General features: G+C 45.7%; 1 protein-coding gene across 1 annotated transcript; it reads right to left on the reverse strand.

The window, feature by feature from the left end:
• Nucleotides 1-49,386: 49,386 nt before the first annotated feature.
• Nucleotides 49,387-60,157, reverse strand: KCNJ2 (potassium inwardly rectifying channel subfamily J member 2). Its single transcript, XM_054221930.1, has 2 exons — nucleotides 60,025-60,157; nucleotides 49,387-54,914 (listed from the first exon to the last, which is right to left on the reverse strand). The coding sequence occupies exon 2, from the start codon at nucleotides 54,696-54,698 to the stop codon at nucleotides 53,415-53,417; it is 1,284 nt and encodes a 427-aa protein (XP_054077905.1). The 5' UTR covers nucleotides 54,699-54,914; nucleotides 60,025-60,157; the 3' UTR covers nucleotides 49,387-53,414.
• Nucleotides 60,158-65,293: the final 5,136 nt, after the last annotated feature.

Below are 65,293 nucleotides of genomic sequence, written 5' to 3' on the forward strand. Positions count from 1 at the left end.
GAATTTGAAGCCTGCGCCCTGAAGAATTGCAAAGCATCTATTTGTCCTTGTTTCTTAAAACCTTTCATCTTTGTTTATAGAAAAGGGTTAAAAGCAACCGCGGAAAAAAATGAAGACGTCAAAATAACTCAGGCCAACTGCAAAGCCAGGACGTGTCTCACATGTCTTATCCTTATCCTGCACCTCGGTACCTGCTAGAATAGAGTCTCCTTTCTCATGATCCCAAATAAACACTTCACCTCCCAGTCACTGCTGTGGCCCTGAGCCTTCAGAGCAGAGGAGGCGGGCAATGTTATAAAATATAAAATTAAACGGTAGTAAGTAACCAGCAATAGCAGAGACCAGGCTGGACAGGGGGAGAACGGGAACCCAGAGTTTGTCATGCAACTGTCGGACAACCCCAGTAACGGGCGATTCCTCTTTTGGGTTTGCTCTGTGTCCTTCAGGTGATGGGACTGTGCGTGGAAATCACCTGAACCTGCTTTGTTGTTGTTGTTCGATGACAACAGTCGGTGCTTAACTTGTCATTCCTCCTTTTGTAGAACGTCAGAGTTTGCCTCTGAGCATCGCAGCTTCCTATACTTTGCAGACTCAAGAATCCAGTCTGGGACAGAAAACCTTTTTGCTGCTGGATTAATGCAAGGTACAAAAGGCCTGTTCTGCCTCTTCTGAAGCTTCTCCCTGCCGGGTCGCTGGTGTGCTGGGACCCTGAAGAGAGAAGGTGCCTGGGAGAGCAGCAGTGGGGAAGAATCTCTGATTCGGTGCCGCTTGTGTTGAGGTCGGCAGCAGCCCACACACCGCCGGTGATGAAGGTGATGGGACCCTGCCTCCAAACGGACACTTAGGCAGAGTTAAACATGGGCTTCCAGGGTGCTCCACAAATGAATTGACACAAGTATGTTCTCCTGAAACCCGGCACTACGTGAGGTTTGTGCTTTGCCACGGAGATGTAGTCTTACGGAGGAAAAAAAAAAGCACTGTAAAACCAGAAGCCATCGTCCGTCGTTACCTCTTTATCTTGCCGTGATGTCTGCGTCCAGCCTGGCTTCACTTTGCAAACCACTGTGGCTGGAAGCACCCATCGTCCTATCAGTTCCGTTGGAGTAATCATGCTCAATCAAAATGTTTCACAAAAGGACAGAAATGTCTGCAGCAGTTAATCCTGTCCATTCAGGTTGTCAGGACATTGGCATTTTACACTTCAGTTCAATTACAAGACAAATCTGCTAATGGGACATAATCTTTCAGAGTAAACAAGGAAGCAAAGCACTAATATTCTGGCAATTGATTTATGCAGAGTAAATGGTGCAGAGTAAAAGCTTCAGGAAGCCACATGAGTGAGAACAGCCGTGAGCGTGTCTGGTGCTGCTTTCCCTTCCCTTCCACAGGAAAAAAAAAAAAAAATAATCGTTACGTGAAGTCTCTTTTTGATTGATCTGCCTCCAGGAGTCAGCTCCTGGCCAAAAGGAGATGTTCTACCTGCGGGGGTCCTCTCCTCTCCCTCCTCTCCCCGGCACGCTCTTGGCTTCCGAGGGGAAGCAGGATGAGAAAGGGAATAAGTGACGTGTAAAAGCCTTTGGTGTGAAGGGTGGGATTCGGGGGCTGTACGTGGCGAGTCGTGGGGTTTGGCAGTGAGGGAGCACTGGGGGTGCTGCCACCCCGCCGGCGGAGCCACCGACAGCCAGTCCTCTGCAGAGGAATGAGTTGTGAGCTCAGAGCATTTCTTTGACTAAACAAACCTTTAAAGGTTTAATTAAAAAGCGATTTCAAGTGATGTAATTGCCTTCCCACGCAAACGGCAATTTCCCAGGCGAGCTGATCGAACTCCTGCTCCGTAATCCCAAGCACACGCAGGCGTCCGCGCGCGCACACACCACACACCCTGTTATCTCTGGCACATTTTTAGAACAGATGCAAGAGAAATAAATATGAATCCTTTGTAGCTTCTGCCCATTGCTAGGTTACTTACAGCACCGCAGCCCTGTAACTCTGCCTAGTCACTCATACCCTCCAACAGCCATTTGGACATCATGTTTTCATTAAGCATTTATAGCAAACCAACTGCAATTAAAGATTTATAAATCCTATCGCATTACGGCACAACCCAGAGCAAGAATTGCCCCTGAGGTCAACTTTCCTTTTTTTTTTTTTTTTTTTTTTTTTAAGGACAATAACAGATTGGGATCAGTTATCAGTGGAAAGTGCACGCGCTGCTTCTTCAGGGGGTTGTCCAAGTGATTTTGGTTTTGATGGAAGCAGTCTGTTTGGAAGATAGCATTTATCAAAGGAGGAAGGGCCTGAAAATTAGAATACAAAATCCGTTTGGAGAGACCTCCCGAACGCATTTTCACTCCTGAGTCAGTTTTTTCAGCACGAGCAGGGACTCAGCACATTATTTGCCAGGTGATAGATAAAAACGTACTTCAGGCAACTCACCCGAGCTCTTAGAGGAAGGTTGGTGCAATGAGCTGAACCTGGTTTCCCAAGACCTGACCTCCTCCCAGAAACACCGCACCCATCCAGGACGGTGCATGGCATAGCTGGATGCCAGAGAAGCGTGCTGCTGGATTATTTTCAAACGTTCCTCTTAAGAAATTTAAGTGTTTTTTTCTTTTTGTTGTTCTGGAGGAACGTTATACCTCGGTCCAGCAATTGTTGTTGAACTTGTTCATCCACCTCCACTCATCTCCAATTAGCAAATTTCACTGGAAAGGACGTTGAAAGCAAAGAGTGAGTTATGGAAATCTGAAATTACACTGTGAAATGATGTCATCCTTAGGATCGAAAAGGACATTTTTATAATTGGGTACAACCAGACTTCTACAGCACATTTGGAACTGAAGTCATGTATAAATACTCTTTCTCAGAGTACCCATGGGATTGGTTTTTTCCCAAGGACTTTAAGACTTTACAAGCTACTTTAAGGAAAACAGCGTTTGCCCTTTTGGTTAGAAGTTGGACCATACCATGTGGATTCAGTCCAGCTTGATCTCTGCTCTTTTGGAATGAGGAGGGAGAGTTTACCAATTTGTTTGCTAAGACTTTACTAACCGTTACGCTGCGAATGCTTAAAATTACACCTCGAAATTCCTATGTAGTCACTGAAGTGGTGGACAGACTTCAAAACAGCTTAGCACTCCGCTGCCCTCAGTAAAGTCAGTGTTTCAGTGTGACCGCTTTTTGGCTTGGAGAGAAGTCACCATCAATCCACGGACATTTATTTTTTTTTTTTCCAAATTTTTAAGACTCGGAGCTTTTTTTCCCTTTTCGGGGAGGCATGCGGGCACACAACCCGTGCAGCACACCTGCAAGTGCTCTTTCTTTTAGAGAGTGGTTAATGAATTCTTTCCGGAACGCTTACAGCAATGTGTGGGTCGCAGCCTGATGTTTTCTGCTCGTTTCTCCCCGTGGCAGATGAACTCCTGCCCACTTGGCACAAAGCTCCGGCTCTCCCTCCGCCGGGCTCCAGGGGCTTGCGGAGGGTGGGCTTTTGGGCACAGGGCGGCTGGTGGGGGACACGGCTCTCCGCTTCGTGAGAAAGTGCTCCGCGGATCTCCTGCAAAGCAGCTGCCCCCTCGCCGGGAATATTAAGTTCTCTGTGCACCAAAAAACCCCTCCTCCTTCTCCTCCAAACTGGGATTTCCAAGGGTTTCCGATGCCCGCCCAAGGTTGGGGGGGGGTGAACTGCTCAGACCCAGCTCAATAACACGCTCTCCAGACCCCAAACTCCACGCTTCGCCTGTCAAAACTCAGCAGCGAGTATTTCACTGCTGTTTGTACCTAGGCTGGATCTCCCCGGGGACCAGTGATAACATTTTGACTTGTGACAGATGCTTCCTTCATAAGGATATTTTCCAGGCTGACTTTTCCCCAGCCACCTCATAAAAATAGTCTCTTTTTATTTGAAATGAGTTATTTTAGCTGTTGGGGGGGGGGGGGAGGGGGATGCGGCATCCTTTAAAATTTGTCTTTTGATTAAAAATGAAAAATATAATTCTAAAGTAATTAACATGTGTGTTATTGGGTGTACGCTGATGATTACATTATAGGACTGGTTATCAAAGGATTACAGTTAAGAGGTTTAATATTCTCTAGCTGATCCTGTAGCAAATTAATCTGGTCTGACCTTTACTGTTCTTTGTTATGTCACCATAGCATCATTTCAGCTGTATCATCCCTTACCCCCTTTCAGTAAAGTTAAAAAAAGTAGGGAATTTCAAAAATACAGGTTTTAGGGGAAAGACTAACAAAGCAAAGCTTAGCTTGTCCATCGTAACTGATCAGTTGAGAAAAGTAGATCTGAATTGCAAACTCTTGTGCCTCCGCAAGCATTATATTCTTGTTATAACAGCAAGAAGCTGTGAAGAAATCCATTGCCTCTGTAAGGATGAGGTTCAGTTCTAGATAAAACGGGAGCTGCTTGGCGCCACGTGCGAATTGTATTAATTGTCCCGCCCCTAGAAACAAAGCAAAATATGAGGGCAGTAGCCTGCATCTAGCTAGCTCACGTCCGAATCCATCGTGTTTAATCCCCCGGTGTCCACATGAAGCCCACGCAATTAAGTGTTTACCTGTGACAATGCAATCTCCCCGCCATGGGGTCATACCCAGGAGAGTGGATTAAAAACACGCCACCTCAGGATAATAGATTCAGACTTCATAGATGAGAAAAGCGGCATAATGACGGATTTCTGAGCTTTTTTTGTCTGACTCAGCAGAGAACAAAAGACTAAGCCAATTAAATAACTGACATCTGCTTTTATATACTTTTGCTCATCTCTGTGTAAAGCAATCCTAATAGGTATTTTTTACTGCTGTCAGAAGAACGGGATTGTCACTGATCAGGTCTGAACAGATGAATTTTCCTGTTGGAAGTGTTAAAACGCACCGGCGCTAGGAGTCAAACATACCATCAAACACACGGTTACAAGAACACGTACTCCAGGGCTCTGTCAGACCGGGAGAAGATCCAGCAGGCTCTCATGGAAACGGAGCCCGAGCCAGCTTTGCAACAGGCCAGTGCCTTGCTGCTAAGCCACAGGTGTACAAAACCCAACCGGCTCAAAGGAGACGCAGGAGGAGTGAATTTTCTGCCCCTGCTTCGCTCGCTCCATGGGACATTTTATTTCTCTCTGCTCTTTTCTGGGCAGTCCATCTCCTTAGGAGTCTGGGTGTAGAATGGCTGATTTTTGCCCGAGGCTTTTTTGCACCCGTAGTCACGTAATGCCGGACCGACACTGTCCTGCCCGCTCCCGGGAGAATAGTCTTTATTCATCTAGCACCATTTTTCACATTCCTATCTAGCTGTTCTGCCACACCGGCTCCTGCATCTCTGTACACAACGCCAGCGCCCCTCTGCTTCACTCTTCCTTCTTGGCCTGAATTCGGATTGCCTGTTTGGTAGAAAGGGCACAACTCTGCCAGCTCAGAACAAATTGCTAGCCTAAATTTCTTCCTCCTAAGGAAGAAAATATTCATGTTTCCTAGGAAACTTAAAGCATTGTTCAGTATAAGCGTAATCTTGGCATATTTGAGGAATTAAGGCTCCTCTCCCATCACAGAAAAAAAAACTAGTGACGTTTATCAAACCTTTTCCCTGTAGCCTCTTCCTGGAAAGGGAGTTAGACCTTCAGTGTTCCCTTCAATCTGTTAAACCCCTGATTCAAAATCATTGCAGGCTTACCTGCTGCAAAAGGCACCTTCCCCGTGGCCTGAGGAGCTGTGGCACCACCCCAGCTCCATGATGAATGATGACTAACAGGAAAGTGGCCAAAATGATGATGTGGTCTAGTAGCCTGCTGAATATTCTTCTCATGAAAACATCATACGCTGATCTACCTTAAACGAAGCCTGGTGGAGCGCTGTAGAAGACAGGGCAACGGTCTTCTCCCTTTACCTTACCATCTAGAACTTGGGTATCGGGTCTAAGCTGATCATCCAGGGATCCTCTTTGGTCACTTGAGAGTTAAAAGGCATCTTCAGGGAGTGATCTGTACCACCAACGTGAATGGACCATCCCTTTCTCTCCCAGCTCACTCCAGAGCCCAGGAGACCACCTTACATACAATGTCCAACTTGTCGATGTTTAATATTACGTCACACAGATGCCTACATAGATGTCCTTGAAAAGAAGCCGCATTTAGGGCCTCAACTCTCACAAATATATTTTTATAGCCCGGAAATTATATTAATTTCCCTTTTTCTCCTTTGCTTTCCTTTCTCCTGTCTCTGTTCTGTTCACATGGGAGTCCTCACCGGTCATTAAATGTAAGTATTTGCATTGCAAAATGGAGCAAGTGTAGAATTCCCAGCATCCATTTCGACACGGCATGAAAACATGAAATCTGGTGTGTAATTCTCCGGCGGGTCTATCTGTATTATATGTGAATCACAAGGGTTGGAAAGCCACACCCAATGTAAGGTCCTCCAGTTACGCAATATTGTTTAAGAAATCAGGCATTTTTTCAGATTCTCCTCGTAATTTGCCAAAAGGACTTGATTGCCCAAGTCCACCAGTTGCCAGGAAATGTATGACGTTCAGTTCTGCTTTGATATGGCAACCTGAAAACACTAATAAATAGGATTTATTGTGAGTGATGTCATTTCAAGAAGTACTTGTACACAATTGTAGGCACCTATAAATTAAGTAGTGTGCCTATAAATCAATCAAAAATTTCCCGGTCTGTCTCTCAACATTCCATTTGGTTAATAGTAAGGATAATAAATTCACTTTATGAATGCCCTGGTGGTGCTATTGTTAGCATTGTCCTCATTTCCCATTTATAAATTCCTGGTTTGGGTTACATCGAACACTGAAAAATTTTAATTGTTTGAACTGAAATTGTACGTGGCGGAGTGTAGGTTTCAGAGTGTAGGTTTTCCCCTGCCAGCGAAAAAAAATCCCCTATTTTCCCATTAAAATATAACTAAATAAAAGAAGAAAAAAAAGAAACTCAATCAGTTACAGTATTGTGAGACTCTGGGGCAGGGGCTTGCGATGTGGCTGCGGGAAGGAGATCTGTGCTTTCTGTGTGGCAGCATGTTTTCACATGCACGTGATGCACATATATGTATTTACACACACACATATATACACACCTACACACATATATATATATATAAAAGCTGCATTTCAAAAAATGGTAGTGCTGTTTTTTTGAAATGGAAATTTCAAAAAATGTTCCCTCCCACCCCTTTTTCTGTGTCCTCCCCCTAAAGCAGGAGACCTTTGGGTTGTATTTTGCGAAGCACCCCGCGCTGCTGGACACGTATCTGACGTCTGTGGCTTGCTGTTAGTTTCCCGAGAGCCGAGGGAACCCTCCAAGTCCCCAAAGCCACCGTGCTGCGGGCGGCATTTACTGACATGTCCCGCTCCAGCCTGGGGGACTGAGGGGAAAGTCAGCTCTTGGGCTTGTCAATAAGAACGATGCATTAAACCTCAGTATACAAATATTAGCTTTAGTAATGCTTTAGCACTACTTTATTAAAAAAAAGAGTATTTAACGATAATATTTTCTAGTCCAAAACCTTTTCCAGCATCACCTCTGATCCTAGCAAACACTACCAGTTACTTACGGTCTGCTCTTAGTGGTCTGTTAGATTTTCCCAGATGTATGTTTCATTTAATTGAACGAACAGTTAATGAACTTCTAATAAACACCTTTATATCTAAGCAATACAGCGAAATAGCTCGCTGTGTTCACAAAGCTGCGGTAACAGTGACGCCAGGAACTTTCATATTGTCTAAGACAAAACAATGATGTCAATATGAAAAGCAGCAACTTCGCATCAGGCTTCAAGAAGTCATTGAAAATTTGTTTCCCCTCTCTGTCAGGGATTTCTGGAAGCAAATCATCCAAATGCTTCTATTCTGCCTTCCCAGAGAGATGCTGTTTTCCATTCCTCAACAGAAATTCATGCTTGCTGTTCCATATGAATTTGCATTTCCTTTTGAAGTTGTATTCAGGGGAACCAAATATATGAGTTGTATTTTGCATACAGTAATATAACTCATAGCCCAGGTGCCTTAATCTTCTCTATGAGCAAGTGGGCACGTGGGTGGGCAAAGACAAGCATGTACACGATGCAAACTCACGTTCTAGTTTAGGCTTCGCTGCAGCTTCAGCCAATAAAGATTTGTGAATACGGGTGACACCACCTTGGCCACCTGGAGCAGAGATGTCTGCGTTCCTCATGGAATCTGCGTTGATTTAGGTGGGACCCTGGCGGGGAGAAAAGCAAGGAAAACTATTTCAAGTAGAGCTCCTTTAAAATATGTGCTAGTAATATAAATCTTCGTTATTCCCAGTGTTTAGCAATATTAGCAGCAGGCAGCAGTGTTGATTGCTTTGGAGCAATGACAGAAACTTTGCATTATAAACACAGTCTTTCCCCTCTTCTCCCCAGGTGCAAAAGCACATTGAAGAGATGGAGGCCCAGATTCCAGAATATTCTGGTCCTTCAAGCAGTCTGCAGGAGATTTTTTCTGTGCACGGTGCACCTCTCCGGAATAACCGGCACAGGGCGGCTTGCTGCTCACAGGCGTAACTGCTGCAGGTTAGAATTAAATAGTATGATTTATTTTCTTAATTTGTGGGGTAATAAATCCAGACCACAGCTAGGATCTCTGAATATTCAGCAGAACATTGTATATATCCCCCCCCAAAGCCTATACTTTGGGTAGAAAAAGGTAGGCAAAGGATGTTACCCAGTTTAGAGATGATGCGTAGATTCAAAGAAAAGTCGTGACTTATTTCAGCAAGGGGAGAAGTCAAGTTCGGATCCAGAGAACCAAACTGTAGATTTGTCCTAAATGACCTGACACAAATTCTCCTCCTTTCTATGCTCTTTCATATTCCTCTCTGCGGGTAAAGCTTTCTCAGTCTGTGCGGAGGGTTCAGTAAGATTCACTGTGCAGAATTAAAACAGGGGCTTTGCCGTAGCCCCAGGGAGCAGCTCTCTGGGTAACTAAATCCTGGCAACTACAAAGTGGGAGCCACGACAGAGTCTTCCACAAAACAAAACCATTTTCTGACCCAACCTCTGAGTGAGTTCATTAGTCACCAGGTCCTTTCTCCAGAGCGTGGCAGTTTCTGGCAGTACTGCCCCGTAACACGCACTCGCTCCTCGTGGAGCGCAGTCAGGCTCAGTGATGCTCAGGACCCAGAAGAACCAGGGGGACATACAGATTTCAGTGGGGGGAAAAAAAAAGTCTGTTTTAATATCTTTTATCAAAAAAAGTAATACGCAAACTTTGCCTGTTCTGGGATTATTCTGCTAATAGCTGAAAACTAGACCCAGGCTGTCGACCGTCCCAAGGATTACTGCTCCTCAGCTTTACCGGTGCTGTGCTCGTTCACACCAGCTGATGGTTTAGTCGGTGGTCATTTGAGTGCTGCCCACACTCAGAACAGTTAATTAAGAATAACAGAGTCTCTCCTGCAAACAATGGCAGCTCTGTTTCTTTAGTTCTTTTAGTAAATACTTTATTTCTGAAAGCAGAGCCCCTGAACTGATTGGCATTACAAGAGTAACTTTCCCTTATAATTAATTGATTGATTACTTAGTTAATTACTTAGCGATGTGATCTCTCAGGTGTATTATGGCATCTGGTAGGGTTGATAATGATCTCTGACTAAGTGTATGGTTTGTAGCTGCTGGTGTTTGTGCTGGGAGCTGGGGTGCGTTTGGATGCGAGGAGACAGGACAGTTTCCCACACCTCCATCTGATCCTTCTTCTCATCGTAAACTTTGCATTTTGAAACATTTTGATAAGTTTTACTTATGATTCAAAAGAGAAAACATAGTGTAAAGCAGGAAAGGGGTAACACGTACCCATTTGCTGTGGCTGTTGAGTACAGGTTTTGCAGTGCTGCCCTCCCTTCCCTCTGGCTCCAGCGACTGCGGCTCACCCTCCTCTTCCAGGGGAGGACGGACACCATCCCTGCGTTGTCTACGAGCTGTCAAGAAACTTCCTCAGAGTATAACGACGATTGACCCACGTAGCCTGTGTGTCTTCTCCTCCTCCCCATGCCCCTGCATTTTCATAATTTTAATTTTCTAAACAAAAGCCTCTACTTTCAGATTTATTATGCTTCCATGGCTAAAGTTCCCCTGAGTAGGATGCCTCCTTGCAGGGTCTGGCATCGCTTGGTGCTGACACCCCTGGCGATGCTGCTCAGTTACCGCGATGCTTTGGTACAACGCAGAGCAGTCCCACCATCCCGTAGCGAGCTGCCCGTAGCCCTCTGAGATCACACGCTCCTGGTGCATCATCTGCGCCACGTTCAGAAACCTTTCTGGTTTTCTTATCCTACCACCCAATGTTGGTTGTTTTTTTTTTTTTTAAGAAAAAAAGGGAAAAAGAACTTTAGTAGTCTATGAGTGGTATTTTACCAGTTGTCTAAAAACTCTGTGAATGCATGGCTTGATGCTTGAAACATTTCATGAACAACTGTGTGCCGGCTAGGAGACACTTGTTTATACCATCTATATAAAAAAAAATTAGTACATAATAGCATCTAATTAATTAAAGTTTTAGTGAAACATTTTTAGAAAAATTATAGGTATTAAGGTTACTTTCTCCTAAATGATTTGGGTTTATTTTGCCTTTAGCTAGCACTTTCATAAGAAAATATAATTATAGCAAACACTTAGTTCATCAAAGTTTCAGTGTGGATGTTTGAACAGGGTTCATTCTTTCTGGCCAGCTCAGTTCTTGATGATTCATTTCAGATTATCATCAGAACATGCCCATCTTCAAGCAGGAATTTGCAAAAATAGTGTTTCAAGTTGAGCATTTAATCTTCTTAACAAAATAAAAGTTTTTTGTAGTGAACACCAACTACAGCATTTCTAAAAATTGATTAATATACCCAAATTGAAACGTCCATCCTTAAAATAATGGTATTTTTTAATTTCCATTAAAACCTGGAATGCACTCAGCTCCATTTCATTTCACAAAATCCACCCTAATGGATTTCTCTTCAGGGGTCTGTCTTTTGCCCTGTGCAATGAGTTTGAATTAAGCGTCGTCTTTGGTTTTTTTCCATGTTTGGCTCACGATTTGAAGAAAAAAAAAAAAATAAATCCTAGTGTAACGTATCCCATTTTCCAAAGACTTACTTTACAGCTAATTTTTAACAAATTATAACAAATCCCTGAACCTTCAGGAGTTTGGAGCCAGTGTCATGTTATTCAGGGCAGGTTTTCCTCTAGTTTTTATCATTTTCCGTTCACCTTTAACTAATCTCAAGCCAGGACTATAAAGCAGAAGTACATGGAAAAAGTATCTGGCGAAAAAGTAAGGAAGTTGTGCTTGAGTACCAGGCGGGTTTGTTTCATGGTTGACCAGCTCTCATTTTCGTATATAAAACGTAATACAAACTACTTGTATCTCCTTTCTTTCTAGCTGTAACCGACCTGCGTTAACCCGGCTACTCAATACCATCGGTTTTATCTTTCCAACACAATAGACACAGAAGTCCTTTTTCCCCCCCTTTTCTCTTCCTTCTCCTCCTATTCAACTTCAGCACCATTTGGGAGAATGGAAAAATTAATTGATTTTCCCTAATGATGTCTCAGTGAGCGGATCAGGTTAACTGTGGGCGGCAGCTGGGGTTTAATTTGTGAGTGTGCAATTGAAAATTGTCCACTCGTTGGATTACTGCACCTGACCACAGGCTGGTGCGCTGCCTGCCGGGGCTCCGAAAAATAGGGCTCACAAAAAGTCTAAAGAAATTCTAGTGTCTGTGCGGACGTGTAGAAGGGAAGGAGAATGGAAATCCATCCGTGTTTGTTCAGAAAAATGATGGAAGTTAGGAATTTTCTTAAGGAAGTCCAGAAAAGTTGCAGTTGAGAGCTACTTGAAATGTCGTCGTGGTGTTTGGTGGTGTTAAACCCTACCATTTCTGTTCTGGAATTGTCTCAAGGACCAAAAAGCGAGAGAGAAACACCGAGGAAAAAGTTAGCATAAATTTTAAGCTACTGTATACTCGTTAATACTCTAAAGTGCCTGGAAAGTATCAAAGTATTATAAATCTTAGAAACAGATTCTCAATGGAAAAAAGACAATTTCAACCTGATGAGAATCTTGATCTATGTTTTTATCTTAAAACTGACAGTGTGTGTGAATGTTGTTGAGGTTTGGGGTTTTTTTTCTGATGCTTCACATGTTTAAACTTGAGTTATTTCACTTCCAGAATATGCTTAGTTTCTCTTAGAAAACAACAAAAAGCATATTTTAGGTGTCCCTGAAATAGAAAAGAGAAGTCAATGTTTGGGCTATTAGATTTTTCCATTTGAAATCATTAATATTTTGCAATCTGGATGAAGCCGTGGATATTTGTACTCTGAAATGTCAGCCAGCATCTTACAATTTCACATACTTGTCATCATTTTACAGACTTCAGGTTTGTATTACCAATTGGCAGCAGTACTTTTCAGGTCCTCTAAGTATTCCCTTTTTCTCTCTCCCTTACCCAAACTCTTACATTTCAAAGAAAATCAAGAGGCAAATCATAGTTCCAGGCAAACGCATCACCTAGATACTGCTGGGGCAGGCTGGGCTCGTCCACATCAGCTACAGCTGTAGAACACCGAGGGCAGTGGGAAACTTGGGCTACGGAAAAAGGCGCCTACAAATCACAAAGATGATGCCTAGGTGAAAGGATGTAAGGGGTGATTCTAAATTCTGGATTAAAGAGTAGCTAGTAAGTTAGTTCAGAAAAGGTGGGAAGAAAACCTATACGTGGTTGTTGCTATATAATCTATCCAAAGAAAAAATTCCATCTCAACTAGGAGAAAAGTTGCCCCAAGCTCCCTGTTTCCCCTGTGTTTTGGAAACCCTTTGCTTTCAATAAAACTGCGTTTTCTTGCATGTCGGAGGGAATTCCCGGGCTAGGTCTGGCAGCACTCGCAACTTGCAGCGCACGTGAGCTCCCCGACAAATGTGTGAAGCACAAATGCACGAAGCACAGCTGCGCTCGTACCCTCTGAACGTTTCAAAGGGTTTTCCCTTCTAGCAAACGGGACCATTTGTCAAGTTCCTACACTGAAAGCACTTTAAATCGAGCGGCGCTACAAACTACAGCCCTACAAACCGCTCCTTCCATTTATTCCTTTCTTCCTGCAGCCCATCTGGGAGGATCGGGGGGGGAAAACTCACCGTCTTCTAAGGCGTCGCAACAGGAGAGAGGGGGCGGCTAACGCAGCTCACCTGTTCTGCTCTGCTGGCAGAGTAAGTTTGTTTTCCTTTGCATATATGTTGCCCGAGCCAATATAAAAGCTTTGTCTGTCCAAATACCGATCCTTTTGCTGCTTTGAGCTCGGAAAGTGAGAGGATTTATCACTTGTAATTTTGTACTGCCCTGGATTAGAGGGCAATAGATGGACACTCGAGCCACTGTTGACATTCCTGGCATGTATGGATGGTGCAGGCAGTTTGCGTCTACAAGCCAAAAACATAAAGAACAACCTTTTGTAAGCATTTGCTTTTCTTGTGACATGTCAGCTGTGCAGCTGTGCGGTAATCTCCGTGCCAAGGAGATGAAATCATCAACTTGTTGGAATTCTTGCTTTTATCAGGGCAGAGCTGCTATCATAATGGAAGGACTAACTTCTTGCTAGGTTAATTGGTTTTAATTTGTCCTCCGTAGGAATCTTTTGACTCGACTGTCAGATGGGATTTATATAACGCCGATCCTCTTCAAAGCACTCCACCAAGATCAATTCTCTTGGAAAGGGCTCTTGCAAACTCCGCACTATGGTTCTTCCCTTTGTAGTGTACAAAGAGGTTGGTGGCCTGATTTTTCAGGTCTAGGAGTCACACCTGAAAACTCGGCCACCTGTGACTCATCCCAGGTTAACATGGGGAGAAAATATCACAGAAGGGGTTAGAAAAAATAGGAGTTACGAGATCCCCATCTGTACTCGGGTCTGAAAGCAAATTCCCTGGCAGTTTGGCCCCTGCTCTGCCTGCCCGGATCACCAGGGAATACTGTACCTTTAAACGGAGGAAAATACTTCATAGAATGAATGCTTTGTCAGGGATCCTCAGATTCAGGTATTCAGGACTAAACACAGCATTTTTCTGCATTTACCAAAAAGTTAATCCAGTGTCATACAAAACACCAAGACAGACGGGAAGATAAAGACGGGGTTTCACAGACGGCAGTGGTAGGGTTAGACTAAGGCTAGCTAGGCTGAGGTGACAGTTTCCTAACAAGCATTTAGGGGGTCGAGTACCAAAGTCGCGTCTGAATTTGGGACTTTGGTGGCATCTCGTGCATTTTCGCCTTTCGGAAGCGCTGCCTGCCTTCCCTGTTCGAGTCCTGTTCATCTCAAGTAACTCAGCAGTGGAGACGTAGCCGCAAGGACTACAAGACTTAAACAAGGTGGAACGAGGTTGACCACAAAAACGTTTGAAAACAATTCAGCATTTTAACATCAGTGCAGCGAAGCAGCCTACTTTTACGGGTAGGTCTCAGAATTTATCTTTCTGCCCCAGTTCATACATCAAAGAAGGAGGAGTAGGCACCTTCACACTGGTAAAACAGAGAGCGGGAAGATCCAGATTTATGCGAAGATGTCTACAGTCAGCTTTTGTCTCTACATCTTAAACTGTTTCTGGGTTTCAAGAGGACCAGTTGCCATCTCCCATACATATTGTGCTGTTGTAGGAAGGTTAGCTCTGATATATGTGTCAATGTGAAATACGGTACAAAACAGGATTTCATTTATATTAGACTCCTTTTGTGGCACCAGGAATCCGATGCACAAGGAAGTGTAATTCTAAAGCAGACTGTGTCACCAAGGCAGTCAGTGCAATCCCTGAGGGGTTAATACGTGTTTATGTCGCTCCTCTGGGGCCGCAGATCTTCCTTGTAACAAGTAAAAGACAAATATTCCCAGCGAGGGAGAGGTGTGTGGCTGAACAAACGCTTTGCTGAGAGCCAGAAGGCACTAAGGAAAGGAGCGTACGAAGGGAGACGACTCAGAGAAGATGCTGAGGGAAAACCATTCACAAAACTTGTGGAAACCTCACAAAACCATGGATCTTTGCCTCCAGGAATTCGGCGTGAAGTTTATTCTTCCTTGCACTACAGCTGTTCCTCTCTTTCTAAAAACTAATGAATGAAGGTACTATGATTGCAGTGGGACAGATAAACTCTTTGGAAAACGTGTTTAGTAACCTTAAGATAACTGTCCAACTACTGCAAGAGAATTGGTGACCGCCCAGGAATGGATGTCCTGGACAGAGAGCATCCCTCTGTGCCCACTTTTACACCAGTGGAAATGGTGTCCACATGCTCTCCTTTTCATTACAGCTTAGAAAGGGCCCCTTTGCACCAGCTGCCTTAGTTTTGAGAGTCATACCGTTTCCAAACCGTAACTTTCTGCATTATATTTCCTGCAAACTATTCCTAGCCATTCCTAGCTCGGTTGTATTGAACTTGAGCAGACTGGTACACGATTGCAGAAGAGTTTGCAGACAACAAATAGCAGCATTTGCTAAATACACGACTGCCAGATTTGACGTGGAAGAGTAATAAAATGCAAAGTACATAACTCAGCTCCACATAGCATGGTCTGGCTGCTTGCCCTTTTGCCTCTGAATTGCTTTTTGAATCCCTGCCCTGCCCAATACAAGTGAAATTATTCTAATTATACAGTTTGAAAGAGTCCCTAGTGACATGCTGGATGCTGATCATTTCCTAGTTCACTGCAAAACAATTTCACATATAATACAGATTACACAAAGGGTCATGAGCTCATAGAAACTCTGAAACCGTCTTGAAAGCTTTGTATTCGCTCCGAGTCTAGGTCACTTTTGGGTATGGATTAAAGAAAGATGATGAACCTTCTGTTATTCTAAAAGTAAGCGTCTAGATATTTTATTCTTCTTAATCTCAGACTTGCATCCTCTGAAGAAATAGAAATAGATCTGCTCTTTTCCTTATTCCATTTTCAGATGCATGATGAATTAACCAGGTTGTGCTTGTCGTCTCTGTTTATTAAGATGGACCAAAACCAAGCCCCAGAACCCAAACAACACGCTAACCAGAGGGAATTCGGGGTTGGATCCAGAGTTGTTACCTGGTTTACCTTTTGAATGACCCAAGCTCAAATTTTAAGGGCATTTTCATCAGGATTTGGTTTATTTCTAATTACTAAGCAGAGAACCTGCAGAAGAGTCACGGTATCTCAAAAGGAGATAAAATGCAGATACAAAGATTTGGCTGTTCTTCAAGAATCTTTTTTCCAGAGTTGTGCAACAAAGACTGTTTTTGTCACCACTGTGGTATAAATTAGCTCTCTGAACAGGCAGAGGCATATGGGTGTAGTACCTTCAGTCATCAGTTTCTGCCCCTGCAGGTGACCCATCCCAGCAGACTCAGGCAATGACACTCTTCTACAGTAACGCTGTCCTGATCTCCAAGAGCAGAAATGGTGGGAATGTTTATTTTCTCATTGACTATCTTACGCTCTGAGATTGGTTGCATCCCTGAACACGTGCTTATGACTACAGTTCAGTATAATTGAGGTCATAAAACGATACGGTCAATTCTGTAAAATGACCATTGTTGGTTCATAATGATATCTCATAGGATAAACTAGGGACAAACTTCGCAAACCTTCTGTCAAATATTTTTCCAGGGCTGTTTATTATTCCCTGTCTTGAAGGTTGAATTTTCATCAAAATCTTGAAAATGGGAAATTGTCAGCAAGGCCTGACCAGCAGGATTGGGCTTCCCATCACAAAATCCCCCACGCTGGATCGCTAGCCCGGGGACTTGGGCTGTAATACCGAGCTTACGGGATTTGACTTAACACTGGTCATCGGTGGTATCAAAAATATGAAGTGAGAAAGAACTACATCGAAAGAAGTAAAGGTCTCCCTCTCTCCCCTTTCCCTATTCCAAGATTGACGTATTTCCAAGAGTAAAAAACAAAACATGTGCTCTGCTGTTGTAATGACCTCACCTGCAAACCACTACGCACAGTCATGCCAGCACAGATTTTTCATGCACATGTAATACGCAGTTATCCAGCACTGGTTTTCGTATTATTTTTTTTTTTCCCCAGTAGTTGAATCAACAGAAAAATAGCCATGCGCCATGCGACAAACTGATGGTAGGAGGGAAACAAGAAAAAGCTGCCTGTGGTGCCAGAGGTAGTGACCTTGATTAATCAATAAATCAACCCAAATTTTTACACAAGCTTACACCTGGACACAAATTCAGTGATTGTATTTTTAACAGTCTTGTTCCGGCTTTTTTATTCCCTTCTGTTTGTTTACTATTTTGTTATTTGGGTGGGTTTTTCCAGTTGCAGTGTAGCAATGGAACTAGAAAAAGAAATACAGAACCCTAGCACAGGGTAAGTCTTTTTAGCATCTATAGGATACACTGGCTCCCACGTTTTGAGCAGAACTTCATGCTTTGGAAAGCCAGAAGTCAGGTTGGATAAAAACTAACTTTTTGCTGTTTAAAAAAAAAAAAAAAAAGTTGACTTGATCAAAGGAAATGCACTGCCCCATTAAAATTATCAATCATTTCTGATAGGGCGAAGGCGCTCATCTGCGATATTTTAAAACCCGGCAGAACAAGGTGGACATACTTTAAGCTGTCTTCCAAGCAGGTGTCTATCTTATACGGGCATTAAGCTGTCAGATGAGGCACGGATGAATCAGTGGAGGAGATCCCACATTAGGGGATCCAGTTGCCCTGTATCCAGTCCCCGTTGACCGTATACACCAGTCACTGGTATTTCCACGCTGACCCCACAGCGCTGCGAGGGTGGTGGGGAGGACAGAGCCTTTTAGCACCATGGCTGTGCCTGAAGCAGCCCAAGGAAGGCAGCCCCTCTCCGTGCCCTCGTGCCTCATGCTGGACATCTGCAACCACTTGCAGAACCTACTCTCTTTTTTTCCCTAAAAAAAATTTCTCCTCTCTCACAGTTTATGCTTCAAAAGATAACTGAAGGGAATACATCCATCCATCAAGGCTGGGTGGTCCCTCCTCTTCCAACCTACCTTTTAAAATAAAGCGCATGAGATACTTGGTGGACCTGAAAGAGGTCCTCCTAAGAGGAGCTGAATTCATGCCAGAGCTCTGCTGCAGACCTATTACTTTATCTCAGACCAAGATGGTCCAATCTTTCCAACGCAGAGTGCCCGGTTGCCCATTTTGGGATGTTTCTGTTGGCCCTTTCTGATTTTAGGAAAATATCTCCGCTGCTCACTGTCTTTCCAATTGCAATTACAAATAGTTTGGAGAGAATGATGTCTTGCCGTCTATTGCGCAGCTCTTTGAAAAAAAGTGGTCCCATGCTCAAAGTTAGCCTTTTGGATCTTCTGGAGAAGAATTAAAACCAAAAATAACTTTGGATTACAAAATCGGTAATCGCAGTGCTTACACAGACAGCTTAAATCTTTCCCAAGCCCTTGAAGCCATCGTGCTCCAGCTTACAACTGCTAGCAAAGTTGAGCAGGGGACTGAGAAATTTTTTGCTAAATTAAACTTGGCCTGGATGTTTCAGTGAACTTGTCTCTTTTATAATAAATATTTTCCCCCTAAAATTATGGAATTGTCTGTTTCATTTCAAACTGTTTCTTCACCTCAGGATTCAGAAAGAGCAATGTTTTTTTAATGTGGAAATTTCTTGCACAGGTCCTTTTGTCCTTTGAGCCAAATCCCATTTTATGTTTCTTAAAGATTTATTTATTGATACTTTTTTGGCCCACCTGATGAGTTACACAACTACATATCACAGACGGGATGTAACCACCCGTTTAAAAACCTTTTTGAAATGTGACTCAAAGCAGCCAAAGAAGGTTTATCAGTATCACGCTGATTTATTTAGCACATACAATGATTTACTACAGCATTTGGTTTATGCTTGAAGAATTTTTTTCTTTTTTTTTTTTTTCATCTTTTTTGGTCTCTTCTGAAAAGTTGACACATGTAACCACTATTGTTTTCTATTCTAATCTTTTCAAATTTTTAGGGTTTAAATCATCTCTAATAAATAAAACCTTTCAGTTGAAACTTGAGAAGGAAACTTTTTTTCTTTCCAACTACTCCTGACCATATGGCAAGTTGAAGTTGGGGTTTTTTTCTGTTTTCTGCTTCTGTTTGTTTTGTAATTAAGAAACTACTTGAGTGATAGAAAAAAATATATGTATCTTGCCAATCTTGGATCCTTTATTACTTATAGAGCCAAACTTCTTTGAAGTTTCTGACAAATCCCATTATTTTTTTTCCTATTACACGCTAAGGTTCCAATTCTTAGCTCAAGCTGGAAGTGCTGAAATGGCAGAAGTAGTCACTATTGTAACTCTCAGGAGATTTCCAGTAAAAATTTGGCAGCCTGGAAGGCGAAGCTCTGGATATTTTGGATAGGTATCTCAATTAATCTTTTCATACCTGTGTCTTTCATCAGCGGGGATTCAGCTCTAGCGTTCAAGAGGGCTTTGCCCAGGGCAATTTTTCATGTTTAGCTTTCCTTCGTTATTGGTGGGGAGCTGGCCCCACCGGGACCCGCCGAGATGTCGCACGAAGAGATGCTCCTTTGCCTGGAAGAACTTACATTTTAATGGCATCCGTTGTTACAGGTCCTCTTATTTTCACTACCCCTCCTGTAAGCGAGGGAAGCGGGGTCAGTCCTGGTTTAAAGATGGGAAAACGAAGCTCACAAGTGTAAATGATTTGTCAAAAACAATGGCAAAATCAAAAGGAAAACACAGAGCTCTTGATGTCTCCTCTAGTGCCAAAACCACCAGAGCATCATTCTCTTCCCTTTGCAAGGAAAAAGCTGCTGGTTCACGTCCCGTGGGGCAGATTTTCAAAGGCAGTGACTGTTGGGATTTCTAAAACTACGCAGTTGTGGGGGAGTTTGGTACCTAGGCGTGCAGCACGCACACGCTTTTCCAGACAGCTCCTTCTGCGTCTTGAAAACCTGACCTTTCTCCTAGGCATAGAGCATTCCACAGTCCGTACCGTCAGGGTTTTAGAGCCCTCTCAGAGATGCAGTTGTCATTTTTACCCTCTTGCTAAAATGTTTTCGGTGCCAGGCACGGATTCAGCGGTTCGCAGGGAAAGACGGTTCCAAGCTCTTCAAGTGCAGCTCTAGTCATTTTTCCAATTGATAAATACACCGTGGATGACTCCCATCCCTTCCATTTCCAAAGACATAAACAAGCTACAGACCATTCTGGGTTTGAATCACAACCAGAGTAGCAAAGTCCCGAAATCCAACACATTATCTCATGTTAAATACACTCCTGTTCTATATGATTAATATGCTTTCTACTTAATTGAAGTGTGACACACAAAGCAAAAAATGTTAATTGAATTTTATAGCTCGTGAAACTTGCCAGGTTCTTTGGAGATAATTTTTCTGAGGGGATAACTTATCTTTTCAAGCTTTATTTCTTTTTGGTTTTGGAAGCATTGAAGGAGCATTAACTTGGAGAGACAACACATTTATTTATTGGCTTTGGTTTCTCGCAGCTAATGGCTATTTTATTTTTCAGAAAACATGCCTAACTTGGCTCTTGTGTAAAACTTGGTTTGTGTAAAAATCTCGTAAAAGAAGAAAAAAAACCTGTTCACCAAACCTCAGAACTTGAGCCTTATCTCAGATTTAATCTCAGTTTGAAATGAGGTCTGACTCCTGACCCGTTTCAGTTGAACGTCCCATCACCTCCCAGACTTCTTTTCTGAAATACGACTTTTATAGTTCCTTGTAACGTAGACTGCATCTAATATTACAGTAGTCCCTTCTGGGGAAGGCTGCTCCAAACTTGTGCTTTGCTGTACATAACCAATTAAGACAGGGAAAGAGCTGATTAGAGCGATTGTGATAGTAGTGACTATTATAAACCATGATGCCCTGATTTCGGTTGGGGGGGAGGGGGTTAACACGCTAAGTATTGATAATCATATACAAATGAAGACATTTGTAAGGTAATTGCTTCTTCTGCAAGTCTATGCAATATATTTAGAATTTAGTAGCATTAAAACTGTGATCTTCAGTAAACACATTATGCTGATGCAGAGACAGAAATTCTGCTCCAGAAATATGTGCGTATTAAAGACACTTGTTTGGCAAAACCTTTGCCAATGATGCCAGGAAGATCACATCTCGCAGGTCTCTGCCTAATGTTGTTTGTGTCACCAGCCTGAAAATCTCAGCTGTCAAAAAAAAGCTTTGTAAGTATAAAAAAAAAAAAGGGGGGGGGGGGGGGGAATTTGCTGATTTGAAGACAGGCAACTCTACTGATTTCCTCCGTGCCACTGGGGCAGGTAGTCCATGCCCCAGCCTGTTCTGTGCACTGGGGAGGTAAGTCTGAAAAATACATATATATATATATATATATGTATGTCCTGTATAACAGCATCAGTAATTGCTCGCAAGCTCTTGAGAAGTAGCACTTCTTCATTTCTAGTAGATTGGGTAAGTTTGGGTCCACCACCAAGAAAAAAAGCCAAACACGGCAGTGATAATAAAGTTCATCACTTTTCATCTCGTGAGTACCTGTTTTCATGCACAGGAAAAGACAAAAGGCCGAGCGAAGCCCACGTACTGTCTCGTTGGCAGGTTTATTAGAGGAGCTATTAGCGTTCTTATTAATGGACCTGCGAGATTTTCTTATTAGTGGAGTTGCCAGACCTGCAGCAACCTGAGGCCCGTTTTGCTTCTTGTTATGCTTTTAGCCTTAGCGCTCATCAGCAGCGCAAGTCAAGGTCAAATTAATTCAATAAAGCCAGTAGTCAGTTTGGAACTGATCTTCTAATACAGAATATGGGAAGAAAAAAGAGAAAATTAAAAAGGAAGTAAAAGAATAATAGAATATTTCCAGCTGTTCTGTGACATTTCTCCCGTTTCTCCATACCCCACCGCGCTCACCAGGCTCCGTTGTGGAGGCAAATCCTGGAACATTTTGCAAAATGCACAAACCAACGCCTGAAATCGTGTCCGTCAGCTCAGTAGAAATTAAGTGGTAATGGCATGTCCTAGGATCACGGCTACCAGAAAAAGCACATTAACGACCCGTGAGATCTCTGATACAGAACCAAGCCCTTCTCGTGTTTGCCTCCTTGAGCTTCCTTCGTGATGAAGCAACCAGCTGGCAGATGACTGCGTATCAAAGCATAGCGAAGCGCAGCCTGTGGTTTTAAACTACATTATCCTCATCCCCATTACGAAGAAATATAGCTCCTTATAATCCCCATTACGCTCCTGCATAATTGTGAACAATCTGCTGTAGTCTCTCGAGAGAAACCCTTGTTTCTTAGACTGCTTCTAACTAGTATTTTAAAAGCATTGATTAAAGCCCACATATGTTCCTTGTATTTTATTCAGAAATCACACTAATACACTTAAACAAGAAATCCGCTCATTTTCAACACAGAACATTTGTTTCTCGATTTTTTGCTACACTTTTGTTGATGCTACAAATTATGCCTTCCGCAGGAGAAAGAGGAACAAGCAAAGGACCAAGAACACAAACAGTCTGAGTGGAGAATTGCTAATTCTGATTGGGAATGGGGACTGAGCGAGCAGTAAACAAAACCTGTTGTAGAAGTGCAACCTACAGCACAGACCCATATTTTTCCAAATTTTTAATCAGCGAAACTCTGCCTATGATTTCATAAAAGGGTTTGATAAGAAATCCCACGTTATTGGATACAAGTTGCAGAGCGCTAACGCAGGGCCCTCGTATGTGGCTCCTATTTTTGAATTAATGAATAATGTTGACTGTGGGCTTGATAACCTGCCTCCACTGAACAATTTTCTGGTGTACCATGCAAGTACAGAATGTACAATACTAATTAGCTGCTTTGCCCATCTACTTAAAACGTTTTGCACATGCCGGCAAATGTAAATACACAATTAGGGCATATTTAGTTAAAAGGCAAAGCAAGACAAAGTACAACTATTATTAGCCAGAACAAAAATCTTCACGATCTTCATCCCTATTGAGGTCTAATTAAGTTTGCGAAATGTGCAAATCAGCCTAGCTGATTATTTAAGGTTTGGAAAACTATCCTAGGTTAGAAAGTACGAGGCTGAGTATTTCGATGGTGTGGGTGACTGTGGTTTTATGACTATTGTTACTGTTAGCTGTTTGTTGTCTACACCCATACTATAAAAAACTCCTGAGCCAAGTGTGAAAGTAATCAGCATTAGGAAGTTGTGTTAACAGGAATTAGAAAACTAGTCACAGGAGATCTTCGTTACAGATGAAGAGTATTAAATGTCAGTTGTATCAGATGTTTTGTGTTGTTGTATGTCTTTCTACTTAAATGTAGGAAGTAAATAAAATTCAGCTCATTGTCAGCTCAGTTTAATGACAGAAACAAGTTTGAGGGAGAAAAAGGAAGAGCATTTTTTCTCTCTTGTCTTTCATTGAACATTTGCTGATTCCGTATCTAGAAATATTGCACTTCGCAGTGTTTGAGATTGTCTGGGTTTGTAAAGTGCTTAAAGAGTTAGTGCCAGGAAAGATAAGAAGAAACTTTCTTCCAGGGAACTTGAAGCATTCTTCGTTGCGGTAAGTGTTTTATTTTCCTGTTAGAGGCAATTCCCCTCACTCTGAAACACAAGGTCTTTTAGAAGAGTGTTGCCCCTGATGTGACGTATTGCTTTGCAACAGCCTGACAGTTTATTTTCTTTCAAACTTTATAAAATAGAGTTGCTTAATTTCCATTGCAGAGGGTTTCAGCTGATGCCTAAAGGCTGACTGAAACATCATGGTATGATAATCGTCACTCCAGCTCCCAATTAGCCCAGTTGCTCCCAGGACTGCAACATGCATCCCAAAATTTCTCCACCTGAATTCCTCGACTAAGGATGCGCTGTGTACACCTGGGAGGGTTTGCCAGAGCGGGGGCGATACCCAGGCCGCAGCACTGCCGGGATTTCGGTGCAGGACCTTCCTGGGCTCCATCTGGTGCTCCATCCAGCACCTTCGTGTAACTCGATGCCCGTCTGGGCTCTGCCATCCCCGCGAGTGGCATCAGCCGCTGGGCTTCCTCGAGGAAGAAGCAGGTATGTTGATATGTAAATAAATGAGTTGGGCTGGTGGAGGTAAGACAGAGATACCACTCATCCTCTCAGTAAGAGTATTGCTGGCTACCTTTAAAGCAAATTTATACTCACAATAATAATATTATTAAAACAATATTTTTTTATTGAAATAAAACTTAGCCTTATTAGTATTTCATCTCTTCCCACTTCTTCTCCTGGAGTTTAATTCCTACTTGTTTTGTACATAGCAGAGTGGTTTCTTTCCCACACCCCTCCAAATCTGAGTAGGTTTCAGCAAAGCAAGACAAAGGGAAGAAACTGAGAGCTAATGACTGGTGCAGGCTGGTATCAGACCCCAGATAGGCCGGGCTTACGCTTGTTAAATGTGTCTGCAAGTTCTAGAAAGCTAATTAAAGCTAAGCATATTCTCATCTTACAGGCACTCTGTGTCTATGGGATATAAGATACCAAAAAAGACTTCTGTTTCCCTGATCCTTTAACTGTGTGTCAAAGCAATGAGCCCTAAATGAAGTCTCATCTTTCTCGAGGTGTTGGTAGGTGCTAATTAGCCGCAGGGCCTTATAAAAAGGGGAGAAAGTGCAGCAAAGGATTTCCATGGAGATCGGTTTCTTGCCCGCTCTGCAGCACGAAGCCCTAAAGGAGTCTGTCATTAGAGGTTGCTGCGACGTTTATTCCCACGTTGTGGTTGTTCCAGGGGCGGCCTCTGCAGTTATTAATACAAGTATGTATTGCTGCTTCAGTGGATGTTTTATCAAATGGACTTTCCTCGCTCTATAGCCAGGCCGTCTATAATATCTCTAAAGTAGAGGGAAAACCAGCAATATTTATACTTTCCCATGTCTTTGTTAGTTTGGTTCAACGAAGGAAAACTTCCATTCTGGACCAGGGTCTCTCTGATAACTCATTTGTTATATCACTGTAAAACAACAATGAAGCAGAGCAAATAACTCGGTGTCAGGTGGAAGCGGGCAGAGCTGAATCAAGCCACAGGCCCTAATGTCCCAGCCTCGATTAAATTCCCAATGTCCTGCTGGGTGGAGGAGTGGGAAGTGTCCTCGATTCCCTGATAGCCTCAGCGCTACGTGCTCAAACACTCAGGCACTTTCTAATAAAGGGCTTTGGGAAACTGGATGTGGATTTGGCCTACCCAGATACCCGCTTTTTCTTTTTTTAATTTTTTTTTTTTTTTTTTTTTTTACTGTTCCATGTACTGTGAAGGAAGGAAGTGGTGAGAAAGTCGAGTTACGTGCCCAGCCACAGAGTCCCAGCAGTTTACAGTATTCCCGGACTCCCAAGGACGGTCATATCCTTGGCAAACTGATGCTAGCGGTGGGCTCACCTACAAGTGCTTATGGCTGCTGTCAAACCCTTCGTAACATGGCAGAGTGCATCTTGTTTGTGGACATCCTAACCTTTTTTAATTCAACTTCCGACTGTTAAATTACCCTGTGCACTCTTGTAACTACGTAATCACAGTCAATTCGTTCATTGTTTGGGGTGGTTGAATCCAAAGCTTTTGGCCTTTTTCGGGTCGTGTGCCAGACCTCAGAGTGACCTTAACGAACAATCCCTTGTTTCTCTTCCTCTTTTCATGTACTTACTTTCCAGGATCAATCTCTTTCCAAAAATAATATTAATTTTGGCCCCATACCCTACTCTGTTTCACTCTGGTATATGTCTGGAGCAGTAAGGATAAGAACAAAGTGCTCTGTCTTTAAAAAAACTTCTCTTTCAACCACACTTGGGTCCTTTTCTTTACATCCACTGTATTTCTGAGGGGGAAGATGGAGTGCTTTGCAGTAAGGGAACTCTGCGCCCGGTGCTAGTGACTCGTGCAGCATCCATCAGGACTGTTTACTGGACTTGTTTTCATCACATTTTGATATTCTTCAAACGCGAATGGGAATTCGGAACCTAGGGGCACTAAGGCGCAGTCACTTTGTTCCAACTTATGACGTTTGTCCGATGCATTCTGCATTTTAAAAAAAACAAGTAAAGTGCAGAATAATGCACAGATACAGGAGTTTACAGGGACAGAAATGGCAGAAGAGGCTGATCCTGGACTGCTTTGCTCTGTTTTGATGGATGCATCAAAAGAGTATAACGAGAAATTAGATGAAGAGGTTTAAGAGCAGGATGAAATAATCCTTGGAAAGAAATTACTGCAGGAGGCGGTGGACCTTTTTATCACTTCACGGCAAGGCTGGATGCCTTTCTAGAAGATACACCGCGCTAAAAGCCTGGACTTCAGCGAGCTGTGAACTGCGGAAAGAGGCTCCTACAGAGGCTAAGTGACACTTCACCTCTCAACTTAAACTTTCATGGATCGGTGAAAAGTAGACTTACTCCTTTTGAATGCACAAGCTTCAAGCCATGACAGGGTTTTGTAGACCTGTGAAGGCTGCGGGGTAGGCGTAATGCGATCACAGTATTTGCTCCCAGTGAAAGGCCGTGAGAACTCCCTGAGCAACGCGCGTGCTCAGGGAAACATCGCTGCTAATATCCCTGCAAAGGAGAAGGGGCTGCCTTGTGTTTCATTCGGCAGCTCTTAGAAAGCTGTGCCTTCTTCCCTGTCCCCGTGCAGTCAAACGGGGAAGGACGTGGGCTCTAAACCCCGCTGGGTAAGTGGGGGAAGCCCTGGCAGTCAGCCCCTCTGCCCCATCACCATACCCTTCAGAACTTCCAGAGCTCTGGACATGTCCCTGCTGCCCCCGGAGGACAAGTCACCACCACACCATCAGCGCTCCAGGATGGAGAAAGCTGCTGTCATTTGTCAACATCACCATTTTTGTTGATTTAATAACAGGAACTGATACGTGTGCTGGGCTGTGATTCCAGCAGATAAATGTGGGATAGGATGGGCAAAGGGATGCAGAGCGTCTGTTCCATTTGCAAATTGCAGGGCAGGGCAGGAAGGGTGAAATGGAGAAGTGTTAATGCTCCATTAGCTTATCTGATGGGTGGAATTAGGACCGTTGGGTTTGAGGGTTGGTTTGTTTTTTTTTTTTCATGTTTCCTATTGACAAACATTGCTTTTCTTGCTCTTCCTCTCATGGGGAAGGGTTAATTGCCCTCCCTCCTTCCCTTCCTCTCCACCCAAGCACTGGGCGGTGCAGATGGTCCAGCTGGTGATGCTTTGTAGGAGCTGGTGTGGGCACCTGCCCCAGCACTTCCAGGGTTTCTCGAGCACACATCATTCCAGCTTCGCATCCTGAGTTTTGGGGAGAAATTACACTGTTTTCCCATTTGCAGGCTGGGACTGAGGGTAATTATCCCTATTACCTCAGCAGGCCTGACCTATTTTCACTGCCTGTGGTTCTCTGCTTTCTGGGAGCAATGACACTGGTATACAGTAAAGAAAGGGCCCATTCAGAGCCAAGTACTATTTATTTAGAGAAAGATTTTTATTTAGAGAAATATTTTTATTTAGAGAAAAGACTTTTAAGAGAAAACAGATTTTAAGGGCAGTAAATCACTCTGTATCTCTCTACCTAGAGCTTACTTGTCCCCTGATGTTAGATAGATGCATGTGAGGTTTTTTAGACTTTTCTAGAGACTACCTTTTTGTGGACAGCCCTGGACGGCTGACTGCCCTTCCGATCCGAGGGGGACCACTCCTGTGATGCCTTACACCCAAGTGTGGCTCAGCAGCTGTTTCAGTTTGGCTGGGACCTTGAAATTAGGCCATACCCTTGTAATTGAGTCATCGGCATTTGCTGAGAGATCATTTATTGTGTTGTCCTGCTCATTCCCTTCCCATTCAGACAGGAAAGTCTTATACAATAACTTCACCTCGTGGAAAAGGTCATGTAGAGAGTTCACAAAACACTGTCTCTCTATTCCTTTGTTTATTGCTTAGTATCCCTATGCCCATCCCATAAGCCACAAAACTGGGGAAGATATTTAAAAATAATCTCCATTTTGGCACATCCCCCATTATTTGGCAGTATTTGGGTTGAGGCTTTTGGTTTACATTTATCCGAGTTTCAGAAAAATCAGGACAAAGCTCAGCTGGAGTTTCACAGTTTTGCTGAGCTTCACAGCGCAGCCCCATGCAGAATTGCCGCAGGTTCTGTAGGTCTCCATCCAGCCCATAAATCAGCTGAGGTCGACTTGAAACGCAGCCCAGGTATGCCACGGCACCCCAGCGCCCCGCGACTGATCCAGACAGCTGCACGGAGGCTGGCGCGGACCTCGCCTCTGCTCGGTTCCTGCTCTGCCACCGACCTTCTGCGTGTCCCATCCCTTCTGCCTTCGGTGGTCCATTGCCACCAAACTCGCCTGCTTTCCTAGCATGCCATTACCCAGCCCACATGCGTTAACACCGGCATCCTCACGTCAGCGATGTCCCCTGGTAGCAACAGGCAGAGCTGTTATCGCTTGCTGCAAACCGTTCTTTCCTCTCCGCATATTTTATTATTTTTTTTTTAATTGCGTGTCAGATGTGGAAAACCGAACAGGATGATCACTCAGCATGTACCTTGTCTCTGCTGCCTGCTGGAAAGTCACAGCAAGAATGAAAAAAGAGAGGGAAGAATTTAGAAAACACTGAACTGCTCAAAAGGCAATGGGGCAAATTAAGTCCCACTCCGCTGTGGTTTCGCTGGTCTTGATAGAGTTGCACCAAGAGACGACTACTCAGATGTTCCACTGATTTGTCAGCAGGCAATTGGTAAAAATCTTTTAGCACTTTGACTTAACGAGTGATCATTTTTTCTTCCCACAGAGCTCCTGTGGGTATGACGAGGCGTTCCCCAAAGAGCACCAATGATCTCATCCTAGCTGACCCTACAAAGAAACCTTTAGCCCAAGCATGAACACTGATCAGCAAGTGCTCACTTATCACGGCACAATTGCTAGTTGATGCTCCATTTGGTCTTGCATCAGTTTACCCACAAGGGTTTCCATGGAAATTAATATACAGTATCATACCTGTTATATCATGCCTGATGTGCTGTTTTTCCACGGGGTGTACCACATGCCAGCCCTATAAATCCTGGAAAAGCCTTGGATCTATAGGGTAGTAATTACCCGGTGTCTGTGGAGCAAATCCAAAGCATACTCCGGGTCTGCGGAGGGGTAATTACGCTATAGACTGCATGAATCACTGACTGCTGCCAGAGGTTTTCCCAGTCACAAGGTGTAATGTAACCCTTGCAGCCACGGGATGTTTTCCTACATCTAAAAGCCTTTGCGAGGATTTTGGGCGTTGAACATAATTCAGCTGCTGTAAACCTAGATTCGGGTTTTAGACCAGATTTATTGGTAGCAGGCCTCTCAATACACAACTTTCCCACCACGTGAGACCTCTGTCCCTCTGGTGACACGATGAGGACCCATCCCCAGAGCACTCCTGCCGGTGGGGTCAGTCCCTGTCTGCATGCCTGTGTCTGGGTGGTGTAACGGGAGATGCTCTGCTCCATGGCCTCAGCCTCCTTCTCCTGCTACGTGACCCCATCCGTGAGACATGGGCTGGTCCGTGGATTAGGGACCCAGCAACTGCCTGTGTCCGGCATGAGGCTTCATGGGAGGGAGAGGGGAGCGCCAGCATCCCAGCTCCTGGAGAAGGCAGCGAGGTCTTTGCTCAGCTCTTTCCCCGTGCTCTGCTCAGAACAGATTTTCAGTCCTAATATGCAGCAATATCTACCAGGCTCCAGCACCCGTCAGAGGGGATCCCCCATGAGAAGTGACGCAAGGTCCCATAACTATACGTGTGGGCGCACGTGCACGGAGTCCTTAGCAAAGCTGTGTGATCCCTATGATAATTTTCTTTATCGTAAATTCACCCATAGCGATAATTTTCCCAATTTGGAAGGGATGCAAGAGACATAAAGGGGAAGATCTAGACTTTAAAATGACCCAGGAGAAAATAGATCAGTAGGGTACAGAGATGTGAGAGAAAGAGAGTAACATCAAAAGGAAAATCCGGGGTTCCAGGGTGGGATACTGGTGGCCCAGCAGCAGGATAAAAGGCTGTAACCACATGGTCACACCCAATGTATTACTTTAATTTTCACCTCATCTCCTTAAAACCACCTCTGGTTTCAGCCACCACCCATCAGAAGTACTACTGAATTAGCTAATACTGTGTTGAGGGCAGGGTATTTTCAGTAGTAGAAACGCTTTCCTCTGAAATTAAGTCTTCCAAGATCCGCTTTAGAGAGCGAGTCAGATCACATTCGGAGGAAGACACATGGTGTATTCCTTTGTCCGCTCCTGGCAGTCGGATCTGCAGGTCCTGCCATTATACCAATTAATTAGTCCTTCGAGTGTTTACCCACGTTTATGCTGCAGGGATTTGAAGGTTATACAGTGCATGCTTGGGGCAATATAATTTCATGTCCTTCGGAAACCTCTGAAGGTACAGCAAGATCCCTGGAGCACAGATTGCTCCGTGAAGTACTTGTGAGAATAATGATAATTCATTTGCTTTGCCCAGTAGTTTTTAGTTTGCATTCCAAGCACAATTTTATGTGGGACTCCGGAATTTCTCGTTAACTGTGGTACAACCATTTCTAAGAGTTACTGAGGCATTTTACAAATGTTTACAGCTGGGACATGCGGAAAAAAGGGGTGGAAGATAGGTATAATTGAAATGAAGTTTGCTTAATACCACTAATTCATCAAAAGATAATTGCGCTAGTTAATACTTTACCCATAAGACGTGCCCATACCACAGACGGAGGCAGCGAGCAGTGACTGGTGACCTGACAGCTGTTTAAAAAATTTACAGTCACAGCGACTTCTTTCTTAGAAACTTCAAGCAAGTGAGCAAGTGGACGGGGCCACATCCATCTGGACATCGCCGTTGGCAATCCACCTGCATGTCCATTTACGGTGGGTGGTAGCTTTTCAGGGCGCATCACCAAGACAAGGTAAGGATATGGGAAGCAACACCAGCAAGATGACTAAATTGCATAATATATCTGCTTTTTCCTACGGTCACCTCCTGCAGACTGTCCACGTTCTCGCTCGCTTGGTCTCTCTTAACGTGGTGGACTGAGAGGCAGCCCAAATCTGCAAGTGGTCCACATGGTTTTGCATGTCGCTTTGTGGAAGGTTGTGTCCAGATTATGACTCTGTTTATATATATATATATAAAAATATTTGCACACACACATATATTTCAAACAGCTATTCTTCACCTTCTGTTCTTCAGCTTCTCAGTGGTGAACTGGGAGAAACTTTACAGAAAACCCATTTCCATCCTTTAATTTTTAAGGACAAGTATAGTAGCTCCCAGAAGGACTTTAATGGCAAGCAAAGTTGTCTTCTTGAGAGACTGATAAAGTGGAACTTATATCTTGCAGCTGCCTGAGTCATTCTCTTGAAAGCACGCTCACCTCGCTCCTCCGGCAGCAGAAGAGACCTGCTGCTCCCCTCCTGGCCCTGCTCCTGCCTGCGCTGGAGCTCAGCTCATCGGGTATGAGACTGCACTGGGCTTCTCTTATAACGGGATAATGCCTTAGCTGCAAAGAAAAGAAACTGAATCACAATAGAGGTTGCTGGAGAGAGGACTTTTGAAAACATTTTCTGTTTCTAATTTTGGTAAGGAAATAGGCAATTACTGTCTTAAAAAATTAAATGTCATGAAATTTCAAACTCCATTTGTTTCTGATAAATATCTTGCAACTTGTGACAGAGGTTGCTGGAAATCTCCCCTAATAGCAGTGCCATGTTGGCCAAGAAATGTTTGATCTGTGCTCTAGCCTTTTCTTCATGTGGGTTGGACTGGCCTATAGTCAGATAAAAAAATCATCTGGTTAGTTTAGTTTTTAAAAATAAATTTGAGCCAGTCAGTCTTCACTTTATAGCAGCTATACCCAATCTACCGGGAGAAGTAGTTAAAACTAGGAATCGGCCAGCACTGAAACACGGTTTGCCAACTTACTCGAACTTTATAGAGGGAGTCTGAAATGTTGATCTATGTGTCTTCGAGCTTTGGCTGAGGTCCAGCTCTACCTACTACCCAAGAAGGCTCGCTCGGACGGCGTGTGCTCGGTTGGATGTGCGTCCGCGGGGCAGGCCGGCAGTGTTTACACACGCTGGCATCTGAGTCACCTCCACACTTCACTACGTCGTAATTTCTGATGTAAAACATGTACTGCAGGTTGGGTTTAAATGGCCGCGCGGATATTTGGGCATCAGCCTGCCTTTGATTTTTGTCTTAGAAGGTTTGTTTGGCTCTAATCCAGCCTTATTTGAATTTTCTGCCTTATAATGTGGTCTGTGCTTCCCGTACTCGGTGGAGTTATGGGAATACCCTGACACCCATCGAACAGACCAGCATGAAACCTCGTGACCCAGATTTTTAGTTAAAGGGCCTAACACTGCCACTAGTCCATTTCAAAAGGACTTTTAGGTCTAAATCCCAAGCGTTTGAATGAACTCACTGGCTTCAAAGCCAAGCAGAATTTCCTCCAGTTTTACCTGCGGTTTTGGCCCAAATGCTTGTAAACGGTCTCTTCCTCAGAAGTTGAAGTTTCATTAAATGAACTCTTCAGTGACTGCCCTGAAAGTGTGTAAATAGTCTTTCATGCTATAGCGTTCAACTTTGGAGAATGACACGAGATGCTTTATTCCTAGAAATCTGTGAGGCTTGAAGGCAGGGGAAGGACAGGCGAATGGGTCTCTCCTGACGTGCCACGCTACTGTGGACTGGAGTTTCCTTAGTCATTCATACTTATTGGGAAACATATCGCCATGTGTTGCCTTTACATTGCCATGGTCATATCAGAGACAGCAGAAGCAGAGGAAGAGCCACCAACTGTGGTGGGACAGGACGCCCAGTTGGACACGGCAACTTGGGCTTTAGCTTGCTCTTGTGGTGGAGCACAGCTCGTCCGTCACCGCTACTACAGCCCGCCTGAGGCAGTGGGAATTAATTACAAAGCTTGAGAAGAAGAGTCAATAACAGAATTGAAATATTCCCATCGGTTTCTCTTGAATTAGATCTTCCAGATAACGTCTGCTGATGTAAAGTATGATGCCAGGTGAGATAATGTTGCTAATTAGAGGGACACTGCGCCCAGTCTGCAGCCAACTCTTATGAAGCTCCATGAGGTCATGCATGAATAGGCTCCAAGGAAAAAGGCAAAGTGTCAATAAGGATGACTTTCTTCAATAGATTCACCTGTGATAAGCACATTCTGGTGACTCAGTGCAGGATGAATAGGTGCTGGATTTTTCACATCCATGTAAAAATAATGTAGTATAGAAAGATCCAGTAAATGCCTATTTTTTTTCCACAGATTCTATTTAAAGTTAGAGATAAGCAATAGGAAATCGCAGGCAGAAAACAAACACCCAGTATGGATATTTACTGTCACCCCAGGATGCTCTCCTCATGAGGTAATACTTCGTAGTACGGTGGGAAAAAAAAAACGTGCACAAAATTACTTCCAGTCAGTTCTAAGGTAGGTCCTGAGTGACCAAAATCCCTGTCCTTTGAAGCAAAACCAGATCATATTAGTTGTGCAGGCTGTGTTCTGATTCAGCGTGGAATTTGTTTTTCCCATCATGTGAGAGAGAAACTGTCCAGTCCAAAACGGGAGATGTCAGCTCGTACGCAAATTCGCTCATCGGAGAGAAATGATGCCGCAAACACGCAAAGCAGAGAAGCGGGCTTAGCAACATGATAACTTTCTGTATTGCCTTGTGGACAAAACCGTCTTTGAAGGATTAATAACAAACTGAAAGCTCACTGGAAGTCTCTCGCTTGTTTGTTTTGGCTTCCAGAGCATTTCTAAGTGTAATTACTAGCAGTTGAGAAACAGAGAGGAAGAAAAAAATCTTGTGGTTAGTGCACAGGGCGGTGGCTCAGGAGACCTAGGTTGATTTCTAACCTCTGTCACGGCCCAGTGTCACGCAAGAAAAAGAGCCTTTAATTCATCTGCAGCTGGGATCCTTCCCCCACGGCCGGGATGGAGCTGCGCTTTCCCTGCCCGGTGCCCGGGCTGCCAGCGGCTCCTTACACTACGGTGCCTTCCACCGCCAGCCCTTCATGGCCCGATAATGCCAGTGTCATTCGGACAGCAATAATGACGTATCCTGCTGTAAGGGTCCCCAGCGCTTATAGATAAGCCTCTCTTAACAGCAACATACTGCTTCAGATGGGGAAGATCCAAAGTCCCTGTGCGCAGATGCGCATCCTTTTAAGCCAGTGGGTACGAATGGATTTGTGGTCTGCAAGAATGAATGTCTTTATTAAGATCCACATTTGCTGGGCAGTGACAAATCTTTCCTTCGGAACACGGTGATTAAGGTTTAATTTTATTCCGGATTATAGGCAGCTCCGTTTGCAAACCAGCCCTCATCCACATTTGCGCACGTATTGCCTGGAAATGAACGTTACTCTCCAACTGCTTAAGCAGATTTGGATAAGAAATGATGGTTTCAGGAAGATTAGGAGCATAAGAAAGATCTCCAGGCTAAGAAGAAGTTAAGAGAAAGTGCCATCGTGAGTTCAGGAAGAAATGCTGCCACCTGTGAGGGTTTGAGGCTTCCAGATCACTTGGGAGAGTTGGAGAAAGTTGATGGGAAAAGGATGGATTAGTGAAGGTGATGAACTTGCAGATGGCAAGCATGAAGACAGCCATATATATATAATGTGTATGTGTGTGAATACTGGACAAATACATTAAACATCACCAGGAAAATTTATAGGCTTCAGTCTGCTTAGAGAAATAAATCGGTGGTTGTGGTTCTGGGGGTTTTATTACGTGGCAGTAACCAGGAGCATCCCATGAGAGGAAGTTATAGGTGTCATCTTAAACACAGACGGGAATAAAGTCTGTCTTTCCCAGTTCGAGAGCTAAGAAAGATGGACGGAGAGCTGGAGGAGAAGCAGGGCAGAGGGAAGGAGCGATGCTTGCAGGGCTGGGATGCGAATCTTTGCCTCGTTACCTCGTACCCTGTGCATGCAGATCCTCTCTCCCCTGGTGTTTCCTTCACAGGCACACGCCTATTCTGCCACATAAAGGTATTTAAATACAGTGTATTATTATTTGTTCTTAAACACATACGTTCAGCCCCCTCTGAGAGCAGTAGGAGGAGGACAGTGTGGGTATCCGATGAATATTTCACCCTCGCTGTACTGACAGCTTTGATTTGTGAAAACAGCTTGGAATGAAATGCTCATAATTTTTCACGGAAAAAATAGTGGATGTAATTTCTGCGTGTTGCAAAGAGAAGAGCAGAGAACTGAAATGCCTGGCCACACTGTTATCTGAGTGCCAAAATCCCAGATAGATACAAAAGTTCACTTGTGTAACCCAGAGAAGCAAAGTTACAATCATCCCTAATTAAGTAGCTTCTGCTTGTTTATTGTTTTCAAGTATCTGCAGCTCTACTCATCAATTTTTCACATTATTCCTCGGCTGTTTTCTCACGTTCAGTCTCTTTGCTGGTTTGATGTTTTGTTCTCTGGAGATTTCTTTCATAATTTTTTTACTATTTCCTCGGAGACATCTTTATTTTCTTTTTTTTTTTTCCAAATGAGTGTTGTCACCGCACTATGGTGTAGCGAGAGAAGAAAGCCAGGCAGTGGAAACTCCTTTAACTGAATGACATGGAAAAACCCCTCTGGCTCCCTGTCGGCCAAAAGTGGTCGAATGCAGTCAGAGCTACAACTTTGTCAATGGATCCTAAATCCAGTAGTTAATATTGATCTCCAGCTTCACAAACGCCGTATTGACACTGGTGACTTCAGTCCTGACATCAGCATGATGAAATACAACCAGGACATATAAAAATGACTTCATACCACCAGATTTGCTCACAGCAACCGCTGGAGCAAAACCAGAAAGGATCTTTTGTAAGTTTAATTAGTTATTAGTAGGAATGTTTTGTTAGAGGAGCTCTGTAGGCTGGAGGGTATCTCTTGCTTGCTCTCAGCTGTCCACGCGGGGTGTTCGGGCAGGATGCAGAGGTCAGACTGAGAGGAGCAAAGCCCGACTGCCGCGGTGGTTGGGATATTTGAAATCGGTGTTGCTGGCGTTCGAAGCGGCTACTGTGCTCCCCTCGGCTCCCTGGCTGTGGGAGGAGGTGCGCTGGCCATGTCTCGTGCCACCCCAGGGCTCAGCCAGTGGACCAAAGCTGATCTTCAGATGATCTTCAGCTCTGGAGAGGACTTTTGAAGATTCATCTTTCCATTATCTGTTATAGCCCCACACTAAGCACAGGCTAGTAGAAAGGGTCCCGACGGCATGTTTGTGCTCTTTGTTGCTCACATGGGAAGTCGGACATGCCCGAGGCATTGGGCACATCCCCCTGCAGAGCAACGGACCTGGGGTCTGCTGCCATCGCTGCCTCAGGGCTGAGCCTGGGGACGGCCCTTCTGAATTTAATTACAATTTAGAAGCAGCGCCATTAAATCATACAAAGACCACTGGAACATTTTGCAAAAGCGTGTGCGAAGTGACCATGGTGGTATTTAGGGAAACGGTTATGAACTGACAAAAATTCACGTGGTAACTATTTTTTAATAAAGTGAAGGGGGAAGGAAGAGAACGATTCAGATTTTCCCTTGAAAATTTTACAAAATTACTTTTCGCATACCTCAATTATCTCCACCTTCATTTCATATATGAAAATCTGTGCCTACAGAATGAGTCAATAAAAGCCAATAAAATGAGAACAGTATGAGACAGATCCTTGGATTGTATAAATAAAGCATGGCTCAGGTGACATCATTGGGGCAACCGTGATTTATACCAGCTGAGGATCTGGCCCATAAACCGGGAATAACTCTTTCTGTGCTGTGATTTATGTTCTCCAGTTATTGACTGCTTAGGAATAAGCCCTCTGTTATAAACAATCTGGGAAGCGAAGGCGGCAATTGTGTCTTAATGAGACCATGGTTCAAAGCACTGCCCTGTTACATTGACCCTTCTATAGATCAGAAAGTCTCCTTGATTTAATTACCTTACGGAACCCCGGACTAGCCAGCTCCAAAACTCATTTATGCCCCGATCTTTTTTTGCCTTTTTTTTTTTGTGTGCACTTTATACTGATTTACAATTCAGCCAAGGGACTCTTCAGGCAACTGATGAGAATTGTTTAGAGGGGTTTGCAGTTTGTATGCAATTACATTTTTCCTTAAGGAAAAAAAAAAAAGAGCCCATTTTGAGACTATAAAGGTCTTGTCTCCTTTCCCAAGCACAAGGAATAAGCAGTTCTGCCTTTTAAGTCTAAAGGACCAAAAACTTCCAAGGATAGAATTAGGGGAATTTAAATTAGAGGCAACGCACTGCTCACGTCTGAAACGTTCCCATTTGAAAGTTCACGATCGAGTCTTGCACGCGGTTTTCAGCAGATATTACAGGATTGTTCCACCAGGATTATCTCATCTTCAAGGAGATTTAATTTTTTTTTTTTTTCCCTTCAAATCTGTGGTATAAAGCAGTGGAAATAATACGATGTTCCCTTCCATTCACAAATGAGTGTTCTCTTCTGTCTCAGGATGTCTCACAGCCTCTAATTAGATAAGGCTCAAAGCACCCCAAAAAATAAATGAAATACCCAACTTTTACACCTTATCTTGTCCTGGAGCAATACTGCGCTGCGACCAGGGGTGCAGCAAACAGCCCTGGCTCCTCTCTGGCGCCGGGATTGCGTCTCGCCACTGGTGGGAATGGATGCTCAGGGTCACCACGGCCCAAACCGAGAGTAACCCGGGGACCACTGCCATTGACCGTGGGGTCACTCGGCACCCCCCTGCCCCGGGGTGGCTGATGGCCACTGGACCAGCATGGAAGCTGTCTTTGTGCTATCAAAAGTCTTGGTAAATATTCCATAAACACTGACCACCCTGTCGAGCCTTTGAAAAAAATCTGCTGAAGCTTTTCCCCTCATCTCTCTGGATTCAAAGACTTTTGTGTTACAGTTGCCAAAAGTCCCTGCGTGATTTAAAAGCTGAAATCCCAACGCATTTTCATAATTTATGGCTGTTTTCCAGAGGCTTTGACTGAAAGGCACAATTCCCACTCACCTTTCTTCAGAACTCCCTTCTGCGCATCACCCACCCTGATTCGGGACCCGCTTTTTCCCTTTTCACTACATCTTTCTCCCCCGGTGCCGACGCCTTGGCGTTGTCCATCTCTTTCCTTTCTCTGACCACAGATGGTTGGAGTTTCGGTCTTTAGTGTCACGGACTGACCTTGGCACAACTGCTAGTGTCAGTCTCGGTCCCAGAGGGCTTAAAAGTAAGAGCCTGGCACGGAAAGGCGTCGGGTCCTTTTGCCCCGGCCGTGAGCACACTGCCTGCGCTCAGCAACGCACCGCGCCAGGTGTCGTACTCATATACTGTCATTAATTAGCTCATGCCATCAATTATCACTAATGTTCCAAGTGCAGCACCCTACCTGTGCTCAGCAAAGCACCGTGCCAGGTGTCAGATACTGTCATTAATTAGCTCATGCCATTAATTATCACTAATGTTCAAAAAGTAGCAGAATTTTGAAGAGAAAGCATCCCGTATACTGGCATTTTTATGTCCTATGAATGTATTTTTTTCTTTATTTTCAAGTCCCTTAATCAGAAACTTATATTCCCTCAGGAATTAAGTCTCTTGGGCAAAGTTACAGTATATATTAAGAGCGGAGCTTTAACCCGTGCTGTAAGCCACATATTAATACTTACTAAGCCCCTGACTTCTTTCAAGACAAATAAAATACTATTGCGCTCTCAGCTGAAATATGTTTAAATGGAAAAATTATTTATATTTTTCCAAAACAAACAGTCCTCAAGTGAAGTTCTTTTGAAATTATTTGAGAGATATTTTTATGAATTGGATGGATGCCTAAAAATAATGTTGCAGATTGTAAGACCTGACAATACCCTGCTGTAATTCAGCTTAAGCACCCTACCTGCCTCTGGGAAACAGGACTCCCTTTTTCTCCTTGACATCTGAGGCATTTTGATGTATTCTACTTGAACATTTAAATCTACAATCGTAAGCTCCTCTGGAAAATACAGTCTTGTATTTTTAGGACTGGAAAAGGACATAGGAAACTTGGTTTTCCCTATTAAAATGATAATAAGTGTCTCTCCTAATAAGAGAGGGGAAAAAATGGAAAAGAATAATGTGACAATTGTAATGATCCTACTCTGTCATAAAACAAATATGTTAATAGTGAAATACAATCATCAAACTGTACAGCCGCTCTGACATCTGGAGCGAGTTACGGGCGCGGGACGGGGAGCAGCGCTGCGCTGGCGGGAGGACAGAGCCGGCCCCCACCGCTCGGTCACAGAGTCACCAAGTCGCCGGGGTCGGAAGGGACTTTTCAGATCATGGAGTCCAACCATCAACCTGACACTGCCAAGTCCACCACTAAAGCGTGTCCCTCAGCACCACGTCTGCCCGGCTTTTAAATACCCCCAGGGATGGGGATTCCACCACTGCCCTGGGCAGCCTGTTCCAATGTTTGACCCTTTCGATGCAGGAATTTTTCCTAATATCCACCCTAAACCTCCCCTGGCACAACTTGGGACCGTTTCCTCTTGTCCCATTGCCTGTTCCCTGGGAGAAGAGCCCGACCCCCCCTGGCTACCCCCTCCTTTCAGGGAGCTGTGGAGAGCGAGAAGGTCTCCCCTCAGCCTCCTCTTCTCCAGGCTGAACACCCCCAGCTCCCTCAGCCGCCCCTCACAAGACTTGTGCTCCAGACCCCTCACCGGCTTCATTGCCCTTCTCCGGACACGCTCCAGCACCTCAGTGTCTTTCTTGCAGTGAGCTCCTCCAGCCTGGCAGAGCTGGTCCTGGTCCCCTCTGAAAACTGGGGGTGCCGCCGAATCAGCCCTTGGCAAGGTCCGTCACCAGCGTCGATGCCCCCTGCAGCAAAACACGTTTCCTGGGAGGTTTCAGCGGCAGTTAGAAGACGGGGTTGACTTCTGGGTGCCCCCGCGCACACGTGTCTCCGCTGAATCGCAGGCTGGATCTAGTCGCTGTCGCCATAAAACATTTCCTGCGTTCTCGATTTTTTCTTCACTCCGTTCAGCGCAAGAAAAGGGGCGAAGGGAAGACAAGCGTGGTGTAAAGCCTGGTGGCCGCTGGCAGCCTGCTCAGCCCCGGCATAAGCAAGAACAACCTTTAGGCTGCTAATGCGCTCCTGGCTACCTGGGCTTCTGAAGATCTGTTTTGATAGTCACAAGCCAAGTTTCAGGAAGACTCTGTGGCCCCGTGTGCTGCTCAGTCCTGCCAGGTCCGTGTCCGGATCCCAAGGTGGGATGACGCTGCATGGCATGTAGCCTCCAGTGTCTGCCGAAATCACTGGGGCTTTGGAACCAAACACCTGCAGGACACAGAGCTTAACTTAGCTCAGACTCTGAAAGACCTCTACAACATTTATGAGCGTGGTGCTGGTAATTATGTTAATAGGAGGGTTCCTTAGAGGGTTTAAATGGGCGATGGTCAACCTGAAGCAATGGAGCTGCACTGCCTTACACCGCTGAGGGTCTGGCACCTGGCGAACCATTAGCAACACAGCCCCCAGAGGGTAAAATACAAAGGAAAATAGCTCTGTGTGAAAAGAAAAATGACACCAATAACAACACAACGAAGCCCTCCCACGTTATCAGACGGCTGAGATGGCTGCAAGCAAGTCCTGTGCGTTTTCTGGCAAAATATGATTAAAATTATGCCTGTAAGCTCTTTAGGGGGACAGCTACGGTACAGATGAAAGTTATACATATTTTAGGGCTTCCCTGGCTCTCTGCAGTCAGATTTGCGGGTTTCTTTCACGGGTTACTGCAGTGGGGCGTCCCGGGGTGCGTGCCTCTCCCGGCCGGGTGCTGCAGGGCGAGCGGTCCCACCGCGTCCCACCCGACGCTGAGGCTGGGCAACCACACCAGCGCGACTGCCACAGCCCACCCAGGCTGCTCTTTTATACTACAAATGGGATGCGAGGAACAAAAATGGCGGTGATGCGCGCTATTGACAACGCGTCCGGGCTTTTGACTAATTGCAAATCAACCTGACGCAGTGGCGGTTCAGAAGGTGAGATTGGTTTCGGTGTTATTTCAGTAATCTGGTCCTTCTTTAAACATTAACCCAGGCCTGCTGCATCCGAGCAGAGACACTAAAGGGAGAAAGCACTTCTTGCAGGACACCCCTTCCCCTCCATTTTTTGCTCGATATTTTTAAGTGCTCTCCTTAGCCCAGTTTCCAGTGCTCCCAAGTGATGGGGACTCCTATCCAGGCAGCAGTTGAGCAGTCCTGTTTATTTATAAGAATCAACCAGAGCCACACAAAAGGTTATGGCTACAGGCCAAATGTCTTTGACATCATAGCCTGTCATTAATGGCATAAATCCTCCGTGATTTCATTTCCCAGTCAGCTAACCAGCATCTATCACAGATTATTTTAAAGGAAAAAAATGTCTAAACATTTACCTTCAAACCCCAAACAGATCATATCGTTCTATTTTGCCTTCCCAATATTAAATATATTCTCTTGCATATGGCATTTTTATTACAGGTTGCGACCAGTCACGGAGCTTGTTTCAGAAAGAGATATGTACCAAGAGAAGTTTTCTTATTGTTCCCTAAGGGGAAAAACAAAAACGGCATTTCATTTAACAAAACCTTGACTAACCACAATACTTCGCTGTTTTAATGGATTTTTGTTCCCCGGCTTGTGCGCCAGATCTCTACCTGGTCATTCGTTTTGAGGGAGGGAGAAATTAAAAAGATTGCTCTCTGAGCTCCAGCTTCTTAAGCCTGAGAACATTTAACGTGGACGGGCCAGAACAGTTTTCCGTCAGACCATGCCCATTCCCCTTCTTTTCCATAAAATGATCGTGGTTACGTGCAAAACATTAGCAAATAACTCAGAGCATGAAAAGGCCCGAATATACATGCAACGCCTGAGTGTTTTAATTTAAAACACCTTGGTATTGTAAGTCTTACTGACCTTGGTATATTTGCTGATGGAAAATACGCTGCTTGATAATAAGCCTTGATATTTGACCACTCTGGGTTGGTTACATTAGATTAGGCCTAAAAAGCACAAGTTTTCCAAACCAGGTCTGGTGCTAAACCCGCAGGGCTGAACTGGGAATTCTTCTACACTCACATGCAAAAGCAGATGGTCAGAGAGTCAGTTTTGATGTCACTTTTTTGCGTATAAACCTGAAATCACTGGAATTAGTGCAGATGCTACGCCGTTTGAGAGCGAAGGACCTGGCCGGGCTGCCTCCAGAAGAAAACGTCTGTGAAAGGAGCAATGCACGGCACTCCCTTATCCGCTCTCATCTCGAAAGCGCCCTGTGAGGAGAAGTTAAATTATACGCAATCACAGATGAATTCTGAGATCCGGATGAATTCGCAGGAAGAAAACTCAGCAGCAGAGCAAGGCCGTTACACGTCCACTGCACGAAGGGCAGGATTACGCAGGCCCTTTAGTTCGTGGTGGTGATGGGTCAGGCGGCGGCAGGAGCGAGTCCTGGGGCCAGTGAAACCCCTGGGGGCTGCGGTTTTTCGGTCCCTGACACCTGCGGGTGGCAGGGGAAGGGAGCATCCCAGGGAGCACCGTGCCGGGAGCAGGGGACCGAGGGACTGGGGCAACGCAGCCAGGGTGGCCCCAGCCTGAGGAACTACACCTGAATTTTCCCAATGCAGAAAATAAACCGTAGGGGCAGACGAGCGGGACTGGCCGAGCAAACCCAGCCTCCCCACTCTCTCTGGCCACCCTGCAGCGTTCGGAAGGGAAAGGACAGACCTGGAGCTGGACATCACAGCATGAACCCAGCGTTCCCATTGGAGCCATCACTCCTGCCTTCATAGAACCATAGAATCATAGAATCGCTGAGGTTGGAAGGGACCTTTAAGATCATCGAGTCCAACCTTTAACCTGCCCTCACAAAAGCCACTTCTAAACCATGTCCCTAAGTGCCCCATCTACCCTTTTTTTAAACACCTCCAGGGATGGTGAATCCACCACCTCCCTGGGCAGCCTATTCCAATGTTTAATAACCCTTTCAGTGACAAAATGTTTCTTAATATCCAATCTAAACCTCCCCTGACATAACTTGAACCCGTTTCCTCTCATCCTATCACTTGTCACCAGGGAGAAGAGGTCAGCCCCCATCTCTCTACAACCTCCTTTCAGGTAGTTGTAGAGGGTGATAAGGTCTCCCCTCAGCCTCCTCTTCTCCAGGCTAAACAACCCCAGCTCCCTCAGTCGTTCTTCATAAGGTTTGTCCTCCAGACCCCCCCACCAGCTTTGTAGCCCTTCTCTGGACACACTCCAACACCTCAATGTCCCTCTTGTAGCGAGGGGCCCAAAACTGAACGCAGTACTCGAGGTACTTCCTCCCACCTTGACCCTGTACCCACAAGCCCTCACCACCGCCAACGCGTAACAAAAGGACCTCCCGCATACCTTAGCAAATATAAATTAGATGTTTCCTTTTTTGAGCTGTCTGGAATCTCGGGAGGCACCCGCAAGCAAACGCTACCCAGACGTGCAGACAGCACGGATGTGTCAGAGCGCTCGTGTGAGAGCCAAAGTTAAAATACGCCTGCAAAGCACCAGTAGCTGCATTCTTATGACTAACGCATCCCCAAGGTGCCATAACATGCACGGATGCAATGAATTCTGGGGCGCTGGAAGGAGTACAGTGAGAGGAGGAGCTGGAGAGGAGAGTTTCGTAGGAAAGCCAGCAAGTTATTTTTCCACAATTCATCATACTACTTTTACACGGGGAGTTAGCCTTCTCCTCCAACTGCGGAGATGAAAAGTCGCACAACTCCAGCATGAATTAAGCCAGCCAAGAAAAAGAAAAGCAGCTTTCTCTGCTCCCCAGGGCATATATTATGCCTATTTGTTAACATTTTTTGATATGCAGAGGAGACAAACTTCAAGGAAGGAATGCGGTCATCTCCTATCTGAAACAGAATCAACCGCGTTGGAACGGGCTGAACGTGTTCAGTTGGGAAGATGTGTTAGGGGCAGCGATATGTTTGAGTGGTAACGCTGATGTTTTTCAGCCCAAATAACATAGCGTGGTGCTGCCCTTGTGAGTAACAGTCCCACGATGGACTTTTAAAGTACTGGTGGAAATAACAAACGGCACATCTGCGCCCTGGCAGAGGAACCATTCGCGTGCCCCAGCAGAGCTGGGGGAGATCCGCAGCGAAGCAGACCCCAACCGCCACCGTCGCAGGAGCTCCCAGGGCTTACGTGCTCCCGTGGATGATGAGCCGAGTGTCGGGAAAACTCCATGAGCCTTTAGAGTACATAAAATTACCTGTAAACGTGTTGGGAAACTTCCTTCCAAACAGGCATCATCAAGAAGCATCATCTGAAGCAATCCATCCAGGGACACGGAAATACCAGTGGAAGGAAACCTGCAAAGACTTGAAGTGCATGGGGTGAGGCTTTCAAGCAGCACGTAATTAATTATATCTCAAATACATGCAAATAATTTACACGTGTAACAAAATCTCCAAGTCTGAAAACCCGGAATATGACAGACTGCAACTGTTTAAATCATTTACCGTAATAGCAGCATTGTCATTAACAAGGCGCCACGATGCGCTTCTTGCAGCAGATGAAAAGGAGGGACAATGCATGCAAATGCTACTCACATTTTCTTTTTCTGCTCTCCCAGTGGTTTAATTTATATCTGATGAGACTACAGTTTTAAGAAGGAGAATGGCACATTAGTCTCACTGGTAATACCGCTCAGGATGAAAGCGCTCTCATTATTCGCACTGAAAGATCCAGATTTGCTTAAACAAGAACTGTCACAACATGCTGAGGTCCAGAGATTCCTAGGGGAGCTAGTCTGACATACTTGAAGCTGATTTGCATTAATTTATGAATATTACATAGTCTGTTTGTCCAATGGTTCTAAAGATGTTTAGTCAATGCATACCTTGAGTTAATTCAATAAAAAAACTGTCAGATAATACGCCAAGGGACGGGCACGGCAGTTCTGGCAGCCCCTCCTCATTAAACACGGAGCGTGAAGAACTGCAGAAGGATTTCATCGCAGGAGTTAATGAGCTATAAATATTGAAAATTCCAAGACGCTCCTTCTAGATTAAAATGTTGCAACTATAAAGGTAAATACCAAATCCACAAGGTCCTTGAGATCAAAGCCTGGCGAAGAGTGTCACTGGGAGGAGAGGGAAAAGAAGGGGGAAAGCAGGAGAAGGGCAGAAATGAACTCCCCAGCCCGCTGGGAGGTAGTTTTGGAAAACTTGAGATAACGACTCTAATACAGCCCCAGACTGGCTCTAATTAGGATAAGTCAGGGCTTCCCTAATTGCTTTTCATCCCCTTGGCTTCTATGAAACCAGGAGTGACCGCGCACCGGCCGTGGAGGGGAGCACCCTGCCCGAGATCCACAGCCTCCGGACCCCGCCGGGGCTCCCGGGGGGAATTCTCTGTGTGGGATCAGATTTGCAGGTTGGGGGGGGTAGAGGGGAGGAGGGAGGCCAAGGCCACTGGGATCTGCAAAAGCGCCCGTCTCCATCGGCACAGCCTTTGCAGAGCAAGATGCAGCTGACGTTGTGCCCCCTCCATCGAATTCATCGCTTTCCTTTTCCAGCTGTTGCTGTTGCAATCACCCAAAGCCCCCGCAGACGAGCGGCCTTCGGGGGGAGCTACTGACTTTGCTGCCAAGAGCAGGGGGACCTTCGAAAGGTGGTGTGTGTAATTCAGCTGCTCCATAACTTTATTCACTTTATTTTCCTTTAAAGCTTTTTTTTTTTCCCCTCTTCTTCTTCAATTAGCTGCTGGGGTTCTTATTAGAGGGAAGACATCTCTTGCCAAACTCTTCTTGCAGAAGGAAGAATGGAATTCCCTTCCTTTCCGTCTGTAGATCACGGAGCTATCCTGACTCGAGTGCAGGCAGCCCAAAGCTCTCTTGCCTAAGGTGCAAACAGAGAAAATACCAACTTTTCATCCGCTTCTACCTTTCCAGCAAAAGTAAAGCCAGCGCAAGTAGCAACATGGGGAAATAAAAAAAATAAAAAAAAAAAATTTGCTGGTTTGTCTTGAATTCTGTGTGTGCGTGAAAGGACTCGGACATAAATGCAGGGGTAGAGATGGAAATGTTTTGGTTAAAGGTAAGCACTCATCCTTCCTGGGCGCTGAGAGCCACCGCACCATTTAAGAATATCAAAAGACTTCAAAAATAGAGCTAAAGCGGTATTACTTCTCTGGGTGGTCTCTCTGCCCCAGGGTGAGATTCATCCCTGTTCATAAAGGTCCTGTGCTGTTAAACTATAGAAATCTATCCTCTCCTGTTAACAGCCTATTATACATAAATTAAATGATTAATTTAAAAAGAATTTAAATTTCATTAAATGAAATCAATATCAATCCAATAACGATGTCGGTGGAAGCAGTGTCTTCGAGTTTCTTAGTCTCGGGCAACACTAGCGGACGGATTTTTCTCAAAGCCTAATAATCAAAAAAATTCCTTAGGTAGTGACCTGGAAGCGCTCTGGTTCCGTTTGTTCTCCATGTCCGGCCGTGCGGGTGTTGTGGGCGGGAGCGGCGGTGGGAGGCAGCCTGCATGCCATGTAATGTGAAATAATTAATGAGTTCTTTTGCATATCAAATACGGTTCATGCACAGCGAGACATTTTGCCTTTAAAAAAAAAAAAATGGAAAAAAAGTAAATGTTGGTGCTAGATTAAAGACTGAACTTTACAGAAAACTTTGGAAGGAGAAAAAGAATGATGTTTTCAAGAGGTATATTTCGTTTTTATATTCTTGAACTTTCTATAATTTTCATTGCCTTCACTCTTCTGCCCTGACTCCAGACTCTGTCAAACCAGCAGAAACATCTCCGCAGTCTAGAGAGGACAAAGCAAAGGCCATGCACCAGGCTAAAAAGAGGGAAAGGTTTCAGGTGGCCACGAGAGTCATCAAATTATGTTAACTCCTTACAAAATAAGGTCAATCCTCGGCACAGATAAATGGAAGGATTTATCGATGGATTTCGGTTCCATTTGGAGAATCCTCTAATTGCCGTGAATTGCCACCGCAGCTGGTGACGGTGGTAGTCGGAGTTCGGCTTTGCTTGGGGGCTGCAGGACTCCTACTGCTCCTTGGCTTCCCCCGGGAGGACTCGTGGCTCTCGTGTTTGCCAGCATCAACAGTCCCGTTCCGACTTCCACCACGGCTTCTGGGCTGCAAACACGCCTAAAAATTGCCGGTTCGTTCCGTTTAGAGAAAAGTTTGCAAGTGCTTTTGGATCCTACCTGTCTGGAAGCCAACGGGGGAGGTGTTATCTGAATACAGATGAAACAGATGAATCCATCTCAATGCAGATGGTAGCACAGATGGAGAGGGAGAAGCAAAAATCAGTCTGAAAAATGTGCCAACTTTACCCTTCTAGTCTGTCTCACACAGGTTTACCAAAGTAGGACTCCTTACGCCACAGCCTTTGGGGTGCAGGCAGCCATGGGGATGCCGTACGTGCACTGACCCCCCCCAGAGCTGCCAGCCCCGGCCTCTAATTGCGTCCAAGCCCGTCACATGGGGGCAAACGAGCTAATCCAGACAAGGTGGGTGCGTGTCTCATCCAAAACCTTCACTGCAGGGTAATCGCCTGCCGCGAATCCAAACCCACAAAACGGGCTCCCTTGAAGTCACGAGTTTAGTTTAAACGGTTTGAAAGAACGGACATTTCTTTAAACAACATAATACATTTTTGCACAGCAACGAAACCTGCACCCTTCGGCATGAGCTTGGCACGTCAAAAGACTCAGCGAGCACGGCCAGTTTGATGAGAAAACTGGGGAAAAAGGGGAGACGGTTGGCTCATGCCGCTTTCTCTAATGCACCTCCTGTGGTGTCTGCTGGGGACCCGTGCAGCCTTGCCCGTCTCCCGCTGCTGCCGGCGTCCCGCGCTCCTGTCGCCACATCTTCGGTGTCGTTTTCCTCCCCGAAGGAAAAGGGTGGTGTCTGGATTCAGGCGGCGCGCGCCCGTGTCCCGCAGTGCACGCCTGATGCTTGCTGGATGCGTCCAGCTGGTGCGGGAAGGAGAAGAGTTTCGCTTTGACCTTGCCAGCTACCAAAATACGCCGTCTGTGTTTTGTTGCTATATTTATGCTGACTCCACCTGACCGGCCGAGTGGCCGGCAAGAGAAGGGAAAGGCACTGACAGGAGAGGGTGCTAACGATTTAGGGAACGGGAGGGAGCTGGGCAGAATATGCAGCAAGTGGCCCCCGAGAAACATCAAACATCAAAGGCAGGGGGGGATCAGCGAGCGGCCCGCGCAGAGGATGCTTTTCAGGAGGGAGAATAAGCAGATCCGGGCTGTGACAGCTCATCTGTATCTCTAAATCCAGCCCGGTAATTATTATTATAAGCTTTCCAAGAGACCATTAGATTTGAAAAGTAAATTTGAATTTATAAATGGAGTCCTTCTAGGCAGGGTCAGGCCTTCATCCGAGGCATCACTTAATAGCATTACAGACTGATAAAAAGTTGGCAAAAATCAGCAGAGGGGTCAAAGCTGCGTTGAAATGCTTCACGGCCGCCCTGGGCCGCTGCAGCCCGTTGGATTCCGGTGAGCTCAGCAGTTTCGAGTTGAGTCACAGTTGTGCAGCCTCAATATCTGCCCTGGAGGCCACACACAAGCAGCGGGAAAGGAGCTTCCCAACCCAGACAAATAAGGACATTGAGTCCCTTTTGGGTTACGCCAGGCCCGTTCCCGTCACGCTTCCCCGTCCCCTTGCACAAAGCCCGGCTCCTGGCACCAGGCTGAGGGCTGCAGCCAGACCAGGGATGGATGAAGGCTGCAGCCAGCGTGTTTGGGATGGAGCTGCGCTGAGGAGCAGCGCTTCTGTAAGGGGGTGTTCCAGGCAGACATGAAACACGGGGATTTGAAGATGAGTTTCCTGCTTAATTTTTTAATCCCTTTCCAAATCTTCCAATGCGCTTGCTTATGCTCTGTGTTTTCATCCCCCCCCAGCCCTTCTCACCCCCCCTTCCCCTGATTTGTAGTTTATGCAGTCTTCGAGCTTTTTTTCCATTCCGTACGATTTCCAGCTCATGGTCTGGAGCTCTGCGGTTCCAGGTGTGACCTTAAGCAGGTCCCCCAGTCTGGCTGGGGCAAATCTTCCTTCCGTGCAAGTTGCCTTACACTCGCGCCCCGCCGTGTTTGTGTCCTCGTCTGGGAAATGACGATGGGATCACCTTTCCTCCTGCCTTTTTGTGGAGGGAGAGAACGACCCGTCTCTTCCCGAAGCGCTTCAGACCATGCCTGTGCTCAGCCAGCCATAGAATCACCTCCAGAGCCGGCTCCCCGGTCCATTTACACACGTGCTGCACACATCAGTTCATTCTCAATTTTTTTTTTTTTTTATTTATTTAGAAATAATAAAATAAGACATAATATATAAAAATCTGTACAATCCACAATTTGTGCAGTACATTAGGAAGACTTTGATACAAAAAGGCTGCAAACAGGAAAATAGTAATGGACAACTGTCAGATGCCTCGATTGTTCACCTTACAATAGCTGCAGGCCAAAAGTCGTTACAAAGTCAGTTTCTCGTGGGCTGTGGGATGGCAACTATGCAGCACCCTTCTACTTTACAATGGTCGTGAGCAGCCATAATTTAAAGACATTACAGTACTTCTCAGTTTTACCTTGTAATCCATTATGAAAAAGAAGACCTAAGAGAACAAATAAAACATCTGGACCCTTTGTCTTTTCCGAGAAGAGCGAGTGCTGAACTACCACCACAGAAGTTTATCATGGCTGGGAGAGAGGATCGTTAAACGCGGCTAATAAGTAGTGATTTCTACCCTTGCTACTTAACCAAGGACAACTCGCACGGAAGAGACAGAGGAAAGACACGATCCATCCCCACCTGCCTCGGAAATGCTCTTTTGTCACCGTACGCAGTATTATGTTTTAGACAATGTGTCTCATTCAAGTATTTTCAGGGAAGGGCAGAAATAACATATTCCCCCCCAGACCCTAAGCGAAATACAGTATAAACCTTCTGTGCGAGCCAGTTGAGCCAACTTTATCCTTGATAAAGAGGCGGAACCAACGCCTGTTGGAGCCTGCGGGTAGAGCTCAGTCAGTTTAAAGGGCTCCTAATTAAGCATCAGCTTGGCCCAGGATCGTCGGGAACTGAAGAAACGCTGTCAGTCACTGTCTAGTCCTTAAAAATAACATTTTTAAAAAAATGACTAACCCAATTTGCTGCTGTAGAAGTGTGCTACGATAGTCTGTCCTACACCGGGTTTACCGCGGCGAGTTGAGAAAATACAGAAATGATGGACAAGGGGGAAGGGTACCATGGAGTGTACATTGCAGGTCTCTTCCTAGCAGCTTCCCGGAGCCAGAGGCCGAGTGCAATTCTGCAATGTAAGATTCAATCAGCAAAGACAAAGGGTTATTAAAAAAAAAAAAAAAAAAAAAAAAAAAAGAATGCGGCAGAGAGTGTAATGGATTACCTCCATGCACACCCTTGACAAGACTAGCACTTGGAAAGCTGGTAACTTTTAAAAATGCCAGTAACTAGAACATGTTCTCAAATGAAAAGTCCATGCTTAAAAATAAATAAAGAGAAGTTCATAGCATTAGGAATCCTATAAGGCTTGCAAGTATTTGCTAAAAATCATGCTAACCGGTAGCATCTAGGTACTAGCTAGCCGAGACTGCCGAGCAGAATTTATACTTTTTGTGGCTTTTCCTTTTCTTCTTCTCCTTGTCCTCCTTTACAGACTTCTATTTACATTTGGCTTTAAATATGAAAATACTTGATAAACTTTATAAAATGTACATTTTAAAAATATTTCTGAAAAACTGACTTGAAAAACAAAACAAAACAAAACAAAACAAAAACCCCAAACCTCTGCACCAGAAGTGTTAAGGGGGAGGGGATTTTATTTTTTTTTTTTTCCCTCTGAATTTCTTTTGCTTTAAAGAAACAAACCGAATCCTGCGTTTCCCCGTCCCCCCGTCTCTCACCCCTCCCTCGAACATCTCAAGTATCACGTAGTGGGAGCACTGTGCACCTGGGGGACGCCGACCCGGAGAAAAAGTCCCCTTTCTCCCGCTCAGCCGCCCTTTTCCACCCCTTCCCCATTGCGTTTCCACGCACCCTCTGTTCCACTGAATACTCTTTGGTTTAGTTATTTTCCTTTTACACGAGTATCACAATAGCAGCACTAGCAGCACTCAGTTGTCTTCGCTACTGTTGACCCAGAAACTGCAATCAAATCGCCTTTATATGTTCAGCCTTTCCTTTCTTTTACGTCCCCCCACCCCAGTAACAGCCTCAGTACTTGCACTTCATCATCTGCCCTCTCTAGTAGCCAAATCTGTGTTTACAATGTCGAATTTCCACAGTCTCAAACCCACCCAACTGCAGATACCGTCTTATCAGAAACCAGTTCATTGCAGGCATTTCTTTCAGGCAGGGCTGGAAGGGGCCGGAGGCCTTCACAGATATCCGTTTGCAGAAGACATTAGACCTAGAACAAGCTGTTTTTTAATGGCATACAGTGATCCAATACTGCAAGAGTTGACTAGGATTATCGTCCCCACCGCCACCCCTCTCGCCCTGCTCCTCGGGGAGCAGGCGTGAAGCCCAGGCTCGCTGCCTCCTTCGTCTTAGAGGCACCGGGAATTTAAAGCCTTCGGGGTGAAGGAGCCAAAATACCGCTCGAGCCGGAGCTTCGCAGGAGGTCACAAAACCCGCTGGGAGCTCGGAGACACGTCTCATCCACCGACCGCTCAGCAGGAGACGGGTCTCGCTTTGCAGCCTCGTCCTCCCCAAATGAGCAGGAAAATACGCTTTTTCTGACACCCTGGCCCTGCTGAAGAGAAGCATTTTTTACAAAATGCCACAATCCCCGCGCCATCCCCAAGCGCCGTGTTGGAAAAGTTCTTTTTTTCCTCGCTCTTACCCTCTCCCTTCCTCTTCCAAAAAAAAAAAAACCAAACCCTCTTCCTGGGGATTTCTCTATCGCTCGGCTCGTCTGCGCCTATCGCTCCAGCAGCGATAGCCCCCGCCGCGGCCCGGCCCGGCCCTGGCGTGGTTTAACTGGTGACACCAGGGCAGCCACGGGGCTGGGGTGGGCGCTGAGGGTGGCTCAGTTTCCAGGAGAATGGCTCAGCGCCGAGGTCCAGCGCCGGGTTGGGAATGTCCGCACCGACGCTGGACCTGCTGCTGCAGCCCGGCTCAGCGGGCGAGCGGCGAGGAGAGATGTCGGCTTCTTTGCCTTGCCCCAACGGCCCTTCTCTTTGTAAGAAAGGAAGGGAGTTCATATCCCCATGGAAGAGCAGGGGGGAAGGGGAGGAGTCCTAGCTCACTTTAGATCCCAGTCTTAAGCTTTTAGAATAAGGTGCAAAATAAAGGTCTTGAAAAGAAAAGAGAAAAAAAAAACAAAAAACAAAACCAAAAAAAGTGTCTGAGGTTTGAAATTTTTTTTTTGTTTAAAGCAGCCTGTTCCTTTTCTTTTTTTACTTTTCTTTTTTTTTCGTTTTTTTTTTTTTTTTTTTTTTGTAAATAAACTCCTCTGTGCAAAACTGTGCATTTTCTTTGGTATCCATTTAGGTAGTTTTAACTTAGTACTTTTTCTATGTGTGTATATATATATTTTTTATTTCATTTTTCCTTTAGAATTAAATTCTCCCCCCAAAAATCATAATTTTGCTGGAGGCTCCTGATTGGCCTGATATTACGTAATGCCCCTTATGTAATTGGAAAGAGAGAAATTGATTCTTGCTATCAAACTACTGGCCTCAAAAGGAATTTAGACTTTCTGGCAACATCGGCCCCTCTGAAGTGATCGCGAGCTTTTCAACCCAAAAAGTTCAACACTGACTTTTTTTTCTTTTTTTTTTTTTTAAATTACACAAGAGAAAATAAAAACTACACTGCAACAAAAATAACCATTTGTGTTCATGTAGTTAGCAGCAGCTCTTTAAAAAATAATTATAATAATAATAATAAGGCAGAATCTTGCCTTTGTTATGCCATTAAAAACATTCTTGTTCCCTAGAGAGAAGCATTCTGGAAAAAGTTGAAAAAAAATAATAATAACCCAACCAAAGCTTGCCTGCAAGTTCAAGTTTTGTAAAAAAATATATACATAATTTATTCTACAACATATGTGCCTTCTGTTCATACTTAGACATGTTTAGTGCTTTGTGTTTAGAGTTCATTTTCTGTCGTCCCTCCTCTGAGGACAGCCCTAAAACCAGCCTGGGTTTCTCAGGTCTGCTTGCCTTCACCCCACTCTTCAACAGTACCGTTGTCTGAAAACTGTTCTGGGCCAACTTCTCAGGTCAACGTGCCTTTGACCGATAGATGTGGTTTGTGTTTTTTTTCCTTTCAACCGAAAGAGAGAGGAAGAGTTTGTCAGTCATATTTCCGACTCCCGCCGTAGTGGCCGTGGCTCTAGAGGCACCCCTGCTTGGTTGTGGTGGTCCATGTCCGGGTGGGTGTCTGTGCTCATGCTCTCAGGCACCCCAGTGTCAATCTCGTCCTCCTCTTTGCTGGTGAGGGCCACTTCGTTCTCGTAGCAAAAGGAGTTTGCGTTAGAGAGAATGTATTTCTTTTCCGCTAAGTCTCTGGCACTACAGATGGGTGTGTTGGGCACTTCGTATGTTTTGTGGAACCTGGAATAGTCCACTTTGTAGTAGTTTTTCTCTTCAAAGAGTACGGGCTCGTAGCGGTGGCCCCAGAGGATTTCATTTGCCAGATATGAGCTACGGCACTGGGTAGTCATGGCAGTAGCTTCCACCATGCCCTCTAATATTACTACAATTTCAAAGTCAGCATTGTCCATGTCTTGTTTGCTCAAGTCATACAAAGGACTGTCTTCATCTATTTCATGTACTATCGTAATTGGGGAGACCAGGAATATGCGGTCTATCCCGCTGTCAAACCCTACATTGATGTCTATTTGATCCAAGGGGATGTACTCCCCTTCCGACGTGATCCTGGATTTGAGGAGCTGCGCTCGCACATGTGCCTCCACCAAGTGGCTTTTCCTCAGGTTTCCAACACGCCACATCAGGCACAGTTTTCCATCTCTCATGGCCACCACGGCATTGTGGCTGAAGACTAGAGTTTCATTTCTCTTTTTTGGCTTAGCCATCTTTGCCATGACAGCACCAATGATGAAGGCATCAATGATGCAGCCTACTATAGACTGGAAAACCACCATGAAAACTGCGATGGGGCACTCGTCTGTGACACACCTGAAACCATAGCCGATCGTGGTCTGGGTCTCAATGGAGAACAGAAAGGCTGCGGTGAAGCTGCTCACTTGAGAGACGCAAGGTTTGCTGTTTTCTTGATTCTCCAGATCTCCATGCAACAGTGCAATCAACCAAAACACACAGCCAAAAAAAAGCCAGGAGAGGATGAAAGTCAGGCAGAAGATAACTAGCATCCACCTCCAGCGGATGTCCACGCAAGTGGTGAAGATGTCTGCCAGGTATCGCTGTCCCTTCTCACCCACGTTAATAAACTGGACGTTGCAGTGGCCATCTTTTTTGACAAAGCGGCTCCTGCACTGCTGTCTGGTGTGTACCTTACTCTTTCCATTCCCAAAGCCGTTGGCAACGGCCATGGTTGCCAGCTTCATGCCGTCCTCTTCCGAAGACACGATGCTGTAGCGGTTGGTTCGCACGCTGCCCATCACTACTGCTGTGGACTGAGGTGCTTCTGCTTTAGAAAACAGTCTAAGTTTCTGCAAAACCCTTTGGAGAAACAGTTTTGAAAGTTCTAGAGGAACACACACACACAGAAAAACTGGGGAGAGGCCGGAGTCCCCAAAAGCCCTTGGATCAACCAAGGACAGTCTTCTGGCATGCAGGGTTAGCTTAACAAGTAACCGTCATAGAGAGGACATGGTCTGCAAGAGAAAGAGAAACGTCATATTAGATCTCGGAGGAAAAGGATAAGGAATCAAACCTGAAAGCATCAAGTAAAATTGCTCCTGTGGAGCTGCAGGAAGTTTCCTTATTCTTAACGACAGGGTTTTCTGGAGTGCACAAGCGGCGCAGCTGTGTATTGACAGAAGTGACATCATTACTGCAAAGAAGGGATCACTCTTCCCGAGCAAAAGCACTGAAGTGATCGTGTCACACAAGTCTCGGAGCAATACTCGCTTTAAAGCTGGACATGCAAAGAATCTATCTTACTATTTACAACTCTGCTTTCTGTTTATTTCGAAACAAACGATTAGCCTTAACATCCATCTGTTCAAATATAAACACTGAAGCAGGTTTCAGTGACACGCAACGTCTCCCGGAGTGTTTTGCCTACGACAAACAAGGGAGTGTGCAAAAGGGAAGATGACGTCTACTGAGAAAAGCAATAAACTTGGAAAAGGGAAAATGTCAGTGACTTGCATGAAATGATATCACATGTAACTTTTTCTTAAAAAAATGGACCTAAGAAAAAAGCGTTGTGTATTCTCTGCAAATGGCAGGAATAAGGGCTGCATTAGTTCCTCTTTAACTCCATAAACTCACTGGGATCTGCGCGGTTTTTACACTCACATTAGGCTCAAGGTGCAGGAAGCAAACTAAACCTCGTAACGACCCTCACCTGCGCCTGCAGATGCCACCAGCAAAAGGCTACGACGGAGAAGAACCGGCCGAGTGTCCTCCTAACACCTTTGGTAACAAGTACCACCACCTTCCCCTCGGGAGCCCGAGGCAGCCAGTTCCTTCTCCGACGGGTAACAGTTCCGAGCGTCCCGTGGGTCTTAAATGTCAGCAATTAAGACTCAGCAGAGAGGCTACAAAACCTTCTTCCTGAGGGTAGAAGCCACCAAACTTGTTTGAGGGAGGTCTGGCTTAGACCCAGGTTTAGCTTTTAACAAGTGCGTCATCCATTAAGTCATGTACTGTATATCAGGAAATGTAATTGAAATACTGCAGAGGAGAAAGGATGCATTAATGCAACTGCTCCATCCACACATGCGCCCCGTGGAGGAAAAAAAACCTAAACCCGAGTGATGAGGAATGTCTGCTGTCCATTTGTCACAGGAGAGGAGGCTTCAGTAGTGTTTACAGAGTGGGAGATTAAGCCACCATGCTCTTTGTAAATCAATATTACCAAAACTCACTTGAGTTTGTCCAAATCCTATCAAAACTGCAGCCGCCAAGGAGCAGGACCCAAAAGGAGCCCACAAAGCAGCTTCAGTACCCTGTGGCTCTTCCTCTGATTCCTATCTGACAACGGCCGTAGATAAGCGTTCAGCTCCTTTCCCAAAAGCAGCCCCTAAAGCCCCACAGAGGTGTTCCAAAAACTTGAGGGATTTCAAACAGTTTCTCAGCCCTCCCACATCCTCCAGCCACACTGCGAGGGCTTTAGGTCAGCAAACACTTGTTAGGAAAAGAGCAGGTGACAAAGACAGAACGACGTGGTGCTCCCAGTTGCGTTCAGGCTGGGCTTTTCCTTCTAAAATCTCCTTAGGGTTTACTTTTACCTTCTCTTTTTTTTTTTTCCCCCTCACGCCTGTTTGTTGTGCAAGAATGCATCCCAACGCCTAGTTGCCGAGATTAGTCATCTGTGACTCCAGCGGCGTACAAGACATTTTGGCAGCTTTTGGTAGGTTCGGTAGTGCCGGGTTTTGAGTCCGGCTCTCAGCAATGCCGGCTTACGGGACGGTAGAGCTGCCTACACCGCGTGAGGATTCACTTTTCCCCCCCTCACACCTTTTTGATCGTCCCCTCAGGATATCGTTCTCAAAAATACAAAGGAACTCTTTTAATGTTCCCTTAAATTATTTTTTTTTGGGTGGAAAAATACTTCTATTAGAAACCTGAAGACAGGGGGGAAGTGAAATTACCATTAATACATTCCATACTAAGAACTTCTTGAAAAACCACCGCATTGGTCTGCAAATCGATCACTTTTATAAACCACATCCTCTAATCACAGTCATGTTCAACTTCCACATTCAAAGTCAGTTTTGTTCCAACCTGATGGAAATACACAGCCTAGGAAACCCTTTATTTTCAAGTCTTTTTTTTTTTTTTTTTTCTTTTTTTTCCCCTGCATTGTCCCTTGGGTTTTAGAGGAAAACTTGTGGTGAGGGAAAGATAAGCTGTAAAGTCTCAAGTGTCTGAATATGCAGCTCCCCCCGCAAAAGTCTTGACCCGAGGACATTTGTTGGAATTCCACAAATCACTGAAATCGTAACGCCGGCTTCCTGCGGTGAGCTGGCTGCAGTTAGACGTTTGGGACCTGAACTAGGTATCGTACATTGTCATATTCCATCCTCTGAGCACCTTCTACCTACTGCACCTTGCCCAGTGTTTCCCCTTCCCAGCCTCACGCTCTCGGTGCTCTGCCCTTGGGAGCAGACCTGCACCAATTTGCCTCTAACGGTCCTTAAACTCGCGGTGTGCTTGGGGGCACCCGGGGCTACCTCTACAGGCTGCCTGAAGTTTCTACGACACAGCTCTGGCATGCTCCGCCGCGGCATAGTTGTCTTCTTTCTTTTACAGCCCAACTTGCCCCTCTTCCTTGCAGCGGGGAGGATGCCGGGATGGGAGCGCGACCAGCGCCGTGCGCAGGGACTGGCCAGCGCAACGCAGCAGGTCTGACCTTGTTGCCGCTCGCGGCAGCGCAGGCCCCGCAAGATGCCCAGTAGATCCTGGCTGCCTGGTCACACACCTCATTGGCGTTTGCCCTGACTTGCACAACTAGTTTCAGTAGAGGTATCCCCCCCAAAAGAATCCCAGAAACAATCAAACTAGCATGAAAATCTAATGGTACTTCTTATTTTGCTAATCCACCTGCTGCTCAAAGGCAAAACAAGTCTGCTGCCCCCCATCCCACCCCGTTATCAGTTGCTGGTGGCACTGAAGATGCCAAGCTAGTGTGGGACCAGCCCTGCAACCCTCACCAGACAAAGAAGCCAACCCAAAACCCACAAACCAACCTAAATCTTTGTATCATTGGGCCCAACGCACTGCAGCCGGGCGCACACACATGCAGCTGTGAATTCAATCATCACGAGGTGTGTTATTATTATTAATTCAGGCTACCTTTCCTCCTGGAAGAGAGTAAGACTAGAGCAATGCAGCTTGTAATTACCAGCACTGGCACCCAGGCAGCGTTACGGGGAAGGGATGAGATGAGATGAGATGGGATGGGATGGGATGGGATGGGATGGGAGAGCCCTGGGCTTGCTCTGCTGCGAGGGGATGCTTGGAGGAGCAGAGAAAAACGGGGCTGTGCTGCATCTGCAGCATTTCTGAACCCACGTTTGTGGAAATGCCGCGATGAGGAGCCCAAACCCCCACTTTCCCCTTAGAGAGCATCCCCCTCCAGACCTCTCCCCAGGAAAGCCCTTCACATCTCACCTCTGAACTCCCCAACAAACAGCTTGGAGGGAATTTGTGCAGAAGGTTTAACACAGAGCAAAAACTCTGAAGTGCAAAAAGAGCCGGGGGGGGCCGGGGGGGGTTGTGAGAGAGAGAGAAGCACTAATGAGCGCTTGGAGCGGTTATTCCCAGGCTGACGCCACACAGCCCTGCGGAACGAGCCGGGCACATGTTGCTAAGAGCAGCACCAGCACTGCCTTCGCCAGCCGCCTTCCCCTGCTGCCCTGGGTAAACAGAACAAAGGAGCCACTCGCACAGCCCAGCCTGTTCCCACAGCCCCCGCTCCCTCCCTGCTGGGCACAGCCACCCCATAACCTTCCTCCAGACCCCCCTCCGTTACTCAAAAGTCCTTCCCCAGGGCTTCTCCACTGGTTTGGGAAGGACTCAAGTTATACACAAAGCGGTGAGCTGCCTTCAGGAGGATCTGTCCTTTGCAATCAGGCGGGGGGGAGGGGGGGGGCGGGGGAGGAACAGAAATTAAAAAAAAAAAAAAAAAAAAAAGAGCTGATGATGTAGGGAAAAGGGTGCGAAGAAATAAGAGAAAGGAAAGGACAAGTGGCGTTTGCATCTGCTGTCCTGCAAAGGAGACGGGTTCAGGATATTTCTAGCCGATGACAAAATATCTCCAAGTGCAACAGCCATCACCAGGGGGTGTACTTGGTGCACCGGCTGGGAGGATGGAAAAGCAAACAAGTGTAAAGGTGAGGCTGAAACACGGGAACAAGTGCCGGCCGCCGCGGGCGGGGAGGCGGCAGCGGGCGGAGATGCGCGTCCCGGCTCGGCCCCGGCCCCGGCCCCGCCACCTGCGGGTCCCCGGCCCCAGGGCGATGACAAAGCAGTCGCTGAACCCCCGCAAATAAATCTGCCATTGCTTATCAGTATTTTTTCCTTTAACTGTCATGAGCTAAGTTGAAACAATACAGTCTCTTCACGGGCTGCCCAGCTGCAGTGTTTGTTTGGTTGTTGGTTTTGTTGGGGTTTTTTTTTCTTCCTATTTTTTTTTGTCGCAGGATGATTAAAAATATAGAGAAAATCCCCCGTTTTCCGTAATGCAAATGAATGAAGTTACAGGTTCATTTCACACCCCTCTAAAACATTTCGGACACTCCTTTCAAAAGCACGCGTCTGATCTCTAAGGCTTGATACTTTTGACCTCTCTTGTACAGGAAACAACAGGCGAGAAGAATGGAGAGGGGATGGAGCGGTGCTACTTCTGCGACACGGAGTTGTCATGCGAACTTCCAGCCCTTCCCCAGGATAAAATATCTCGGGGGGTGGCGGGGGGGGGGGGGGGGGGAGGGAAGCAGCTGGTGCATGGAAAGTTATGAACATAAACAGATGCTGCAAGCAGATGCTCGAGTGTTCCCGGCATACCTATCTAATTATTTTAGGCACTGAGAATAGATCGGGGATGGTGCATGAGAAATGCGGGAGTTCCCCCTCCAAACGGCTGTGCCCGAGCCTGCCGCGCATCCAGCGACATGGAAAGCTTTATGTCGGGAATATCGCGGCGGGAATATTGCGAGGCAACCCCCGGCGCATCTCCCCGACCCCGGGGAACCAGGACGGTGGCGCCGGGTGGGCGTCTCGAATAAGATGTAGAAAGAAGGCGCTCCTTACCTTAAAGGTGGCCTTAAAGGAGGTGCTTATAGAGTTAAAAGGCTGTAAGATCCAGCAGCTGGGGGGGGGGGGGGAGGCAGCGAAGCCAATCCCGGGGTGCCCGCCGGCCGCCGCCGCACCGCTTGCAACTGAGCCACTCAATGAGCCGCGGCCCCTTTTTTTTGCGGGCTGCCATGGGATGTTTAATAGCGGCCCCGCCGTCCCCGCCCTCGCCGCCGCCCCGCACCAATGGCAGGCGGGAGGCCGGGCCGGGCCGGCGGCGGGGCCGGAGGCGGGGGGGGGGGACGGCGGGTGCCCGGTGCGGGGGGTCCCGGGGGAAGCCGCGATGCCCCCGGCGGGTGGCCGCCGGCCCCGCGGAGGAGGCAGCGCCCGGCGCTCCCCCGGCCCCCGCTGGCTCCGCACGGCCCCCGCCCGCTGCCCCCGCGGGGACACGGCACCTGCCACGGGCGTCCCGCGTCGTGTCCCCCCCCCCAACACACGGCGAGAAGGGCTTTTGCAAGACTTGGCTGGGAAGTTGGGCCGGTCCCGTGTGGGGTCTGTGTCCCCGCTCGCTCCAGTCTCCCCGTCCCGGGCCAGGGGTCGGAGCCCCGTGTAGGGAGGGAAAAATGCCAGAGGGAGAAGAGTTTTGTTCCTTTTGTTCTTTTCTTTTATTTCAGTGGAGGGGAATGGGGAGATGCAGCGTGTCTCGTCACAAACCCCGACCCCAACGTGCAGTAGAAGCAAATCAAGCATACCGCAGCATAGCTATTAAACTTAACATCCTTCTCTTTCACTGAAATCGAGCGTTCCTTCCAAAACAAGAGCTTTGATCCCCGAACTAAGATCTTTCGGAGCAAGGCTGGAAGCAAGAGAGGTATTTGCCTGGCTGCAGTACGCAGGATCCCTTTCTTTGTTTCATAGATCACCTGTGCCAGCTCGGGCCACAGGCTGGCTGGCCATCGCTGAAATACACAGAAATCAAAATGATTTTTAATAGCTTGTCCTCCCTACAGTGGACGTGGCCTAAGACAAAGAAAACAAGGATGAAATGCCTGGCTGGGAGCCTTGCAGAAACAAAAACAGCCTTGTAAGCACACACTGAAGTTTGCCAAGCTCCAGCACTGACGGGCAGCGCAGGGCGGTTGGTTTCGGAGGCAGGTGGCTGCTGCGGCAGCGCTTCCCCTGCCCTCCCAAAGCCCAGCTCCCCAGCGCCGACAGCTGAAAGGCATCAGGGAGCCACGCTGGAAAACTAAAAGCAGAGGTGGCTGCCGAACGCAAGGGCTGCAGACCACACAAGCCTTTAGGAATTGGTGCAAACACCTTGAATTGCAACCCAGAACTGCAGCGGTAACCCCTGCAACACCCGGAGAACAGGTGCTGGGGATGCTTCTGGGACAAGAGAGCATTAATCAGCACTCAGGTCTTCTGCCTGGAGCTGCTGGGGGACAGAGTGGTCCAAGTGGGTCAACCACTCTCCTCCAGGGAGCCTCCGTACAGTGTCCAGAACAGGCTCGGGATATGATTCCCTACCTTCCACAGCAACACCAGTGCCTGCAGTCACTCGTAGTTGCTTAAACTCTCCTCCTCCTCCTCATTTGTTTCCTACGTTTACAGCTCTGACATTGGCTGTCTTTAAATACTCGGTGAAAACGCTTTGCCCAAATGCTTTCTCCTGGTGTCCAGGCGTTAGGGACACACTCCTCGTGCTGCTGCTGAACGATTTCCACCAACTGCCACGACTGTCACTTCCAGGATTTGCCGAGTTCCCCATACTCCGAATGAGGAAGCACCGCATTGTTGCAGCAACAAATACAATGGCCAAATGCAGCTGGTTTTAAAAGTCCCCAGTGTTAAGTGTGCAGGATACGCAAAATTTACATGATGGGGAGAGGGGAAGAAAAGACAAGTGCTCGTGGATATTGAGCAATCTGGCACATTGGGCAATCATACTGTTTATGTGTTATTTTGGGGTGATTCTGTTCATTTTTAAGTGGAAGAAAAGTCCTATAATGCAAGTAAGTTTCTTATAATGACAAATCTGGAAAAGAAATCTATAAGAGGGAATGGCTGTATTATTTTATTCGTTCAGTGAGATGAAAATCATCAAATCCACATGATTTGAAAGCCATAGGCACAAATACTACACAGTTCATGTACCTGTATCAGAGAAAAAAATCCCTCATTCCTCCGAGTGTCCGTGCTTCTTATGGACAGCCAAAATAGCAGCAATTTGACCCACGTTGAAGAAGTATGTGGTCCTTTATACGTAAATGAAATAAAGTAGAGCTGTGATCCACTATGGCCGTTTGCTGGGGGGTGGGTCCGCCCAATCTCTGCACAATATCCACAAGATATTTCAGATTACAGCCTGACCTCGTAGACTCTTACTCAGCCTTTACTCATGCGAACCAACGGAGAGAGACTACAGACCTCCTACTGGACCCAGAGATCCCAGATCTGCCGTTATGAGTAAGACTTACTCACGGCAGCGCAGACTTGCAGGTCAAGCCATTTAGCGTTTCATGCTGAAGACGGGTAGAGCGTGTACATCCCGACTGTTTTACAGCTTGCTTAAAGTCAGAGCAGCTCTGCCCAGAAAGCTCTTCTTGGAATGAAATATTGATTCTAATCTATTACACAGAAAACGAGAACGGTCACAAAGTTGTCCCTCATCTGCATGGACTTCAGCGAGAGGACTACTTCTAAGCCCCCCAAACGGGGAAGTTGGAGTTACAAGACAAGTTTCTAAAAAACCCTTTCCTGTTGCAACAACCCAGGACAAAGAGGGCGAGAGACAGCTGAAAACTTAACCCTCAAGCGTGTGGGAGGGTTTGTTTTCCTTCTCTCAATGAATGGGTTTCTAATTTGACGTAGTCTCGCTACAGAAGTCTCCTGCTGCCTCACTGCAGAGCCTCCTTACCGGAATATTAGCGGAGTTAAGTGAGATGGTCACAGTCTGAGGAGTTTTCAAGACAAGATCCGCTATCTGCAGAAGAAACGGTATCAAGGGATAAGAAGGGCTCTGGGAAGGCAGAACCTTCACATTTCATACCAGCGTAGGAGGTGTAAGAAAAGGAACCAGCCAGAAAGCGGGATGTTTTTTCTCCGACAAATTTCAGCCAGGCCCTATCGGTGAAAGAAGGGGCTTTTTCTCCCCACATTTTCTGTTTTCCGGCATCATTGTCACCTCTGCCCACCAGAGCCCCCCCGTCCCTCAGCCTTGCAGAGATCTGCAGATGCCTCGTGGAAGCAAATTTGAGCGTTGTATTGCAGGCATAGTCCTTGCCAGCTGGGATCAGAGGCTTTAGCCCCTGTCTTACTGCACGGGAGATGTTATTAAATTGCTTTTTCTGTCTTGGCGGTGAAATGACCTAATTATCAGATTGCATTAGTCTTCATCTCTTAAAGTGGCCAAATCTGCTTTGGTTCTCAAGGATTTTATTGCCAGCTGAAAATAGCTTAATTGTATTGTACTTGCAAAGAAAACATGGTCTGGTAGAATCAAAGCAAGAATCAAAGCAGTCGGTTTCCACAAGATGAGAAGAAATGCCATAAATAACGCATTGGGTTGTTTTTTTTTTTTGGTCTCGCCATTTCCATGCATGTAAACTGGCATAAGTTAGCCTTTCTTCTCTAACCATTAAGTCAACTGGAAAAAATTCACCAGGAAAAGGTGGTTTCCCCATTCACAGTAAACCACTGGGGTTTAGGCATTAACTGGATCTTTATAGGTCTAATGCTGGGATCTCCAAGGAAAAATTAAGCCACGTTGGTAATAGAAGGATTGGGTAAATCCAGTGAAAATCCCACAGAGAGACGGTTACGTGTTTGATAAGACTTGGGAGAGCAAATAAATATATTTTGTGCTTTGCGAGCAAATAGGATATACAGATGTGCCGCCAGCGACACAGTTCTATTGGATAATGCTGTGTTTGTTCATAGAAGGGGTGACAAAGGAAATTGAATGGTTTTATATATCTGAGAATAGTGGAACTCACACACACCTCACATTTTTTTTCTCTCTTTTCTTTCCCAGATACTTTGTGTCCAAAATCTTTGCTTAAGATTTCAGGCTGTCTTATTTAGTCCTATACTAAAGTCAAATCACCAGCCAGTGACTATATTTTGGAAAAAAAATTAAGTATACACCTTCAGTCTTTGCTACTGCGGACGGTGGATGTGGGAAGCAAGGTGAGGAAATGGTGGAATGATGAACTACCAACAGCAACCCATAGCTCACAGTAGCTGTGTGTAAGTAGCAATCCAACAGCAACTCAAGAAGTTCTGCCAATGAAAACTTATTTCCAACTCTCTGTTCCATGCGCCTCGATTCTCAATACATTAAGATGCGTAATTTAAAGGATCTTTAATTTCCGGCTAAACTTTCAGACCCAAGAAAATACGATAAATACCTCTTGGGAAAAAGTGAGCGCTCTCAGCTCTCAGCAGACATGTCCTCTGCAGGGTCAGAGGCCTTAAAATGATCAGGAAATGTTAATCTGTTATTTAACGTACGCTTTGCCCATTCTCGATTTTCTAGAAACCGTGCTGTAATAAGACAGTTGTATTACCACTTAGAGATCTATTTTCACAATTTAGGATTAGGGATAACCTTTCCGGAATGCAGTAAGCTAGCATCTAGCATCGTTGGTGACATGGCAATATTCTTTATTTTTCCTTGTCCAGCCCTCAGTCAGCTGCGGCAATTTGTCCTCAAAGGCACCAACGGGGAATGTATGTTCGGATTAATGAGAAGGACATTAGTATAAGTGATAAAATTGACCAAGCAATTACATGTTAATAATATTAATCTCAAAGTAATCTGACGAGCTCCCACAGTTCCCATTCTTTGGCTATCTCAAGGGAAAAGGGAGTTAATGGTTAATAAAACTTGCCAGAGTGGTGAGAACATGCCCGTGGAGCTGACATAGGGAACTTGACAATTCCTGGAAGGAAAAGGGTTAAGAGCCAGCAGCTTACACATACAAAACCGTGTGACTACACTTTCATTCTCTTCCTTACAGCCTCAGTGGCTAGTGTTCCTGGCCTGCCAGGCTTCCTAAAATCAGGATAGGCTCACGCTCAGCTGAACACAACAGGGTAAGAATATCTTTGTATTTCTCTGGCTTGCAAACTTCTGGTTATGTAAATACTGTCCGTAAGCAGGAGGGCTCCCAAGGCAGTAGAGATTCACGGGTTTTTCAATGAGTGCTGTGGGCTGTCACCAGACAAGTCACCTACTTGCTCCGAAGCCCACGTGGGGCTCGGCCGACGTCCAAACTTCCATCTG

This window comes from Rissa tridactyla, chromosome 15, assembly GCF_028500815.1.
Source record: "Rissa tridactyla isolate bRisTri1 chromosome 15, bRisTri1.patW.cur.20221130, whole genome shotgun sequence".
NCBI lineage: Eukaryota > Metazoa > Chordata > Aves > Charadriiformes > Laridae > Rissa > Rissa tridactyla.

Coding starts and splice junctions, on each gene's coding strand:
- KCNJ2 (XM_054221930.1), bottom strand. CDS start 54,698: ATGGGCAGCGTGCGAACCAACCGCTACAGCATCGTGTCTTCGGAAGAG.